Consider the following 60,948-nt stretch of genomic DNA (forward strand, 5'->3'; position numbering starts at 1 on the left):
ACCCCCTAGGCCATCTAGGTGGACACTGGATGCTGTGCAGACATCAGCAGCTGTTCATTTCATGCCCTCACGTCTCCTCGTTAGTATAGTGGTCAGTATCCCCGCCTGTCACGCGGGAGAATTCCCCGACGGGGAGGTTAAACCTTTTCTGGATTTTTTTTAGTTCTTGACAAATATTCTTGAAGATTAGGTTGAGTCAAGTAGGGAATGGGTGCCAAGAACTGACTCTTTAAGAAAAAAGCACCGGCAACGCTAGTCATCGTACAATATTTGTGCACAATTGCTTACATTAGGCGGCCGGTCCACTTTATTGAGTCCCCCTCAGCACCATTTAGTGCTCCTGTTGTCTGCGAAGTCCAAATTGTAACCCTGAATCAGTTCCTCTTCTGACCCTTTGTATCATGTTACATGACGAGTAATGATCACCTGTTAGCTTTATCCCTAATTATAACTCTCACTCTTTCCCTGCATCTAACCCTAGCTCTAATCCCATCATTAACCTCGGTCCGGGCACACGCGTGAACCCTTACTCTCATCTCAGCCTCTCCTGGTGATACATCACACCTGGGATCGTTTGCTCCCTGTGGGCTGTGGGAAATTTGCTACCAGCACGCCCTGGAAGTGGGGCTCATTCCGCTGCAACGGGAGGTCTTCCCAGGACGCGTCACAGCTCAACGCAAGAGCTCCTGGGTTTCGAAGGCTCTTGCAGCAAGCCTTCACAAAGCAGCAGGGAGCGCCGTTCCAGATGGGAAACTTGAGACTGGATGTCCAGAAATGCAAGACGTCAGAAGTGAAACCTTTTTCCTGCAGGGTGTGGCATACCATCCGCTTGCTCATTGCGACAGAGGTGGCACTAATGAAGGAAGAGGTCAACGTTACGTTCTTCTTTAAAATGCAAGGCCAGGAAAAGTGGCAGCGGTGGGATTTGAACCCACTCCTCCGAAGAGACTGGAGCCTTAATCCAGCGCCTTAGACCGCTCGGCCACGCTACCTTCCTGCTAGTCGCCGAAAGCGGAACTTGACCCGTTGCCCGGCCCGCTTTAGTGCTTTGCCTTTTCTCCTTGGAAAGTCTGGAGACAGGCAGTGGAAGGGCAGGCAAACTGTCAGGTGCGCAGAGGAGGGGAGACCATGAGGCAAGGTGGGAGATGGGGGCAAGAAGTGAGAAAAAAACTAATCGCAAGCTAGGGCAGGATTCGGAAAGTGAAGCCGAAAAGGGGCTTAGCATGCAGCCCAGGGGTTTCTTTGACTGTCCTAAGCCCACAGGGACTTTGCCGTCCTCAGCTCATGAGACTTGAGATGGGTAGCTTGATTTGCTGAGGAAATGCGGGATGACAGATTCAACTCTGGAGTCAAACAAAGCCCGGAACTATCACCTTAAACTGAGTTTTAAGCCTGGTGCCGATAAAAAGAAAGAAATTAGCCTTAGATCGGGCAAGCCGTTTGACGGGGGAAAATGAGACCCCCTAGGCCATCTAGGTGGTCGCTGGATGCTGTGCAGACATCAGCAGCTGTTCATTTCATGCCCTCACGTCTCCTCGTTAGTATAGTGGTCAGTATCCCCGCCTGTCACGCGGGAGACCGGGGGGAGGTTAAACCTTTTCTGGATTTTTTTTAGTTCTTGACAAATATTCTTGAAGATTAGGTTGAGTCAAGTAGGGAATGGGTGCCAAGAACTGACTCTTTAAGAAAAAAGCACCGGCAACGCTAGTCATCGTACAATATTTGTGCACAATTGCTTACATTAGGCGGCCGGTCCACTTTATTGAGTCCCCCTCAGCACCATTTAGTGCTCCTGTTGTCTGCGAAGTCCAAATTGTAACCCTGAATCAGTTCCTCTTCTGACCCTTTGTATCATGTTACATGACGAGTAATGATCACCTGTTAGCTTTATCCCTAATTATAACTCTCACTCTTTCCCTGCATCTAACCCTAGCTCTAATCCCATCATTAACCTCGGTCCGGGCACACGCGTGAACCCTTACTCTCATCTCAGCCTCTCCTGGTGATACATCACACCTGGGATCGTTTGCTCCCTGTGGGCTGTGGGAAATTTGCTACCAGCACGCCCTGGAAGTGGGGCTCATTCCGCTGCAACGGGAGGTCTTCCCAGGACGCGTCACAGCTCAACGCAAGAGCTCCTGGGTTTCGAAGGCTCTTGCAGCAAGCCTTCACAAAGCAGCAGGGAGCGCCGTTCCAGATGGGAAACTTGAGACTGGATGTCCAGAAAAGCAAGACGTCAGAAGCGAAACCTTTTTCCTGCAGGGTGTGGCATACCATCCGCTTGCTCATTGCGACAGAGGTGGCACTAATGAAGGAAGAGGTCAACGTTACGTTCTTCTTTAAAATGCAAGGCCAGGAAAAGTGGCAGCGGTGGGATTTGAACCCACGCCTCCGAAGAGACTGGAGCCTTAATCCAGCGCCTTAGACCGCTCGGCCACGCTACCTTCCTGCTAGTCGCCGAAAGCGGAACTTGACCCGTTGCCCGGCCCGCTTTAGTGCTTTGCCTTTTCTCCTTGGAAAGTCTGGAGACAGGCAGTGGAAGGGCAGGCAAACTGTCAGGTGCGCAGAGGAGGGGAGACCATGAGGCAAGGTGGGAGATGGGGGCAAGAAGTGAGAAAAAAACTAATCGCAAGCTAGGGCAGGATTCGGAAAGTGAAGCCGAAAAGGGGCTCAGCATGCAGCCCAGGGGTTTCTTTGACTGTCCTAAGCCCACAGGGACTTTGCCGTCCTCAGCTCATGAGACTTGAGATGGGTAGCTTGATTTGCTGAGGAAATGCGGGATGACAGATTCAACTCTGGAGTCAAACATAGCCCGGAACTATCACCTTAAACTGAGTTTTAAGCCTGGTGCCGATAAAAAGAAAGAAATTAGCCTTAGATCGGGCAAGCCGTTTGACGGGGGAAAATGAGACCCCCTAGGCCATCTAGGTGGTCGCTGGATGCTGTGCAGACATCAGCAGCTGCTCATTTCATGCCCTCATGTCTCCTCGTTAGTATAGTGGTCAGTATCCCCGCCTGTCACGCGGGAGAAACCTTTGCTGGATTTTTTTTAGTTCTTGACAAATATTCTTGAAGATCAGGTTGAGTCAAGTAGGGAATGGGTGCCAAGAACTGACTCTTTAAGAAAAAAGCACCGGCAACGCTAGTCATCGTACAATATTTGTGCACAATTGCTTATATTAGGCGGCCGGTCCACTTTATTTAGTCCCCCTCAGCACCATTTAGTGGTCCTGTTGTCTGAGAAGTCCAAATTGTAACCCTGAATCAGTTCCTCTTCTGACCCTTTGTATCATGTTACATGACGAGTAATGATCACCTGTTAGCTTTATCCCTAATTATAACTCTCACTCTTTCCCTGCATCTAACCCTAGCTCTAATCCCATCATTAACCTTGGTCCGGGCACACGCGTGAACCCTTACTCTCATCTCAGCCTCTTCTGGTGATACATCACACCTGGGATCGTTTGCTCCCTGTGGGCTGTGGGAAATTTGCTACCAGCACGCCCTGGAAGTGGGGCTCATTCCGCTGCAACGGGAGGTCTTCCCAGGACGCGTCACAGCTCAACGCAAGAGCTCCTGGGTTTCGAAGGCTCTTGCAGCAAGCCTTCACAAAGCAGCAGGGAGCGCCGTTCCAGATGGGAAACTTGAGACTGGATGTCCAGAAAAGCAAGACGTCAGAAGCAAAACCTTTTTCCTGCAGGGCGTGGCATACCATCCGCTTGCTCATTGCGACAGAGGTGGCACTAATGAAGGAAGAGGTCAACGTTACGTTCTTCTTTAAAATGCAAGGCCAAGAAAAGTGGCAGCGGTGGGATTTGAACCCACACCTCCGAAGAGACTGGAGCCTTAATCCAGCGCCTTAGACCGCTTGGCCACACTACCTTCCTGCTAGTCGCCGAAAACGGAACTTGACCCGTTGCCCGGCCCGCTTTAGTGCTTTGCCTTTTCTCCTTGGAAAGTCTGGAGACAGGCAGTGGAAGGGCAGGCAAACTGTCAGGTGCGCAGAGGAGGGGAGACCATGAGGCAAGGTGGGAGATGGGGGCAAGAAGTGAGAAAAAAACTAATCGCAAGCTAGGGCAGGATTCGGAAAGTGAAGCCGAAAAGGGGCTTAGCATGCAGCCCAGGGGTTTCTTTGACTGTCCTAATCCCACAGGGACTTTGCCGTCCTCAGCTCATGAGACTTGAGATGGGTAGCTTGATTTGCTGAGGAAATGCGGAATGACAGATTCAACTCTGGAGTCAAACATAGCCCGGAACCATCACCTTAAACTGAGTTTTAAGCCTGGTGCCGATAAAAAGAAAGAAATTAGCCCTAGATCGGGCAAGCCGTTTGACGGGGAAAATGAGACCCCCTAGGCCATCTAGGTGGTCGCTGGATGCTGTGCAGACATCAGCAGCTGTTCAGTACATGCCCTCATGTCTCCTCGTTAGTATAGTGGTCAGTATCCCCGCCTGTCACGCGGGAGACCCCGACGGGGAGGTTAAACCTTTTCTGGTTTTTTTTAGTTCTTGACAAATATTCTTGAAGATTAGGTTGAGTCAAGTAGGGAATGGGTGCCAAGAACTGACTCTTTAAGAAAAAAGCACCGGCAACGCTAGTCATCGTACAATATTTGTGCACAATTGCTTATATTAGGCGGCCGGTCCACTTTATTGAGTCCCCCTCAGCACCATTTAGTGCTCCTGTTGTCTGCGAAGTCCAAATTGTAACCCTGAATCAGTTCCTCTTCTGACCCTTTGTATCATGTTACATGACGAGTAATGATCACCTGTTAGCTTTATCCCTAATTATAACTCTCACTCTTTCCCTGCATCTAACCCTAGCTCTAATCCCATCATTAACCTTGGTCTGGGCACACGCGTGAACCCTTACTCTCATCTCAGCCTCTCCTGGTGATACATCACACCTGGGATCGTTTGCTCCCTGTGGGCTGTGGGAAATTTGCTACCAGCACGCCCTGGAAGTGGGGCTCATTCCGCTGCAACGGGAGGTCTTCCCAGGACGCGTCACAGCTCAACGCAAGAGCTCCTGGGTTTCGAAGGCTCTTGCAGCAAGCCTTCACAAAGCAGCAGGGAGCGCCGTTCCAGATGGGAAACTTGAGACTGGATGTCCAGAAAAGCAAGACGTCAGAAGCAAAACCTTTTTCCTGCAGGGCGTGGCATACCATCCGCTTGCTCATTGCGACAGAGGTGGCACTAATGAAGGAAGAGGTCAACGTTACGTTCTTCTTTAAAATGCAAGGCCAGGAAAAGTGGCAGCGGTGGGATTTGAACCCACACCTCCGAAGAGACTGGAGCCTTAATCCAGCGCCTTAGACCGCTCGGCCACGCTACCTTCCTGCTAGTCGCTGAAAACGGAACTTGACCCGTTGCCCGGCCCGCTTTAGTGCTTTGCCTTTTCTCCTTGGAAAGTCTGGAGACAGGCAGTGGAAGGACAGGCAAACTGTCAGGTGCGCAGAGGAGGGGAGACCATGAGGCAAGGTGGGAGATGGGGGCAAGAAGTGAGAAAAAACTAATCGCAAGCTAGGGCAGGATTCGGAAAGTGAAGCCGAAAAGGGGCTTAGCATGCAGCCCAGGGGTTTCTTTGACTGTCCTAAACCCACAGGGACTTTGCCGTCCTCAGCTCATGAGACTTGAGATGGGTAGCTTGATTTGCTGAGGAAATGCGGGATGACAGATTCAACTCTGGAGTCAAACATAGCCCGGAACTATCACCTTAAACTGAGTTTTAAGCCTGGTGCCGATAAGAAGAAAGAATTTAGCCTTAGATCGGGCAAGCCGTTTGACCGGGGAAAATGAGACCCCCTAGGCCATCTAGGAGGTCGCTGGATGCTGTGCAGACATCAGCAGCTGTTCAGTACATGCCCTCATGTCTCCTCGTTAGTATAGTGGTCAGTATCCCCGCCTGTCACGCGGGAGACCCCGACGGGGAGGTTAAACCTTTTCTGGGTTTTTTTAGTTCTTGACAAATATTCTTGAAGATTAGGTTGAGTCAAGTAGGGAATGGGTGCCAAGAACTGACTCTTTAAGAAAAAAGCACCGGCAACGCTAGTCATCGTACAATATCTGTGCACAGTTGCTTATATTAGGCGGCCGGTCCACTTTATTGAGTCCCCCTCAGCACCATTTAGTGCTCCTGTTGTCTGCGAAGTCCAAATTGTCACCCTGAATCAGTTCCTCTTCTGACCCTTTGTATCATGTTACATGACGAGTAATGATCACCTGTTAGCTTTATCCCCAATTATAACTCTCACTCTTTCCCTGCATCTAACCCTAGCTCTAATCCCATCATTAACCTTGGTCCGGGCACACGCGTGAACCCTTACTCTCATCTCAGCCTCTCCTGGTGATACATCACACCTGGGATCGTTTGCTCCCTGTGGGCTGTGGGAAATTTGCTACCAGCACGCCCTGGAAGTGGGGCTCATTCCGCTGCAACGGGAGGTCTTCCCAGGACGCGTCACAGCTCAACGCAAGAGCTCCTGGGTTTCGAAGGCTCTTGCAGCAAGCCTTCACAAAGCAGCAGGGAGCGCCGTTCCAGATGGGAAACTTGAGACTGGATGTCCAGAAAAGCAAGACGTCAGAAGCGAAACCTTTTTCCTGCAGGGTGTGGCATACCATCCGCTTGCTCATTGCGACAGAGGTGGCACTAATGAAGGAAGAGGTCAACGTTACGTTCTTCTTTAAAATGCAAGGCCAGGAAAAGTGGCAGTGGTGGGATTTGAACCCACGCCTCCGAAGAGACTGGAGCCTTAATCCAGCACCTAAGACCGCTCGGCCACGCTACCTTCGTGCTAGTCGCTGAAAGCGGAACTTGACCCGTTGCCCGGCCCGCTTTAGTGCTTTGCCTTTTCTCCTTGGAAAGTCTGGAGACAGGCAGTGGAAGGGCAGGCAAACTGTCAGGTGCGCAGAGGAGGGGAGACCATGAGGAAAGGTGGGAGATGGGGGCAAGAAGTGAGAAAAAAACTAATCGCAAGCTAGGGCAGGATTCGGAAAGTGAAGCTGAAAGGGGCTTAGCATGCAGCCCAGGGGTTTCTTTGACTGTCCTAAACCCACAGGGACTTTGCCGTCCTCAGCTCATGAGACTTGAGATGGGTAGCTTGATTTGCTGAGGAAATGCGGGATGACAGATTCAACTCTGGAGTCAAACATAGCCCGGAACTATCACCTTAAACTGAGTTTTAAGCCTGGTGCCGATAAAAAGAAAGAAATTAGCCTTAGATCGGGCAAGCCGTTTAACGGGGGAAAATGAGACATCCTAGCCCATCTAGGTGGTCGCTGGATGCTGTGCAGACATCAGCAGCTGTTCATTTCATGCCCTCATGTCTCCTCGTTAGTATAGTGGTCAGTATCCCCGCCTGTCACGCGGGAGAAACCTTTTCTGGATTTTTTTTAGTTCTTGACAAATATTCTTGAAGATTAGGTTGAGTCAAGTAGGGAATGGGTGCCAAGAACTGACTCTTTAAGAAAAAAGCACCGGCAACGCTAGTCATCGTACAATATCTGTGCACAATTGCTTATATTAGGCGGCCGGTCCACTTTATTGAGTCCCCCTCAGCACCATTTAGTGCTCCTGTTGTCTGCGAAGTCCAAATTGTAACCCTGAATCAGTTCCTCTTCTGACCCTTTGTATCATGTTACATGACGAGTAATGATCACCTGTTAGCTTTATCCCCAATTATAACTCTCACTCTTTCCCTGCATCAAACCCTAGCTCTAATCCCATCATTAACCTTGGTCCGGGCACACGCGTGAACCCTTACTCTCATCTCAGCCTCTCCTGGTGATACATCACACCTGGGATTGTTTGCTCCCTGTGGGCTGTGGGAAATTTGCTACCAGCACGACCTGGAAGTGGGGCTCATTCCGCTGCAACGGGAGGTCTTCCCAGGACGCGTCACAGCTCAACGCAAGAGCTCCTGGGTTTCGAAGGCTCTTGCAGCAAGCCTTCACAAAGCAGCAGGGAGCGCCGTTCCAGATGGGAAACTTGAGACTGGATATCCAGAAAAGCAAGACGTCAGAAGCGAAACCTTTTTCCTGCAGGGTGTGGCATACCACCCGCTTGCTCATTGCGACAGAGGTGGCACTAAGGAAGGAAGAGGTCAACGTTACGTTCTTCTTTAAAATGCAAGGCCAGGAAAAGTGGCAGCGGTGGGATTTGAACCCACGCCTCCGAAGAGACTGGAGCCTTAATCCAGCGCCTTAGACCGCTCGGCCACGCTACCTTCCTGCTAGTCGCCGAAAGCGGAACTTGACCCGTTGCCCGGCCCGCTTTAGTGCTTTGCCTTTTCTCCTTGGAAAGTCTGGAGACAGGCAGTGGAAGGGCAGGCAAACTGTCAGGTGCGCAGAGGAGGGGAGACCATGAGGCAAGGTGGGAGATGGGGGCAAGAAGTGAGAAAAAAACTAATCGCAAGCTAGGGCAGGATTCGGAAAGTGAAGCCAAAAAGGGGCTTAGCATGCAGCCCAGGGGTTTCTTTGACTGTCCTAAGCCCACAGGGACTTTGCCGTCCTCAGCTCATGAGACTTGAGATGGGAAGCTTGATTTGCTGAGGAAATGCGGGATGACAGATTCAACTCTGGAGTCAAACATAGCCCGGAACTATCACCTTAAACTGAGTTTTAAGCCTGGTGCCGATAAAAAGAAAGAAATTAGCCTTAGATCGGGCAAGCCGTTTGACGGGGGAAAATGAGACCCCCTAGGCCATCTAGGTGGTCGCTGGATGCTGTGCAGACATCAGCAGCTGTTCATTTCATGCCCTCACGTCTCCTCGTTAGTATAGTGGTCAGTATCCCCGCCTGTCACGCGGGAGAATTCCCCGACGGGGAGGTTAAACCTTTTCTGGATTTTTTTTAGTTCTTGACAAATATTCTTGAAGATTAGGTTGAGTCAAGTAGGGAATGGGTGCCAAGAACTGACTCTTTAAGAAAAAAGCACCGGCAACGCTAGTCATCGTACAATATTTGTGCACAATTGCTTACATTAGGCGGCCGGTCCACTTTATTGAGTCCCCCTCAGCACCATTTAGTGCTCCTGTTGTCTGCGAAGTCCAAATTGTAACCCTGAATCAGTTCCTCTTCTGACCCTTTGTATCATGTTACATGACGAGTAATGATCACCTGTTAGCTTTATCCCTAATTATAACTCTCACTCTTTCCCTGCATCTAACCCTAGCTCTAATCCCATCATTAACCTCGGTCCGGGCACACGCGTGAACCCTTACTCTCATCTCAGCCTCTCCTGGTGATACATCACACCTGGGATCGTTTGCTCCCTGTGGGCTGTGGGAAATTTGCTACCAGCACGCCCTGGAAGTGGGGCTCATTCCGCTGCAACGGGAGGTCTTCCCAGGACGCGTCACAGCTCAACGCAAGAGCTCCTGGGTTTCGAAGGCTCTTGCAGCAAGCCTTCACAAAGCAGCAGGGAGCGCCGTTCCAGATGGGAAACTTGAGACTGGATGTCCAGAAATGCAAGACGTCAGAAGCGAAACCTTTTTCCTGCAGGGTGTGGCATACCATCCGCTTGCTCATTGCGACAGAGGTGGCACTAATGAAGGAAGAGGTCAACGTTACGTTCTTCTTTAAAATGCAAGGCCAGGAAAAGTGGCAGCGGTGGGATTTGAACCCACTCCTCCGAAGAGACTGGAGCCTTAATCCAGCGCCTTAGACCGCTCGGCCACGCTACCTTCCTGCTAGTCGCCGAAAGCGGAACTTGACCCGTTGCCCGGCCCGCTTTAGTGCTTTGCCTTTTCTCCTTGGAAAGTCTGGAGACAGGCAGTGGAAGGGCAGGCAAACTGTCAGGTGCGCAGAGGAGGGGAGACCATGAGGCAAGGTGGGAGATGGGGGCAAGAAGTGAGAAAAAAACTAATCGCAAGCTAGGGCAGGATTCGGAAAGTGAAGCCGAAAAGGGGCTTAGCATGCAGCCCAGGGGTTTCTTTGACTGTCCTAAGCCCACAGGGACTTTGCCGTCCTCAGCTCATGAGACTTGAGATGGGTAGCTTGATTTGCTGAGGAAATGCGGGATGACAGATTCAACTCTGGAGTCAAACAAAGCCCGGAACTATCACCTTAAACTGAGTTTTAAGCCTGGTGCCGATAAAAAGAAAGAAATTAGCCTTAGATCGGGCAAGCCGTTTGACGGGGGAAAATGAGACCCCCTAGGCCATCTAGGTGGTCGCTGGATGCTGTGCAGACATCAGCAGCTGTTCATTTCATGCCCTCACGTCTCCTCGTTAGTATAGTGGTCAGTATCCCCGCCTGTCACGCGGGAGACCGGGGGGAGGTTAAACCTTTTCTGGATTTTTTTTAGTTCTTGACAAATATTCTTGAAGATTAGGTTGAGTCAAGTAGGGAATGGGTGCCAAGAACTGACTCTTTAAGAAAAAAGCACCGGCAACGCTAGTCATCGTACAATATTTGTGCACAATTGCTTACATTAGGCGGCCGGTCCACTTTATTGAGTCCCCCTCAGCACCATTTAGTGCTCCTGTTGTCTGCGAAGTCCAAATTGTAACCCTGAATCAGTTCCTCTTCTGACCCTTTGTATCATGTTACATGACGAGTAATGATCACCTGTTAGCTTTATCCCTAATTATAACTCTCACTCTTTCCCTGCATCTAACCCTAGCTCTAATCCCATCATTAACCTCGGTCCGGGCACACGCGTGAACCCTTACTCTCATCTCAGCCTCTCCTGGTGATACATCACACCTGGGATCGTTTGCTCCCTGTGGGCTGTGGGAAATTTGCTACCAGCACGCCCTGGAAGTGGGGCTCATTCCGCTGCAACGGGAGGTCTTCCCAGGACGCGTCACAGCTCAACGCAAGAGCTCCTGGGTTTCGAAGGCTCTTGCAGCAAGCCTTCACAAAGCAGCAGGGAGCGCCGTTCCAGATGGGAAACTTGAGACTGGATGTCCAGAAAAGCAAGACGTCAGAAGCGAAACCTTTTTCCTGCAGGGTGTGGCATACCATCCGCTTGCTCATTGCGACAGAGGTGGCACTAATGAAGGAAGAGGTCAACGTTACGTTCTTCTTTAAAATGCAAGGCCAGGAAAAGTGGCAGCGGTGGGATTTGAACCCACGCCTCCGAAGAGACTGGAGCCTTAATCCAGCGCCTTAGACCGCTCGGCCACGCTACCTTCCTGCTAGTCGCCGAAAGCGGAACTTGACCCGTTGCCCGGCCCGCTTTAGTGCTTTGCCTTTTCTCCTTGGAAAGTCTGGAGACAGGCAGTGGAAGGGCAGGCAAACTGTCAGGTGCGCAGAGGAGGGGAGACCATGAGGCAAGGTGGGAGATGGGGGCAAGAAGTGAGAAAAAAACTAATCGCAAGCTAGGGCAGGATTCGGAAAGTGAAGCCGAAAAGGGGCTCAGCATGCAGCCCAGGGGTTTCTTTGACTGTCCTAAGCCCACAGGGACTTTGCCGTCCTCAGCTCATGAGACTTGAGATGGGTAGCTTGATTTGCTGAGGAAATGCGGGATGACAGATTCAACTCTGGAGTCAAACATAGCCCGGAACTATCACCTTAAACTGAGTTTTAAGCCTGGTGCCGATAAAAAGAAAGAAATTAGCCTTAGATCGGGCAAGCCGTTTGACGGGGGAAAATGAGACCCCCTAGGCCATCTAGGTGGTCGCTGGATGCTGTGCAGACATCAGCAGCTGCTCATTTCATGCCCTCATGTCTCCTCGTTAGTATAGTGGTCAGTATCCCCGCCTGTCACGCGGGAGAAACCTTTGCTGGATTTTTTTTAGTTCTTGACAAATATTCTTGAAGATCAGGTTGAGTCAAGTAGGGAATGGGTGCCAAGAACTGACTCTTTAAGAAAAAAGCACCGGCAACGCTAGTCATCGTACAATATTTGTGCACAATTGCTTATATTAGGCGGCAGGTCCACTTTATTTAGTCCCCCTCAGCACCATTTAGTGGTCCTGTTGTCTGAGAAGTCCAAATTGTAACCCTGAATCAGTTCCTCTTCTGACCCTTTGTATCATGTTACATGACGAGTAATGATCACCTGTTAGCTTTATCCCTAATTATAACTCTCACTCTTTCCCTGCATCTAACCCTAGCTCTAATCCCATCATTAACCTTGGTCCGGGCACACGCGTGAACCCTTACTCTCATCTCAGCCTCTTCTGGTGATACATCACACCTGGGATCGTTTGCTCCCTGTGGGCTGTGGGAAATTTGCTACCAGCACGCCCTGGAAGTGGGGCTCATTCCGCTGCAACGGGAGGTCTTCCCAGGACGCGTCACAGCTCAACGCAAGAGCTCCTGGGTTTCGAAGGCTCTTGCAGCAAGCCTTCACAAAGCAGCAGGGAGCGCCGTTCCAGATGGGAAACTTGAGACTGGATGTCCAGAAAAGCAAGACGTCAGAAGCAAAACCTTTTTCCTGCAGGGCGTGGCATACCATCCGCTTGCTCATTGCGACAGAGGTGGCACTAATGAAGGAAGAGGTCAACGTTACGTTCTTCTTTAAAATGCAAGGCCAAGAAAAGTGGCAGCGGTGGGATTTGAACCCACACCTCCGAAGAGACTGGAGCCTTAATCCAGCGCCTTAGACCGCTTGGCCACACTACCTTCCTGCTAGTCGCCGAAAACGGAACTTGACCCGTTGCCCGGCCCGCTTTAGTGCTTTGCCTTTTCTCCTTGGAAAGTCTGGAGACAGGCAGTGGAAGGGCAGGCAAACTGTCAGGTGCGCAGAGGAGGGGAGACCATGAGGCAAGGTGGGAGATGGGGGCAAGAAGTGAGAAAAAAACTAATCGCAAGCTAGGGCAGGATTCGGAAAGTGAAGCCGAAAAGGGGCTTAGCATGCAGCCCAGGGGTTTCTTTGACTGTCCTAATCCCACAGGGACTTTGCCGTCCTCAGCTCATGAGACTTGAGATGGGTAGCTTGATTTGCTGAGGAAATGCGGGATGACAGATTCAACTCTGGAGTCAAACATAGCCCGGAACCATCACCTTAAACTGAGTTTTAAGCCTGGTGCCGATAAAAAGAAAGAAATTAGCCCTAGATCGGGCAAGCCGTTTGACGGGGAAAATGAGACCCCCTAGGCCATCTAGGTGGTCGCTGGATGCTGTGCAGACATCAGCAGCTGTTCAGTACATGCCCTCATGTCTCCTCGTTAGTATAGTGGTCAGTATCCCCGCCTGTCACGCGGGAGACCCCGACGGGGAGGTTAAACCTTTTCTGGTTTTTTTTAGTTCTTGACAAATATTCTTGAAGATTAGGTTGAGTCAAGTAGGGAATGGGTGCCAAGAACTGACTCTTTAAGAAAAAAGCACCGGCAACGCTAGTCATCGTACAATATTTGTGCACAATTGCTTATATTAGGCGGCCGGTCCACTTTATTGAGTCCCCCTCAGCACCATTTAGTGCTCCTGTTGTCTGCGAAGTCCAAATTGTAACCCTGAATCAGTTCCTCTTCTGACCCTTTGTATCATGTTACATGACGAGTAATGATCACCTGTTAGCTTTATCCCTAATTATAACTCTCACTCTTTCCCTGCATCTAACCCTAGCTCTAATCCCATCATTAACCTTGGTCTGGGCACACGCGTGAACCCTTACTCTCATCTCAGCCTCTCCTGGTGATACATCACACCTGGGATCGTTTGCTCCCTGTGGGCTGTGGGAAATTTGCTACCAGCACGCCCTGGAAGTGGGGCTCATTCCGCTGCAACGGGAGGTCTTCCCAGGACGCGTCACAGCTCAACGCAAGAGCTCCTGGGTTTCGAAGGCTCTTGCAGCAAGCCTTCACAAAGCAGCAGGGAGCGCCGTTCCAGATGGGAAACTTGAGACTGGATGTCCAGAAAAGCAAGACGTCAGAAGCAAAACCTTTTTCCTGCAGGGCGTGGCATACCATCCGCTTGCTCATTGCGACAGAGGTGGCACTAATGAAGGAAGAGGTCAACGTTACGTTCTTCTTTAAAATGCAAGGCCAGGAAAAGTGGCAGAGGTGGGATTTGAACCCACACCTCCGAAGAGACTGGAGCCTTAATCCAGCGCCTTAGACCGCTCGGCCACGCTACCTTCCTGCTAGTCGCTGAAAACGGAACTTGACCCGTTGCCCGGCCCGCTTTAGTGCTTTGCCTTTTCTCCTTGGAAAGTCTGGAGACAGGCAGTGGAAGGACAGGCAAACTGTCAGGTGCGCAGAGGAGGGGAGACCATGAGGCAAGGTGGGAGATGGGGGCAAGAAGTGAGAAAAAACTAATCGCAAGCTAGGGCAGGATTCGGAAAGTGAAGCCGAAAAGGGGCTTAGCATGCAGCCCAGGGGTTTCTTTGACTGTCCTAAACCCACAGGGACTTTGCCGTCCTCAGCTCATGAGACTTGAGATGGGTAGCTTGATTTGCTGAGGAAATGCGGGATGACAGATTCAACTCTGGAGTCAAACATAGCCCGGAACTATCACCTTAAACTGAGTTTTAAGCCTGGTGCCGATAAGAAGAAAGAAATTAGCCTTAGATCGGGCAAGCCGTTTGACCGGGGAAAATGAGACCCCCTAGGCCATCTAGGAGGTCGCTGGATGCTGTGCAGACATCAGCAGCTGTTCAGTACATGCCCTCATGTCTCCTCGTTAGTATAGTGGTCAGTATCCCCGCCTGTCACGCGGGAGACCCCGACGGGGAGGTTAAACCTTTTCTGGGTTTTTTTAGTTCTTGACAAATATTCTTGAAGATTAGGTTGAGTCAAGTAGGGAATGGGTGCCAAGAACTGACTCTTTAAGAAAAAAGCACCGGCAACGCTAGTCATCGTACAATATCTGTGCACAGTTGCTTATATTAGGCGGCCGGTCCACTTTATTGAGTCCCCCTCAGCACCATTTAGTGCTCCTGTTGTCTGCGAAGTCCAAATTGTCACCCTGAATCAGTTCCTCTTCTGACCCTTTGTATCATGTTACATGACGAGTAATGATCACCTGTTAGCTTTATCCCCAATTATAACTCTCACTCTTTCCCTGCATCTAACCCTAGCTCTAATCCCATCATTAACCTTGGTCCGGGCACACGCGTGAACCCTTACTCTCATCTCAGCCTCTCCTGGTGATACATCACACCTGGGATCGTTTGCTCCCTGTGGGCTGTGGGAAATTTGCTACCAGCACGCCCTGGAAGTGGGGCTCATTCCGCTGCAACGGGAGGTCTTCCCAGGACGCGTCACAGCTCAACGCAAGAGCTCCTGGGTTTCGAAGGCTCTTGCAGCAAGCCTTCACAAAGCAGCAGGGAGCGCCGTTCCAGATGGGAAACTTGAGACTGGATGTCCAGAAAAGCAAGACGTCAGAAGCGAAACCTTTTTCCTGCAGGGTGTGGCATACCATCCGCTTGCTCATTGCGACAGAGGTGGCACTAATGAAGGAAGAGGTCAACGTTACGTTCTTCTTTAAAATGCAAGGCCAGGAAAAGTGGCAGTGGTGGGATTTGAACCCACGCCTCCGAAGAGACTGGAGCCTTAATCCAGCACCTAAGACCGCTCGGCCACGCTACCTTCCTGCTAGTCGCTGAAAGCGGAACTTGACCCGTTGCCCGGCACGCTTTAGTGCTTTGCCTTTTCTCCTTGGAAAGTCTGGAGACAGGCAGTGGAAGGGCAGGCAAACTGTCAGGTGCGCAGAGGAGGGGAGACCATGAGGCAAGGTGGGAGATGGGGGCAAGAAGTGAGAAAAAAACTAATCGCAAGCTAGGGCAGGATTCGGAAAGTGAAGCTGAAAGGGGCTTAGCATGCAGCCCAGGGGTTTCTTTGACTGTCCTAAACCCACAGGGACTTTGCCGTCCTCAGCTCATGAGACTTGAGATGGGTAGCTTGATTTGCTGAGGAAATGCGGGATGACAGATTCAACTCTGGAGTCAAACATAGCCCGGAACTATCACCTTAAACTGAGTTTTAAGCCTGGTGCGGATAAAAAGAAAGAAATTAGCCTTAGATCGGGCAAGCCGTTTGACGGGGGAAAATGAGACCTCCTAGGCCATCTAGGTGGTCGCTGGATGCTGTGCAGACATCAGCAGCTGCTCATTTCATGCCCTCATGTCTCCTCGTTAGTATAGTGGTCAGTATCCCCGCCTGTCACGCGGGAGAAACATTTTCTGGATTTTTTTTAGTTCTTGACAAATATTCTTGAAGATTAGGTTGAGTCAAGTAGGGAATGGGTGCCAAGAACTGACTCTTTAAGAAAAAAGCACCGGCAACGCTAGTCATCGTACAATATTTGTGCACAATTGCTTATATTAGGTGGCCGGTCCACTTTATTGAGTCCCCCTCAGCACCATTTAGTGCTCCTGTTGTCTGCGAAGTCCAAATTGTAACCCTGAATCAGTTCCTCTTCTGACCCTTTGTATCATGTTACATGACGAGTAATGATCACCTGTTAGCTTTATCCCTAATTATAACTCTCACTCTTTCCCTGCATCTAACCCTAGCTCTAATCCCATCATTAACCTTGGTCCGGGCACACGCGTGAACCCTTACTCTCATCTCAGCCTCTCCTGGTGATACATCACACCTGGGATCGTTTGCTCCCTGTGGGCTGTGGGAAATTTGCTACCAGCACGCCCTGGAAGTGGGGCTCATTCCGCTGCTACGGGAGGTCTTCCCAGGACGCGTCACAGCTCAACACAAGAGCTCCTGGGTTTCGAAGGCTCTTGCAGCAAGCCTTCACAAAGCAGCAGGGAGCGCCGTTCCAGATGGGAAACTTGAGACTGGATGTCCAGAAAAGCAAGACGTCAGAAGCGAAACCTTTTTCCTGCAGGGTGTGGCATACCATCCGCTTGCTCATTGCGACAGAGGTGGCACTAATGAAGGAAAAGGTCAACGTTACGTTCTTCTTTAAAATGCAAGGCCAGGAAAAGTGGCAGCGGCGGGATTTGAACCCACGCCTCCGAAGAGACTGGAGCCTTAATCCAGCGCCTTAGACCGCTCAGCCACGCTACCTTCCGGCTAGTTGCAGAAAGCAGAACTTGACCCGTTGCCCGGCCCGCTTTAGTGCTTTGCCTTTTCTCCTTGGAAAGTCTGGAGACAGGCAGTGGAAGGGCAGGCAAACTGTCAGGTGCGCAGAGGAGGGGAGACCATGAGGCAAGGTGGGAGATGGGGGCAAGAAGTGAGAAAAAAACTAATCGCAAGCTAGGGCAGGATTCGGAAAGTGAAGCCGAAAAGGGGCTTAGCATGCAGCTGTCCTGACTGTCCTAAACCCACAGGGACTTTGCCGTCCTCAGCTCATGAGACTTGAGATGGGTAGCTTGATTTGCTGAGGAAATGCGGGATGACAGATTCAACTCTGGAGTCAAACATAGCCCGGAACTATCACCTTAAACTGAGTTTTAAGCCTGGTGCTGATAAAAAGAAAGAAATTAGCCTTAGATCGGGCAAGCCGTTTGACGGGGGAAAATGAGACCCCCTAGGCCATCTAGGTGGTCGCTGGATGCTGTGCAGACATCAGCAGCTGTTCATTTCATGCCCTCATGTCTCCTCGTTAGTATAATGGTCAGTATCCCAGCCCGTCACGCGGGAGACCGGGGTAGGTTAAACCTTTTCTGGATTTTTTTTAGTTCTTGACAAATATTCTTGAAGATTAGGTTGAGTCAAGTAGGGAATGGGTGCCAAGAACTGACTCTTTAAGAAAAAAGCACCGGCAACGCTAGTCATCGTACAATATTTGTGCACAATTGCTTATATTAGGCGGCCGGTCCACTTTATTGAGTCCCCCTCAGCAGCATTTAGTGCTCCTGTTGTCTGCGAAGTCCAAATTGTAACCCTGAATCAGTTCCTCTTCTGACCCTTTGTATCATGTTACATGACGAGTAATGATCACCTGTTAGCTTTATTCCTAATTATAACTCTCACTCTTTCCCTGCATCTAACCCTAGCTCTAATCCCATCATTAACCTTGGTCCAGGCACACGCGTGAACCCTTACTCTCATCTCAGCCTCTCCTGGTGATACATCACACCTGGATCGTTTGCTCCCTGTGGGCTGTGGGAAATTTGCTACCAGCACGCCCTGGAAGTGGGGCTCATTCCGCTGCAACGGGAGGTCTTCCCAGGACGCGTCACAGCTCAACGCAGGAGCTCCTGGGTTTCGAAGGCTCTTGCAGCAAGCCTTCACAAAGCAGCAGGGAGCGCCGTTCCAGATGGGAAACTTGAGACTGGATGTCCAGAAAAGCAAGACGTCAGAAGCGAAACCTTTTTCCTGCAGGGTGTGGCATACCATCCGCTTGCTCATTGCGACAGAGGTGGCACTAATGAAGGAAGAGGTCAACGTTACTTTCTTCTTTAAAATGCAAGGCCAGGAAAAGTGGCAGCGGTGGGATTTGATCCCACGCCTCCAAAGAGACTGGATCCTTAATCCAGCGCCTTAGACCGCTCGGCCACGCTACCTTCCTGCTAGATGCCGAAAGCGGAACTTGACCAGTTGCCCGGCCCGCTTTAGTGCTTTGCCTTTTCTCCTTGGAAAGTCTGGAGACAGGCAGTGGAAGGGCAGGCAAACTGTCAGGTGCGAAGAGGAGGGGAGACCATGAGGCAAGGTGGGAGATGGGGGCAAGAAGTGAGAAAAAAATTAATCGCAAGCTAGGGCAGGATTCGGAAAGTGAAGCCGAAAAGGGGCTTAGCATGCAGCCCAGGGGTTTCTTTGACTGTCCTAAACCCACAGGGACTTTGCCGTCCTCAGCTCATGAGACTTGAGATGGGTAGCTTGATTTGCTGAGGAAATGCGGGATGACAGATTCAACTCTGGAGTCAAACATAGCCCGGAACTATCACCTTAAACCGAGTTTTAAGCCTGGTGCCGATAAAAAGAAAGAAATTAGCCTTAGATCGGGCAAGCCGTTTGACGGGGGAAAATGAGACCCCCTAGGCCATCTAGGTGGTCGCTGGATGCTGTGCAGACATCAGCAGCTGTTCATTTCATGCCCTCATGTCTCCTCGTTAGTATAGTGATCAGTATCCCTGCCTGTCACGCGGGAGACCGGGGTTCCCGACGGGGAGGTTAAACCTTTTCTGGATTTTTTTTAGTTCTTGACAAATATTCTTGAAGATTAGGTTGAGTCAAGTAGGGAATGGGTGCCAAGAACTGACTCTTTAAGAAAAAAGCACCGGCAACGCTAGTCATCGTACAATATTTGTGCACAATTGCTTATATTAGGCGGCCGGTCCACTTTATTGAGTCCCCCTCAGCAGCATTTAGTGCTCCTGTTGTCTGCGAAGTCCAAATTGTAACCCTGAATCAGTTCCTCTTCTGACCCTTTGTATCATGTTACATGACGAGTAATGATCACCTGTTAGCTTTATCCCTAATTATAACTCTCACTCTTTCCCTGCATCTAACCCTAGCTCTAATCCCATCATTAACCTTGGTCCGGGCACACGCGTGAACCCTTACTCTCATCTCAGCCTCTCCTGGTGATACATCACACCTGGATCGTTTGCTCCCTGTGGGCTGTGGGAAATTTGCAACCAGCACGCCCTGGAAGTGGGGCTCATTCCGCTGCAACGGGAGGTCTTCCCAGGACGCGTCACAGCTCAACGCAGGAGCTCCTGGGTTTCGAAGGCTCTTGCAGCAAGCCTTCACAAAGCAGCAGGGAGCGCCGTTCCAGATGGGAAACTTGAGACTGGATGTCCAGAAAAGCAAGACGTCAGAAGCGAAACCTTTTTCCTGCAGGGTGTGGCATACCATCCGCTTGCTCATTGCGACAGAGGTGGCACCAATGAAGGAAGAGGTCAACGTTACGTTCTTCTTTAAAATGCAAGGCCAGGAAAAGTGGCAGCGGCGGGATTTGAACCCACGCCTCCGAAGAGACTGGAGCCTTAATCCAGCGCCTTAGACCGCTCGGCCACGCTACCTTCCTGCTAGTTGCCAAAAGCGGAACTTGACCCGTTTCCCGGCCCGCTTTAGTGCTTTGCCTTTTCTCCTTGGAAAGTCTGGAGACAGGCAGTGGAAGGGCAGGCAAACTGTCAGGTGCGCAGAGGAGGGGAGACCATGAGGCAAGGTGGGAGATGGGGGAAAGAAGTGAGAAAAAAACTAATCGCAAGCTAGGGCAGGATTCGGAAAGTGAAGCCGAAAAGGGGCTTAGCATGCAGCCCAGGGGTTTCTTTGACTGTCCTAAACCCACAGGGACTTTGCCGTCCTCAGCTCATGAGACTTGAGATGGGTAGCTTGATTTGCTGAGGAAATGCGGGATGACAGATTCAACTCTGGAGTCAAACATAGCCCGGAACTATCACCTTAAACTGAGTTTAAAGCCTGGTGCCGATAAAAAGAAAGAAATTAGCCTTAGATCGGGCAAGCCGTTTGACGGGGGAAAATGAGACCTCCTAGGCCATCTAGGTGGTCGCTGGATGCTGTGCAGACATCAGCAGCTGCTCATTTCATGCCCTCATGTCTCCTCGTTAGTATAGTGGTCAGTATCCCCGCCTGTCACGCGGGAGAAACCTTTTCTGGATTTTTTTTAGTTCTTGACAAATATTCTTGAAGATTAGGTTGAGTCAAGTAGGGAATGGGTGCCAAGAACTGACTCTTTAAGAAAAAAGCACCGGCAACGCTAGTCATCGTACAATATTTGTGCACAATTGCTTATATTAATTAGGCGGCCGGTCCACTTTATTGAGTCCCCCCTCAGCACCATTTAGTGCTCCTGTTGTCTGCGAAGTCCAAATTGTAACCCTGAATCAGTTCCTCTTCTGACCCTTTGTATCATGTTACATGACGAGTAATGATCACCTGTTAGCTTTATTCCTAATTATAACTCTCACTCTTTCCCTGCATCTAACCCTAGCTCTAATCCCATCATTAACCTTGGTCCAGGCACACGCGTGAACCCTTACTCTCATCTCAGCCTCTCCTGGTGATACATCACACCTGGATCGTTTGCTCCCTGTGGGCTGTGGGAAATTTGCTACCAGCACGCCCTGGAAGTGGGGCTCATTCCGCTGCAACGGGAGGTCTTCCCAGGACGCGTCACAGCTCAACGCAGGAGCTCCTGGGTTTCGAAGGCTCTTGCAGCAAGCCTTCACAAAGCAGCAGGGAGCGCCGTTCCAGATGGGAAACTTGAGACTGGATGTCCAGAAAAGCAAGACGTCAGAAGCGAAACCTTTTTCCTGCAGGGTGTGGCATACCATCCGCTTGCTCATTGCGACAGAGGTGGCACTAATGAAGGAAGAGGTCAACGTTACTTTCTTCTTTAAAATGCAAGGCCAGGAAAAGTGGCAGCGGTGGGATTTGATCCCACGCCTCCAAAGAGACTGGAGCCTTAATCCAGCGCCTTAGACCGCTCGGCCACGCTACCTTCCTGCTAGATGCCGAAAGCGGAACTTGACCAGTTGCCCGGCCCGCTTTAGTGCTTTGCCTTTTCTCCTTGGAAAGTCTGGAGACAGGCAGTGGAAGGGCAGGCAAACTGTCAGGTGCGAAGAGGAGGGGAGACCATGAGGCAAGGTGGGAGATGGGGGCAAGAAGTGAGAAAAAAACTAATCGCAAGCTAGGGCAGGATTCGGAAAGTGAAGCCGAAAAGGGGCTTAGCATGCAGCCCAGGGGTTTCTTTGACTGTCCTAAACCCACAGGGACTTTGCCGTCCTCAGCTCATGAGACTTGAGATGGGTAGCTTGATTTGCTGAGGAAATGCGGGATGACAGATTCAACTCTGGAGTCAAACATAGCCCAGAACTATCACCTTAAACCGAGTTTTAAGCCTGGTGCCGATAAAAAGAAAGAAATTAGCCTTAGATCGGGCAAGCCGTTTGACGGGGGAAAATGAGACCCCCTAGGCCATCTAGGTGGTCGCTGGATGCTGTGCAGACATCAGCAGCTGTTCATTTCATTCCCTCATGTCTCCTCGTTAGTATAGTGGTCAGTATCCCCGCCTGTCACGCGGGAGACCGGGGTTCCCGACGGGGAGGTTAAACCTTTTCTGGATTTTTTTTAGTTCTTGACAAATATTCTTGAAGATTAGGCTGAGTCAAGTAGGGAATGGGTGCCAAGAACTGACTCTTTAAGAAAAAAGCACCGGCAACGCTAGTCTTCGTACAATATTTGTGCACAATTGCTTATATTAGGCGGCCGGTCCACTTTATTGAGTCCCCCTCAGCACCATTTAGTGCTCCTGTTGTCTGCGAAGTCCAAATTGTAACCCTGAATCAGTTCCTCTTCTGACCCTTTGTATCATGTTACATGACGAGTAATGATCACCTGTTAGCTTTATCCCCAATTATAACTCTCACTCTTTCCCTGCATCAAACCCTAGCTCTAATCCCATCATTAACCTTGGTCCGGGCACACGCGTGAACCCTTACTCTCATCTCAGCCTCTCCTGGTGGTACATCACACCTGGATTGTTTGCTCCCTGTGGGCTGTGGGAAATTTGCTACCAGCACGCCCTGGAAGTGGGGCTCATTCCGCTGCAACGGGAGGTCTTCCCAGGACGCGTCACAGCTCAACGCAAGAGCTCCTCGGTTTCGAAGGCTCTTGCAGCAAGCCTTCACAAAGCAGCAGGGAGCGCCGTTCCAGATGGGAAACTTGAGACTGGATGTCCAGAAAAGCAAGACGTCAGAAGCGAAACCTTTTTCCTGCAGGGTGTGGCATACCATCCGCTTGCTCATTGCGACAGAGGTGGCACTAATGAAGGAAGAGGTCAACGTTACGTTCTTCTTTAAAATGCAAGGCCAGGAAAAGTGGCAGTGGTGGGATTTGAACCCACGCCTCCGAAGAGACTGGAGCCTTAAGCCAGCACCTAAGACCGCTCGGCCACGCTACCTTCCTGCTAGTCGCTGAAAGCGGAACTTGACCCGTTGCCCGGCACGCTTTAGTGCTTTGCCTTTTCTCCTTGGAAAGTCTGGAGACAGGCAGTGGAAGGGCAGGCAAACTGTCAGGTGCGAAGAGGAGGGGAGACCATGAGGCAAGGTGGGAGATGGGGGCAAGAAGTGAGAAAAAAATTAATCGCAAGCTAGGGCAGGATTCGGAAAGTGAAGCCGAAAAGGGGCTTAGCATGCAGCCCAGGGGTTTCTTTGACTGTCCTAAACCCACAGGGACTTTGCCGTCCTCAGCTCATGAGACTTGAGATGGGTAGCTTGATTTGCTGAGGAAATGCGGGATGACAGATTCAACTCTGGAGTCAAACATAGCCCGGAACTATCACCTTAAACCGAGTTTTAAGCCTGGTGCCGATAAAAAGAAAGAAATTAGCCTTAGATCGGGCAAGCCGTTTGACGGGGGAAAATGAGACCCCCTAGGCCATCTAGGTGGTCGCTGGATGCTGTGCAGACATCAGCAGCTGCTCATTTCATGCCCTCATGTCTCCTCGTTAGTATAGTGGTCAGTATCCCCGCCTGTCACGCGGGAGAAACCTTTTCTGGATTTTTTTTAGTTCTTGACAAATATTCTTGAAGATTAGGTTGAGTCAAGTAGGGAATGGGTGCCAAGAACTGACTCTTTAAGAAAAAAGCACCGGCAACGCTAGTCATCGTACAATATTTGTGCACAATTGCTTATATTAGGCGGCCGGTCCACTTTATTGAGTCCCCCTCAGCACCATTTAGTGCTCCTGTTGTCTGCGAAGTCCAAATTGTAACCCTGAATCAGTTCCTCTTCTGACCCTTTGTATCATGTTACATGACGAGTAATGATCACCTGTTAGCTTTATCCCTAATTATAACTCTCACTCTTTCCCTGCATCTAACCCTAGCTCTAATCCCATCATTAACCTTGGTCCGGGCACACGCGTGAACCCTTACTCTCATCTCAGCCTCTCCTGGTGATACATCACACCTGGGATCGTTTGCTCCCTGTGGGCTGTGGGAAATTTGCTACCAGCACGCCCTGGAAGTGGGGCTCATTCCGCTGCTACGGGAGGTCTTCCCAGGACGCGTCACAGCTCAACACAAGAGCTCCTGGGTTTCGAAGGCTCTTGCAGCAAGCCTTCACAAAGCAGCAGGGAGCGCCGTTCCAGATGGGAAACTTGAGACTGGATGTCCAGAAAAGCAAGACGTCAGAAGCGAAACCTTTTTCCTGCAGGGTGTGGCATACCATCCGCTTGCTCATTGCGACAGAGGTGGCACTAATGAAGGAAGAGGTCAACGTTACGTTCTTCTTTAAAATGCAAGGCCAGGAAAAGTGGCAGCGGCGGGATTTGAACCCACGCCTCTGAAGAGACTGGAGCCTTAATCCCGCGCCTTAGACCGCTCAGCCACGCTACCTTCCTGCTAGTCGCGGAAAGCAGAACTTGACCCGTTGCCCGGCCCGCTTTAGTGCTTTGCCTTTTCTCCTTGGAAAGTCTGGTGACAGGCAGTGGAAGGGCAGGCAAACTGTCAGGTGCGCAGAGGAGGGGAGACCATGAGGCAAGGTGGGAGATGGGGGCAAGAAGTGAGAAAAAAACGAATCGCAAGCTAGGGCAGGATTCGGAAAGTGAAGCCGAAAAGGGGCTTAGCATGCAGCCCAGGGGTTTCTTTGACTGTCCTAAACCCACAGGGACTTTGCCGTCCTCAGCTCATGAGACTTGAGATGGGTAGCTTGATTTGCTGAGGAAATGCGGGATGACAGATTCAACTCTGGAGTCAAACATAGCCCGGAACTATCACCTTAAACTGAGTTTTAAGCCTGGTGCTGATAAAAAGAAAGAAATTAGCCTTAGATCGGGCAAGCCGTTTGACGGGGGAAAATGAGACCCCCTAGCCCATCTAGGTGGTCGCTGGATGCTGTGCAGACATCAGCAGCTGTTCATTTCATGCCCTCATGTCTCCTCGTTAGTATAATAGTCAGTATCCCAGCCCGTCACGCGGGAGACCGGGGTAGGTTAAACCTTTTCTGGATTTTTTTTAGTTCTTGACAAATATTCTTGAAGATTAGGTTGAGTCAAGTAGGGAATGGGTGCCAAGAACTGACTCTTTAAGAAAAAAGCACCGGCAACGCTAGTCATCGTACAATATTTGTGCACAATTGCTTATATTAGGCGGCCGGTCCACTTTATTGAGTCCCCCTCAGCAGCATTTAGTGCTCCTGTTGTCTGCGAAGTCCAAATTGTAACCCTGAATCAGTTCCTCTTCTGACCCTTTGTATCATGTTACATGACGAGTAATGATCACCTGTTAGCTTTATTCCTAATTATAACTCTCACTCTTTCCCTGCATCTAACCCTAGCTCTAATCCCATCATTAACCTTGGTCCAGGCACACGCGTGAACCCTTACTCTCATCTCAGCCTCTCCTGGTGATACATCACACCTGGATCGTTTGCTCCCTGTGGGCTGTGGGAAATTTGCTACCAGCACGCCCTGGAAGTGGGGCTCATTCCGCTGCAACGGGAGGTCTTCCCAGGACGCGTCACAGCTCAACGCAGGAGCTCCTGGGTTTCGAAGGCTCTTGCAGCAAGCCTTCACAAAGCAGCAGGGAGCGCCGTTCCAGATGGGAAACTTGAGACTGGATGTCCAGAAAAGCAAGACGTCAGAAGCGAAACCTTTTTCCTGCAGGGTGTGGCATACCATCCGCTTGCTCATTGCGACAGAGGTGGCACTAATGAAGGAAGAGGTCAACGTTACTTTCTTCTTTAAAATGCAAGGCCAGGAAAAGTGGCAGCGGTGGGATTTGATCCCACGCCTCCAAAGAGACTGGATTCTTAATCCAGCGCCTTAGACCGCTCGGCCACGCTACCTTCCTGCTAGATGCCGAAAGCGGAACTTGACCAGTTGCCCGGCCCGCTTTAGTGCTTTGCCTTTTCTCCTTGGAAAGTCTGGAGACAGGCAGTGGAAGGGCAGGCAAACTGTCAGGTGCGAAGAGGAGGGGAGACCATGAGGCAAGGTGGGAGATGGGGGCAAGAAGTGAGAAAAAAATTAATCGCAAGCTAGGGCAGGATTCGGAAAGTGAAGCCGAAAAGGGGCTTAGCATGCAGCCCAGGGGTTTCTTTGACTGTCCTAAACCCACAGGGACTTTGCCGTCCTCAGCTCATGAGACTTGAGATGGGTAGCTTGATTTGCTGAGGAAATGCGGGATGACAGATTCAACTCTGGAGTCAAACATAGCCCGGAACTATCACCTTAAACCGAGTTTTAAGCCTGGTGCCGATAAAAAGAAAGAAATTAGCCTTAGATCGGGCAAGCCGTTTGACGGGGGAAAATGAGACCCCCTAGGCCATCTAGGTGGTCGCTGGATGCTGTGCAGACATCAGCAGCTGTTCATTTCATGCCCTCATGTCTCCTCGTTAGTATAGTGGTCAGTATCCCTGCCTGTCACGCGGGAGACCGGGGTTCCCGACGGGGAGGTTAAACCTTTTCTGGATTTTTTTTAGTTCTTGACAAATATTCTTGAAGATTAGGTTGAGTCAAGTAGGGAATGGGTGCCAAGAACTGACTCTTTAAGAAAAAAGCACCGGCAACGCTAGTCATCGTACAATATTTGTGCACAATTGCTTATATTAGGCGGCCGGTCCACTTTATTGAGTCCCCCTCAGCAGCATTTAGTGCTCCTGTTGTCTGCGAAGTCCAAATTGTAACCCTGAATCAGTTCCTCTTCTGACCCTTTGTATCATGTTACATGACGAGTAATGATCACCTGTTAGCTTTATCCCTAATTATAACTCTCACTCTTTCCCTGCATCTAACCCTAGCTCTAATCCCATCATTAACCTTGGTCCGGGCACACGCGTGAAACCTTACTCTCATCTCAGCCTCTCCTGGTGATACATCACACCTGGATCGTTTGCTCCCTGTGGGCTGTGGGAAATTTGCTACCAGCACGCCCTGGAAGTGGGGCTCATTCCGCTGCAACGGGAGGTCTTCCCAGGACGCGTCACAGCTCAACGCAGGAGCTCCTGGGTTTCGAAGGCTCTTGCAGCAAGCCTTCACAAAGCAGCAGGGAGCGCCGTTCCAGATGGGAAACTTGAGACTGGATGTCCAGAAAAGCAAGACGTCAGAAGCGAAACCTTTTTCCTGCAGGGTGTGGCATACCATCCGCTTGCTCATTGCGACAGAGGTGGCACTAATGAAGGAAGAGGTCAACGTTACTTTCTTCTTTAAAATGCAAGGCCAGGAAAAGTGGCAGCGGTGGGATTTGATCCCACGCCTCCAAAGAGACTGGAGCCTTAATCCAGCGCTTTAGACCGCTCGGCCACGCTACCTTCCTGCTAGATGCCGAAAGCGGAACTTGACCAGTTTCCCGGCCCGCTTTAGTGCTTTGCCTTTTCTCCTTGGAAAGTCTGGAGACAGGCAGTGGAAGGGCAGGCAAACTGTCAGGTGCGAAGAGGAGGGGAGACCATGAGGCAAGGTGGGAGATGGGGGCAAGAAGTGAGAAAAAAACTAATCGCAAGCTAGGGCAGGATTCGGAAAGTGAAGCCGAAAAGGGGCTTAGCATGCAGCCCAGGGGTTTCTTTGACTGTCCTAAACCCACAGGGACTTTGCCGTCCTCAGCTCATGAGACTTGAGATGGGTAGCTTGATTTGCTGAGGAAATGCGGGATGACAGATTCAACTCTGGAGTCAAACATAGCCCGGAACTATCACCTTAAGCCGAGTTTTAAGCCTGGTGCCGATAAAAAGAAAGAAATTAGCCTTAGATCGGGCAAGCCGTTTGACGGGGGAAAATGAGACCCCCTAGGCCATCTAGGTGGTCGCTGGATGCTGTGCAGACATCAGCAGCTGTTCATTTCATTCCCTCATGTCTCCTCGTTAGTATAGTGGTCAGTATCCCCGCCTGTCACGCAGGAGACCGGGGTTCCCGACGGGGAGGTTAAACCTTTTCTGGATTTTTTTTAGTTCTTGACAAATATTCTTGAAGATTAGGCTGAGTCAAGTAGGGAATGGGTGCCAAGAACTGACTCTTTAAGAAAAAAGCACCGGCAACGCTAGTCATCGTACAATATTTGTGCACAATTGCTTATATTAGGCGGCCGGTCCACTTTATTGAGTCCCCCTCAGCACCATTTAGTGCTCCTGTTGTCTGCGAAGTCCAAATTGTAACCCTGAATCAGTTCCTCTTCTGACCCTTTGTATCATGTTACATGACGAGTAATGATCACCTGTTAGCTTTATCCCCAATTATAACTCTCACTCTTTCCCTGCATCAAACCCTAGCTCTAATCCCATCATTAACCTTGGTCCGGGCACACGCGTGAACCCTTACTCTCATCTCAGCCTCTCCTGGTGATACATCACACCTGGATTGTTTGCTCCCTGTGGGCTGTGGGAAATTTGCTACCAGCACGCCCTGGAAGTGGGGCTCATTCCGCTGCAACGGGAGGTCTTCCCAGGACGCGTCACAGCTCAACGCAAGAGCTCCTCGGTTTCGAAGGCTCTTGCAGCAAGCCTTCACAAAGCAGCAGGGAGCGCCGTTCCAGATGGGAAACTTGAGACTGGATGTCCAGAAAAGCAAGACGTCAGAAGCGAAACCTTTTTCCTGCAGGGTGTGGCATACCATCCGCTTGCTCATTGCGACAGAGGTGGCACTAATGAAGGAAGAGGTCAACGTTACGTTCTTCTTTAAAATGCAAGGCCAGGAAAAGTGGCAGTGGTGGGATTTGAACCCACGCCTCCGAAGAGACTGGAGCCTTAATCCAGCACCTAAGACCGCTCGGCCACGCTACCTTCCTGCTAGTCGCTGAAAGCGGAACTTGACCCGTTGCCCGGCACGATTTAGTGCTTTGCCTTTTCTCCTTGGAAAGTCTGGAGACAGGCAGTGAAAGGGCAGGCAAACTGTCAGGTGCGCAGAGGAGGGGAGACCATGAGGCAAGGTGGGAGATGGGGGCAAGAAGTGAGAAAAAAACTAATCGCAAGCTAGGGCAGGATTCGGAAAGTGAAGCTGAAAGGGGCTTAGCATGCAGCCCAGGGGTTTCTTTGACTGTCCTAAATCCACAGGGACTTTGCCATCCTCACCTCATGAGACTTGAGATGGGTAGCTTGATTTGCTGAGGAAATGCGGGATGACAGATTCAACTCTGGAGTCAAACATAGCCCGGAACTATCACCTTAAACTGAGTTTTAAGCCTGGTGCCGATAAAAAGAAAGAAATTAGCCTTAGATCGGGCAAGCCGTTTGACGGGGGAAAATGAGACCTCCTAGGCCATCTAGGTGGTCGCTGGATGCTGTGCAGACATCAGCAGCTGCTCATTTCATGCCCTCATGTCTCCTCGTTAGTATAGTGGTCAGTATCCCCGCCTGTCACGCGGGAGAAACCTTTTCTGGATTTTTTTTAGTTCTTGACAAATATTCTTGAAGATTAGGTTGAGTCAAGTAGGGAATGGGTGCCAAGAACTGACTCTTTAAGAAAAAAGCACCGGCAACGCTAGTCATCGTACAATATTTGTGCACAATTGCTTATATTAGGCGGCCGGTCCACTTTATTGAGTCCCCCTCAGCACCATTTAGTGCTCCTGTTGTCTGGGAAGTCCAAATTGTAACCCTGAATCAGTTCCTCTTCTGACCCTTTGTATCATGTTACATGACGAGTAATGATCACCTGTTAGCTTTATTCCTAATTATAACTCTCACTCTTTCCCTGCATCTAACCCTAGCTCTAATCCCATCATTAACTTGGTCCAGGCACACGCGTGAACCCTTACTTTCATCTCAGCCTCTCCTGGTGATACATCACACCTGGATCGTTTGCTCCCTGTGGGCTGTGGGAAATTTGCTACCAGCACGCCCTGGAAGTGGGGCTCATTCCGCTGCAACGGGAGGTCTTCCCAGGACGCGTCACAGCTCAACGCAGGAGCTCCTGGGTTTCGAAGGCTCTTGCAGCAAGCCTTCACAAAGCAGCAGGGAGCGCCGTTCCAGATGGGAAACTTGAGACTGGATGTCCAGAAAAGCAAGACGTCAGAAGCGGAACCTTTTTCCTGCAGGGTGTGGCATACCATCCGCTTGCTCATTGCGACAGAGGTGGCACTAATGAAGGAAGAGGTCAACGTTACTTTCTTCTTTAAAATGCAAGGCCAGGAAAAGTGGCAGCGGTGGGATTTGATCCCACGCCTCCAAAGAGACTGGATCCTTAATCCAGCGCCTTAGACCGCTCGGCCACGCTACCTTCCTGCTAGATGTCGAAAGCGGAACTTGACCAGTTGCCCGGCCCGCTTTAGTGCTTTGCCTTTTCTCCTTGGAAAGTCTGGAGACAGGCAGTGGAAGGGCAGGCAAACTGTCAGGTGCGAAGAGGAGGGGAGACCATGAGGCAAGGTGGGAGATGGGGGCAAGAAGTGAGAAAAAAATTAATCGCAAGCTAGGGCAGGATTCGGAAAGTGAAGCCGAAAAGGGGCTTAGCATGCAGCCCAGGGGTTTCTTTGACTGTCCTAAACACACAGGGACTTTGCCGTCCTCAGCTCATGAGACTTGAGATGGGTAGCTTGATTTGCTGAGGAAATGCGGGATGACAGATTCAACTCTGGAGTCAAACATAGCCCGGAACTATCACCTTAAACCGAGTTTTAAGCCTGGTGCCGATAAAAAGAAAGAAATTAGCCTTAGATCGGGCAAGCCGTTTGACGGGGGAAAATGAGACCCCCTAGGCCATCTAGGTGGTCGCTGGATGCTGTGCAGACATCAGCAGCTGTTCATTTCATGCCCTCATGTCTCCTCGTTAGTATAGTGGTCAGTATCCCTGCCTGTCACGCGGGAGACCGGGGTTCCCGACGGGGAGGTTAAACCTTTTCTGGATTTTTTTTAGTTCTTGACAAATATTCTTGAAGATTAGGTTGAGTCAAGTAGGGAATGGGTGCCAAGAACTGACTCTTTAAGAAAAAAGCACCGGCAACGCTAGTCATCGTACAATATTTGTGCACAATTGCTTATATTAGGCGGCCGGACCACTTTATTGAGTCCCCCTCAGCAGCATTTAGTGCTCCTGTTGTCTGCGAAGTCCAAATTGTAACCCTGAATCAGTTCCTCTTCTGACCCTTTGTATCATGTTACATGACGAGTAATGATCACCTGTTAGCTTTATCCCTAATTATAACTCTCACTCTTTCCCTGCATCTAACCCTAGCTCTAATCCCATCATTAACCTTGGTCCGGGCACACGCGTGAACCCTTACTCTCATCTCAGCCTCTCCTGGTGATACATCACACCTGGATCGTTTGCTCCCTGTGGGCTGTGGGAAATTTGCTACCAGCACGCCCTGGAAGTGGGGCTCATTCCGCTGCAACGGGAGGTCTTCCCAGGACGCGTCACAGCTCAACGCAGGAGCTCCTGGGTTTCGAAGGCTCTTGCAGCAAGCCTTCACAAAGCAGCAGGGAGCGCCGTTCCAGATGGGAAACTTGAGACTGGATGTCCAGAAAAGCAAGACGTCAGAAGCGAAACCTTTTTCCTGCAGGGTGTGGCATACCATCCGCTTGCTCATTGCGACAGAGGTGGCACCAATGAAGGAAGAGGTCAACGTTACGTTCTTCTTTAAAATGCAAGGCCAGGAAAAGTGGCAGCGGCGGGATTTGAACCCACGCCTCCGAAGAGACTGGAGCCTTAATCCAGCGCCTTAGACCGCTCGGCCACGCTACCTTCCTGCTAGTTGCCAAAAGCGGAACTTGACCCGTTTCCCGGCCCGCTTTAGTGCTTTGCCTTTTCTCCTTGGAAAGTCTGGAGACAGGCAGTGGAAGGGCAGGCAAACTGTCAGGTGCGCAGAGGAGGGGAGACCATGAGGCAAGGTGGGAGATGGGGGAAAGAAGTGAGAAAAAAACTAATCGCAAGCTAGGGCAGGATTCGGAAAGTGAAGCCGAAAAGGGGCTTAGCATGCAGCCCAGGGGTTTCTTTGACTGTCCTAAACCCACAGGGACTTTGCCGTCCTCAGCTCATGAGACTTGAGATGGGTAGCTTGATTTGCTGAGGAAATGCGGGATGACAGATTCAACTCTGGAGTCAAACATAGCCCGGAACTATCACCTTAAACTGAGTTTTAAGCCTGGTGCCGATAAAAAGAAAGAAATTAGCCTTAGATCGGGCAAGCCGTTTGACGGGGGAAAATGAGACCTCCTAGGCCATCTAGGTGGTCGCTGGATGCTGTGCAGACATCAGCAGCTGCTCATTTCATGCCCTCATGTCTCCTCGTTAGTATAGTGGTCAGTATCCCCGCCTGTCACGCGGGAGAAACCTTTTCTGGATTTTTTTTAGTTCTTGACAAATATTCTTGAAGATTAGGTTGAGTCAAGTAGGGAATGGGTGCCAAGAACTGACTCTTTAAGAAAAAAGCACCGGCAACGCTAGTCATCGTACAATATTTGTGCACAATTGCTTATATTAATTAGGCGGCCGGTCCACTTTATTGAGTCCCCCCTCAGCACCATTTAGTGCTCCTGTTGTCTGCGAAGTCCAAATTGTAACCCTGAATCAGTTCCTCTTCTGACCCTTTGTATCATGTTACATGACGAGTAATGATCACCTGTTAGCTTTATTCCTAATTATAACTCTCACTCTTTCCCTGCATCTAACCCTAGCTCTAATCCCATCATTAACCTTGGTCCAGGCACACGCGTGAACCCTTACTCTCATCTCAGCCTCTCCTGGTGATACATCACACCTGGATCGTTTGCTCCCTGTGGGCTGTGGGAAATTTGCTACCAGCACGCCCTGGAAGTGGGGCTCATTCCGCTGCAACGGGAGGTCTTCCCAGGACGCGTCACAGCTCAACGCAGGAGCTCCTGGGTTTCGAAGGCTCTTGCAGCAAGCCTTCACAAAGCAGCAGGGAGCGCCGTTCCAGATGGGAAACTTGAGACTGGATGTCCAGAAAAGCAAGACGTCAGAAGCGAAACCTTTTTCCTGCAGGGTGTGGCATACCATCCGCTTGCTCATTGCGACAGAGGTGGCACTAATGAAGGAAGAGGTCAACGTTACTTTCTTCTTTAAAATGCAAGGCCAGGAAAAGTGGCAGCGGTGGGATTTGATCCCACGCCTCCAAAGAGACTGGAGCCTTAATCCAGCGCCTTAGACCGCTCGGCCACGCTACCTTCCTGCTAGATGCCGAAAGCGGAACTTGACCAGTTGCCCGGCCCGCTTTAGTGCTTTGCCTTTTCTCCTTGGAAAGTCTGGAGACAGGCAGTGGAAGGGCAGGCAAACTGTCAGGTGCGAAGAGGAGGGGAGACCATGAGGCAAGGTGGGAGATGGGGGCAAGAAGTGAGAAAAAAACTAATCGCAAGCTAGGGCAGGATTCGGAAAGTGAAGCCGAAAAGGGGCTTAGCATGCAGCCCAGGGGTTTCTTTGACTGTCCTAAACCCACAGGGACTTTGCCGTCCTCAGCTCATGAGACTTGAGATGGGTAGCTTGATTTGCTGAGGAAATGCGGGATGACAGATTCAACTCTGGAGTCAAACATAGCCCAGAACTATCACCTTAAACCGAGTTTTAAGCCTGGTGCCGATAAAAAGAAAGAAATTAGCCTTAGATCGGGCAAGCCGTTTGACGGGGGAAAATGAGACCCCCTAGGCCATCTAGGTGGTCGCTGGATGCTGTGCAGACATCAGCAGCTGTTCATTTCATTCCCTCATGTCTCCTCGTTAGTATAGTGGTCAGTATCCCCGCCTGTCACGCGGGAGACCGGGGTTCCCGACGGGGAGGTTAAACCTTTTCTGGATTTTTTTTAGTTCTTGACAAATATTCTTGAAGATTAGGCTGAGTCAAGTAGGGAATGGGTGCCAAGAACTGACTCTTTAAGAAAAAAGCACCGGCAACGCTAGTCTTCGTACAATATTTGTGCACAATTGCTTATATTAGGCGGCCGGTCCACTTTATTGAGTCCCCCTCAGCACCATTTAGTGCTCCTGTTGTCTGCGAAGTCCAAATTGTAACCCTGAATCAGTTCCTCTTCTGACCCTTTGTATCATGTTACATGACGAGTAATGATCACCTGTTAGCTTTATCCCCAATTATAACTCTCACTCTTTCCCTGCATCAAACCCTAGCTCTAATCCCATCATTAACCTTGGTCCGGGCACACGCGTGAACCCTTACTCTCATCTCAGCCTCTCCTGGTGGTACATCACACCTGGATTGTTTGCTCCCTGTGGGCTGTGGGAAATTTGCTACCAGCACGCCCTGGAAGTGGGGCTCATTCCGCTGCAACGGGAGGTCTTCCCAGGACGCGTCACAGCTCAACGCAAGAGCTCCTCGGTTTCGAAGGCTCTTGCAGCAAGCCTTCACAAAGCAGCAGGGAGCGCCGTTCCAGATGGGAAACTTGAGACTGGATGTCCAGAAAAGCAAGACGTCAGAAGCGAAACCTTTTTCCTGCAGGGTGTGGCATACCATCCGCTTGCTCATTGCGACAGAGGTGGCACTAATGAAGGAAGAGGTCAACGTTACGTTCTTCTTTAAAATGCAAGGCCAGGAAAAGTGGCAGTGGTGGGATTTGAACCCACGCCTCCGAAGAGACTGGAGCCTTAAGCCAGCACCTAAGACCGCTCGGCCACGCTACCTTCCTGCTAGTCGCTGAAAGCGGAACTTGACCCGTTGCCCGGCACGCTTTAGTGCTTTGCCTTTTCTCCTTGGAAAGTCTGGAGACAGGCAGTGGAAGGGCAGGCAAACTGTCAGGTGCGAAGAGGAGGGGAGACCATGAGGCAAGGTGGGAGATGGGGGCAAGAAGTGAGAAAAAAATTAATCGCAAGCTAGGGCAGGATTCGGAAAGTGAAGCCGAAAAGGGGCTTAGCATGCAGCCCAGGGGTTTCTTTGACTGTCCTAAACCCACAGGGACTTTGCCGTCCTCAGCTCATGAGACTTGAGATGGGTAGCTTGATTTGCTGAGGAAATGCGGGATGACAGATTCAACTCTGGAGTCAAACATAGCCCGGAACTATCACCTTAAACCGAGTTTTAAGCCTGGTGCCGATAAAAAGAAAGAAATTAGCCTTAGATCGGGCAAGCCGTTTGACGGGGGAAAATGAGACCCCCTAGGCCATCTAGGTGGTCGCTGGATGCTGTGCAGACATCAGCAGCTGCTCATTTCATGCCCTCATGTCTCCTCGTTAGTATAGTGGTCAGTATCCCCGCCTGTCACGCGGGAGAAACCTTTTCTGGATTTTTTTTAGTTCTTGACAAATATTCTTGAAGATTAGGTTGAGTCAAGTAGGGAATGGGTGCCAAGAACTGACTCTTTAAGAAAAAAGCACCGGCAACGCTAGTCATCGTACAATATTTGTGCACAATTGCTTATATTAGGCGGCCGGTCCACTTTATTGAGTCCCCCTCAGCACCATTTAGTGCTCCTGTTGTCTGCGAAGTCCAAATTGTAACCCTGAATCAGTTCCTCTTCTGACCCTTTGTATCATGTTACATGACGAGTAATGATCACCTGTTAGCTTTATCCCTAATTATAACTCTCACTCTTTCCCTGCATCTAACCCTAGCTCTAATCCCATCATTAACCTTGGTCCGGGCACACGCGTGAACCCTTACTCTCATCTCAGCCTCTCCTGGTGATACATCACACCTGGGATCGTTTGCTCCCTGTGGGCTGTGGGAAATTTGCTACCAGCACGCCCTGGAAGTGGGGCTCATTCCGCTGCTACGGGAGGTCTTCCCAGGACGCGTCACAGCTCAACACAAGAGCTCCTGGGTTTCGAAGGCTCTTGCAGCAAGCCTTCACAAAGCAGCAGGGAGCGCCGTTCCAGATGGGAAACTTGAGACTGGATGTCCAGAAAAGCAAGACGTCAGAAGCGAAACCTTTTTCCTGCAGGGTGTGGCATACCATCCGCTTGCTCATTGCGACAGAGGTGGCACTAATGAAGGAAGAGGTCAACGTTACGTTCTTCTTTAAAATGCAAGGCCAGGAAAAGTGGCAGCGGCGGGATTTGAACCCACGCCTCTGAAGAGACTGGAGCCTTAATCCCGCGCCTTAGACCGCTCAGCCACGCTACCTTCCTGCTAGTCGCGGAAAGCAGAACTTGACCCGTTGCCCGGCCCGCTTTAGTGCTTTGCCTTTTCTCCTTGGAAAGTCTGGTGACAGGCAGTGGAAGGGCAGGCAAACTGTCAGGTGCGCAGAGGAGGGGAGACCATGAGGCAAGGTGGGAGATGGGGGCAAGAAGTGAGAAAAAAACTAATCGCAAGCTAGGGCAGGATTCGGAAAGTGAAGCCGAAAAGGGGCTTAGCATGCAGCCCAGGGGTTTCTTTGACTGTCCTAAACCCACAGGGACTTTGCCGTCCTCAGCTCATGAGACTTGAGATGGGTAGCTTGATTTGCTGAGGAAATGCGGGATGACAGATTCAACTCTGGAGTCAAACATAGCCCGGAACTATCACCTTAAACTGAGTTTTAAGCCTGGTGCTGATAAAAAGAAAGAAATTAGCCTTAGATCGGGCAAGCCGTTTGACGGGGGAAAATGAGACCCCCTAGCCCATCTAGGTGGTCGCTGGATGCTGTGCAGACATCAGCAGCTGTTCATTTCATGCCCTCATGTCTCCTCGTTAGTATAATAGTCAGTATCCCAGCCCGTCACGCGGGAGACCGGGGTAGGTTAAACCTTTTCTGGATTTTTTTTAGTTCTTGACAAATATTCTTGAAGATTAGGTTGAGTCAAGTAGGGAATGGGTGCCAAGAACTGACTCTTTAAGAAAAAAGCACCGGCAACGCTAGTCATCGTACAATATTTGTGCACAATTGCTTATATTAGGCGGCCGGTCCACTTTATTGAGTCCCCCTCAGCAGCATTTAGTGCTCCTGTTGTCTGCGAAGTCCAAATTGTAACCCTGAATCAGTTCCTCTTCTGACCCTTTGTATCATGTTACATGACGAGTAATGATCACCTGTTAGCTTTATTCCTAATTATAACTCTCACTCTTTCCCTGCATCTAACCCTAGCTCTAATCCCATCATTAACCTTGGTCCAGGCACACGCGTGAACCCTTACTCTCATCTCAGCCTCTCCTGGTGATACATCACACCTGGATCGTTTGCTCCCTGTGGGCTGTGGGAAATTTGCTACCAGCACGCCCTGGAAGTGGGGCTCATTCCGCTGCAACGGGAGGTCTTCCCAGGACGCGTCACAGCTCAACGCAGGAGCTCCTGGGTTTCGAAGGCTCTTGCAGCAAGCCTTCACAAAGCAGCAGGGAGCGCCGTTCCAGATGGGAAACTTGAGACTGGATGTCCAGAAAAGCAAGACGTCAGAAGCGAAACCTTTTTCCTGCAGGGTGTGGCATACCATCCGCTTGCTCATTGCGACAGAGGTGGCACTAATGAAGGAAGAGGTCAACGTTACTTTCTTCTTTAAAATGCAAGGCCAGGAAAAGTGGCAGCGGTGGGATTTGATCCCACGCCTCCAAAGAGACTGGATTCTTAATCCAGCGCCTTAGACCGCTCGGCCACGCTACCTTCCTGCTAGATGCCGAAAGCGGAACTTGACCAGTTGCCCGGCCCGCTTTAGTGCTTTGCCTTTTCTCCTTGGAAAGTCTGGAGACAGGCAGTGGAAGGGCAGGCAAACTGTCAGGTGCGAAGAGGAGGGGAGACCATGAGGCAAGGTGGGAGATGGGGGCAAGAAGTGAGAAAAAAATTAATCGCAAGCTAGGGCAGGATTCGGAAAGTGAAGCCGAAAAGGGGCTTAGCATGCAGCCCAGGGGTTTCTTTGACTGTCCTAAACCCACAGGGACTTTGCCGTCCTCAGCTCATGAGACTTGAGATGGGTAGCTTGATTTGCTGAGGAAATGCGGGATGACAGATTCAACTCTGGAGTCAAACATAGCCCGGAACTATCACCTTAAACCGAGTTTTAAGCCTGGTGCCGATAAAAAGAAAGAAATTAGCCTTAGATCGGGCAAGCCGTTTGACGGGGGAAAATGAGACCCCCTAGGCCATCTAGGTGGTCGCTGGATGCTGTGCAGACATCAGCAGCTGTTCATTTCATGCCCTCATGTCTCCTCGTTAGTATAGTGGTCAGTATCCCTGCCTGTCACGCGGGAGACCGGGGTTCCCGACGGGGAGGTTAAACCTTTTCTGGATTTTTTTTAGTTCTTGACAAATATTCTTGAAGATTAGGTTGAGTCAAGTAGGGAATGGGTGCCAAGAACTGACTCTTTAAGAAAAAAGCACCGGCAACGCTAGTCATCGTACAATATTTGTGCACAATTGCTTATATTAGGCGGCCGGTCCACTTTATTGAGTCCCCCTCAGCAGCATTTAGTGCTCCTGTTGTCTGCGAAGTCCAAATTGTAACCCTGAATCAGTTCCTCTTCTGACCCTTTGTATCATGTTACATGACGAGTAATGATCACCTGTTAGCTTTATCCCTAATTATAACTCTCACTCTTTCCCTGCATCTAACCCTAGCTCTAATCCCATCATTAACCTTGGTCCGGGCACACGCGTGAAACCTTACTCTCATCTCAGCCTCTCCTGGTGATACATCACACCTGGATCGTTTGCTCCCTGTGGGCTGTGGGAAATTTGCTACCAGCACGCCCTGGAAGTGGGGCTCATTCCGCTGCAACGGGAGGTCTTCCCAGGACGCGTCACAGCTCAACGCAGGAGCTCCTGGGTTTCGAAGGCTCTTGCAGCAAGCCTTCACAAAGCAGCAGGGAGCGCCGTTCCAGATGGGAAACTTGAGACTGGATGTCCAGAAAAGCAAGACGTCAGAAGCGAAACCTTTTTCCTGCAGGGTGTGGCATACCATCCGCTTGCTCATTGCGACAGAGGTGGCACTAATGAAGGAAGAGGTCAACGTTACTTTCTTCTTTAAAATGCAAGGCCAGGAAAAGTGGCAGCGGTGGGATTTGATCCCACGCCTCCAAAGAGACTGGAGCCTTAATCCAGCGCTTTAGACCGCTCGGCCACGCTACCTTCCTGCTAGATGCCGAAAGCGGAACTTGACCAGTTTCCCGGCCCGCTTTAGTGCTTTGCCTTTTCTCCTTGGAAAGTCTGGAGACAGGCAGTGGAAGGGCAGGCAAACTGTCAGGTGCGAAGAGGAGGGGAGACCATGAGGCAAGGTGGGAGATGGGGGCAAGAAGTGAGAAAAAAACTAATCGCAAGCTAGGGCAGGATTCGGAAAGTGAAGCCGAAAAGGGGCTTAGCATGCAGCCCAGGGGTTTCTTTGACTGTCCTAAACCCACAGGGACTTTGCCGTCCTCAGCTCATGAGACTTGAGATGGGTAGCTTGATTTGCTGAGGAAATGCGGGATGACAGATTCAACTCTGGAGTCAAACATAGCCCGGAACTATCACCTTAAGCCGAGTTTTAAGCCTGGTGCCGATAAAAAGAAAGAAATTAGCCTTAGATCGGGCAAGCCGTTTGACGGGGGAAAATGAGACCCCCTAGGCCATCTAGGTGGTCGCTGGATGCTGTGCAGACATCAGCAGCTGTTCATTTCATTCCCTCATGTCTCCTCGTTAGTATAGTGGTCAGTATCCCCGCCTGTCACGCAGGAGACCGGGGTTCCCGACGGGGAGGTTAAACCTTTTCTGGATTTTTTTTAGTTCTTGACAAATATTCTTGAAGATTAGGCTGAGTCAAGTAGGGAATGGGTGCCAAGAACTGACTCTTTAAGAAAAAAGCACCGGCAACGCTAGTCATCGTACAATATTTGTGCACAATTGCTTATATTAGGCGGCCGGTCCACTTTATTGAGTCCCCCTCAGCACCATTTAGTGCTCCTGTTGTCTGCGAAGTCCAAATTGTAACCCTGAATCAGTTCCTCTTCTGACCCTTTGTATCATGTTACATGACGAGTAATGATCACCTGTTAGCTTTATCCCCAATTATAACTCTCACTCTTTCCCTGCATCAAACCCTAGCTCTAATCCCATCATTAACCTTGGTCCGGGCACACGCGTGAACCCTTACTCTCATCTCAGCCTCTCCTGGTGATACATCACACCTGGATTGTTTGCTCCCTGTGGGCTGTGGGAAATTTGCTACCAGCACGCCCTGGAAGTGGGGCTCATTCCGCTGCAACGGGAGGTCTTCCCAGGACGCGTCACAGCTCAACGCAAGAGCTCCTCGGTTTCGAAGGCTCTTGCAGCAAGCCTTCACAAAGCAGCAGGGAGCGCCGTTCCAGATGGGAAACTTGAGACTGGATGTCCAGAAAAGCAAGACGTCAGAAGCGAAACCTTTTTCCTGCAGGGTGTGGCATACCATCCGCTTGCTCATTGCGACAGAGGTGGCACTAATGAAGGAAGAGGTCAACGTTACGTTCTTCTTTAAAATGCAAGGCCAGGAAAAGTGGCAGTGGTGGGATTTGAACCCACGCCTCCGAAGAGACTGGAGCCTTAATCCAGCACCTAAGACCGCTCGGCCACGCTACCTTCCTGCTAGTCGCTGAAAGCGGAACTTGACCCGTTGCCCGGCACGATTTAGTGCTTTGCCTTTTCTCCTTGGAAAGTCTGGAGACAGGCAGTGAAAGGGCAGGCAAACTGTCAGGTGCGCAGAGGAGGGGAGACCATGAGGCAAGGTGGGAGATGGGGGCAAGAAGTGAGAAAAAAACTAATCGCAAGCTAGGGCAGGATTCGGAAAGTGAAGCTGAAAGGGGCTTAGCATGCAGCCCAGGGGTTTCTTTGACTGTCCTAAATCCACAGGGACTTTGCCATCCTCACCTCATGAGACTTGAGATGGGTAGCTTGATTTGCTGAGGAAATGCGGGATGACAGATTCAACTCTGGAGTCAAACATAGCCCGGAACTATCACCTTAAACTGAGTTTTAAGCCTGGTGCCGATAAAAAGAAAGAAATTAGCCTTAGATCGGGCAAGCCGTTTGACGGGGGAAAATGAGACCTCCTAGGCCATCTAGGTGGTCGCTGGATGCTGTGCAGACATCAGCAGCTGCTCATTTCATGCCCTCATGTCTCCTCGTTAGTATAGTGGTCAGTATCCCCGCCTGTCACGCGGGAGAAACCTTTTCTGGATTTTTTTTAGTTCTTGACAAATATTCTTGAAGATTAGGTTGAGTCAAGTAGGGAATGGGTGCCAAGAACTGACTCTTTAAGAAAAAAGCACCGGCAACGCTAGTCATCGTACAATATTTGTGCACAATTGCTTATATTAGGCGGCCGGTCCACTTTATTGAGTCCCCCTCAGCACCATTTAGTGCTCCTGTTGTCTGGGAAGTCCAAATTGTAACCCTGAATCAGTTCCTCTTCTGACCCTTTGTATCATGTTACATGACGAGTAATGATCACCTGTTAGCTTTATTCCTAATTATAACTCTCACTCTTTCCCTGCATCTAACCCTAGCTCTAATCCCATCATTAACTTGGTCCAGGCACACGCGTGAACCCTTACTTTCATCTCAGCCTCTCCTGGTGATACATCACACCTGGATCGTTTGCTCCCTGTGGGCTGTGGGAAATTTGCTACCAGCACGCCCTGGAAGTGGGGCTCATTCCGCTGCAACGGGAGGTCTTCCCAGGACGCGTCACAGCTCAACGCAGGAGCTCCTGGGTTTCGAAGGCTCTTGCAGCAAGCCTTCACAAAGCAGCAGGGAGCGCCGTTCCAGATGGGAAACTTGAGACTGGATGTCCAGAAAAGCAAGACGTCAGAAGCGGAACCTTTTTCCTGCAGGGTGTGGCATACCATCCGCTTGCTCATTGCGACAGAGGTGGCACTAATGAAGGAAGAGGTCAACGTTACTTTCTTCTTTAAAATGCAAGGCCAGGAAAAGTGGCAGCGGTGGGATTTGATCCCACGCCTCCAAAGAGACTGGATCCTTAATCCAGCGCCTTAGACCGCTCGGCCACGCTACCTTCCTGCTAGATGTCGAAAGCGGAACTTGACCAGTTGCCCGGCCCGCTTTAGTGCTTTGCCTTTTCTCCTTGGAAAGTCTGGAGACAGGCAGTGGAAGGGCAGGCAAACTGTCAGGTGCGAAGAGGAGGGGAGACCATGAGGCAAGGTGGGAGATGGGGGCAAGAAGTGAGAAAAAAATTAATCGCAAGCTAGGGCAGGATTCGGAAAGTGAAGCCGAAAAGGGGCTTAGCATGCAGCCCAGGGGTTTCTTTGACTGTCCTAAACACACAGGGACTTTGCCGTCCTCAGCTCATGAGACTTGAGATGGGTAGCTTGATTTGCTGAGGAAATGCGGGATGACAGATTCAACTCTGGAGTCAAACATAGCCCGGAACTATCACCTTAAACCGAGTTTTAAGCCTGGTGCCGATAAAAAGAAAGAAATTAGCCTTAGATCGGGCAAGCCGTTTGACGGGGGAAAATGAGACCCCCTAGGCCATCTAGGTGGTCGCTGGATGCTGTGCAGACATCAGCAGCTGTTCATTTCATGCCCTCATGTCTCCTCGTTAGTATAGTGGTCAGTATCCCTGCCTGTCACGCGGGAGACCGGGGTTCCCGACGGGGAGGTTAAACCTTTTCTGGATTTTTTTTAGTTCTTGACAAATATTCTTGAAGATTAGGTTGAGTCAAGTAGGGAATGGGTGCCAAGAACTGACTCTTTAAGAAAAAAGCACCGGCAACGCTAGTCATCGTACAATATTTGTGCACAATTGCTTATATTAGGCGGCCGGACCACTTTATTGAGTCCCCCTCAGCAGCATTTAGTGCTCCTGTTGTCTGCGAAGTCCAAATTGTAACCCTGAATCAGTTCCTCTTCTGACCCTTTGTATCATGTTACATGACGAGTAATGATCACCTGTTAGCTTTATCCCTAATTATAACTCTCACTCTTTCCCTGCATCTAACCCTAGCTCTAATCCCATCATTAACCTTGGTCCGGGCACACGCGTGAACCCTTACTCTCATCTCAGCCTCTCCTGGTGATACATCACACCTGGATCGTTTGCTCCCTGTGGGCTGTGGGAAATTTGCTACCAGCACGCCCTGGAAGTGGGGCTCATTCCGCTGCAACGGGAGGTCTTCCCAGGACGCGTCACAGCTCAACGCAGGAGCTCCTGGGTTTCGAAGGCTCTTGCAGCAAGCCTTCACAAAGCAGCAGGGAGCGCCGTTCCAGATGGGAAACTTGAGACTGGATGTCCAGAAAAGCAAGACGTCAGAAGCGAAACCTTTTTCCTGCAGGGTGTGGCATACCATCCGCTTGCTCATTGCGACAGAGGTGGCACTAATGAAGGAAGAGGTCAACGTTACTTTCTTCTTTAAAATGCAAGGCCAGGAAAAGTGGCAGCGGTGGGATTTGATCCCACGCCTCCAAAGAGACTGGAGCCTTAATCCAGCACCTTAGACCGCTCGGCCACGCTACCTTCCTGCTAGATGCCGAATGCGGAACTTGACCAGTTGCCCGGCCCGCTTTAGTGCTTTGCCTTTTCTCCTTGGAAAGTCTGGAGACAGGCAGTGGAAGGGCAGGCAAACTGTCAGGTGCGAAGAGGAGGGGAGACCATGAGGCAAGGTGGGAGATGGGGGCAAGAAGTGAGAAAAAAACTAATCGCAAGCTAGGGCAGGATTCGGAAAGTGAAGCCGAAAAGGGGCTTAGCATGCAGCCCAGGGGTTTCTTTGACTGTCCTAAACCCACAGGGACTTTGCCGTCCTCAGCTCATGAGACTTGAGATGGGTAGCTTGATTTGCTGAGGAAATGCGGGATGACAGATTCAACTCTGGAGTCAAACATAGCCCGAACTATCACCTTAAACCGAGTTTTAAGCCTGGTGCCGATAAAAAGAAAGAAATTAGCCTTAGATCGGGCAAGCCGTTTGACGGGGGAAAATGAGACCCCCTAGGCCATCTAGGTGGTCGCTGGATGCTGTGCAGACATCAGCAGCTGTTCATTTCATTCCCTCATGTCTCCTCGTTAGTATAGTGGTCAGTATCCCCGCCTGTCACGCGGGAGACCGGGGAGGTTAAACCTTTTCTGGGTTTTTTTAGTTCTTGACAAATATTCTTGAAGATTAGGTTGAGTCAAATAGGGAATGGGTGCCAAGAACTGACTCTTTAAGAAAAAAGCACTGGCAACGCTAGTCATCGTACAATATTTGTGCACAATTGCTTATATTAGGCGGCCGGTCCACTTTATTGAGTCCCCCTCAGCACCATTTAGTGCTCCTGTTGTCTGCGAAGTCCAAAATATAACCCTGAATCAGTTCCTCTTCTGACCCTTTGTATCATGTTACATGACGAGTAATGATCACCTGTTAGCTTTATCCCTAATTATAACTCTCACTCTTTCCCTGCATCTAACCCTAGCTCTAATCCCATCATTAACCTTGGTCCGGGCACACGCGTGAACCCTTACTCTCATCTCAGCCTCTCCTGGTGATACATCACACCTGGGATCGTTTGCTCCCTGTGGGCTGTGGGAAATTTGCTACCAGCACGCCCTGGAAGTGGGGCTCATTCCGCTGCAACGGGAGGTCTTCCCAGGACGCGTCACAGCTCAACGCAAGAGCTCCTGGGTTTCGAAGGCTCTTGCAGCAAGCCTTCACAAAGCAGCAGGGAGCGCCGTTCCAGATGGGAAACTTGAGACTGGATGTCCAGAAAAGCAAGACGTCAGAAGCGAAACCTTTTTCCTGCAGGGTGTGGCATACCATCCGCTTGCTCATTGCGACAGAGGTGGCACTAATGAAGGAAGAGGTCAACGTTACATTCTTCTTTAAAATCGGGCGATTTGGCGCGTTATCAAGAATTAAAATAAAATGCAAGGCCAGGAAAAGCTGCAGCGGTGGTATTTGAACCCACGCCTCCGAAGAGACTGGAGCCTTAATCCAGCTCCTTAGACTGCTTGGCTACGCTACCTTCCTGCTGGTTGCCGAAAGAGGAACTTGACCAGTTGCACGGCCCGCTTTAGTGCTTGCTTCCAAGATGCCGGGGTAATCCTTGTTGTTATAATATTAGAAAACAACAAGTACAACACCGGAACGTCACCCTTCAGGATCTCATTACAGAGCCTGTTAGGACCGGTGGCCATGGAAACAGATTATTTTCTTATAAGGTTTTCGACCAATTAAAGTGAAATATTTACCGGCCAGGAGGAAGCAAATTGATCAAAGTCATATTCACAATCAGATTTTCTATATGACTGACTAAAGTGATCACCCAATTCGCCAGCCGAGATGGGATTAGACTGAAAATGTTCCTGCATCTTAGTCAGACCATTTGTAACGCTCCGAAAATTGTGTGTGTTCTTTTGACAAATTATAAGGAGCATGTTTCCCCTTCTCTCTGTAGATGAATGTATTTATAACTCCTACACCAGTTCTTATAAACCTGCCTACGATGCTTAACTTGTATCCTAAATTCATTGACCAATACATGGCCCTTAATGGCCTCCCAGATATCCTTTCTCAATTTCCTTTTATGATATTGTACTACGGGGTCAAATAAGTGAGTCACTTTAGATCTTATATTTTTAACAAGGGAACCAGACCGATTTAGTTTTTCAATAAATGTGGGAAAGAGATTGGAGTGGAACATTTCAATAGGCTCTACCAGAGTATTATCTGATACAAACATTTTCACTCTTCCATTCAAACCAGCAATATCAGTAATTCGCCTTGCCAGCCTAGTCCCACCCAGATTTACCACCAAGTTTGAATTGATTCCCTCAATCGAACTTTCAATTTCAAAATCAAGCTTAGCTGAAACAATGAAATGATCACTTAAAGAACTGTTATTTATCCTAACTTCAACAAACGATTGAAATAAGTGTACAGAAAGTGTATAGAATCAAATACTCCAAATCGTCCCCAATAAATATTTACCAGTAACATGGTTCACTGAGAATAGAATAACCTTTATGGCTAAGATACCATAAACGGAATTGGAGACCTCTTCATGTTTCACTAAAACGGCATTCCTATTGGCCGTAACCAAGCCGCTCAAAGGACGCCAGCCCTGACTAGGAGATGCCATTTGTTGGAAAACCTTTTTTTTTATTGTTATATGGCTAAGAAACCTTAACCTTTAACAAAAGGAAGCAAACATTTGCATACACTGTTAAAACCTGAGTTATTAATGAAAACAAAAAATAACATCAAAGTGGATACACAAATTCAAAGACATTAAAAAACATACAATCTCAAAGATTTTAAAAAATTCACAAATGCAAGAACAGTAGAAGTCATAAGGCCAGCCAGACAAATCACCCATATCTGATCACCATCATGTAAGGTCAGTTGTTTAAAAACATTTCCCAGATATTTACACCTTTGGCCATGAACAGCAGGACACTCCACCAGAATATGTTTAAGACTTTCGATCACAAATTCAGTATTACATAATCTACAGTTTCTTGTTGAGGATCCAGCAAGCCGCACCTAGGCAGCAATGTTTTGGTTGCCAACATATTCCATCTAAAATGTAGAAATGTATACCTAACATGCTTAACCGGATAAAAAGCCAAATGGGAGGCCTGAGTGCCCAGCCTCTTATGATTATTTTGTAGGTGTGCCAAAGATAGATAGGCATGCATCATTTCAGTTGTCTTAATCGAATCGTATTCATACAACAGTTTCTTCACCCGCACAGGATTCTCCATAAGATATTGAAAGGAGAGTCCCAGTTCTACCAAGAGACCTTGGGAGTATGAACATGTCTCACTAATCCAGGGAAACAGCTTAGAATTCAAAATTACTCTAAAATCATCATACAAGGAACCGTTAGGGGGACAAAGAATCGTTTGTACAATAGATAGGATCTTCCACTGCCCTCTTGCTGTTAAACAGACAATACCAAGCTCATACCTAAGGGCATGTATGGGCACAGAGTTCGGAAGGTGTAACACCCTTCTCCAGATTAATGCTTCCAGATATTGTAGATAATCCACACTCCCTAAAGGATATGCATCAATACCATATATGATCTTAGGTATAATGTTACCCTCATAATACCTAATTGCGGGCACAAGTGAAAAAGTACAGAAACGAGAATCAATTCTCCCAAGTCGACTCGCAAGTGCAATCGTACGATTCTTCAGCCATTCCTTCATTCTGTTTAAATATGGTTGGCATAGGAGCAATAACCCCAAGTAGATAAGCGATGTCACTTTTTCCACTGGAATCTTAGCTATATGCCACGTATATGAACACTTTACCCTGCCTTATTTTAGATTTTGTAGGATTCATTTGAAGAAAATGCCCATCCACGAATTTCGAAAAAGGCATTTAACAATCGTAGGTAATCCTAATGCAGTGCAGTCAAGCAGGACTTTGGAAAACTGTATAGCCATCAAAAAATGTGTGGGCCATTTACCACAACTCATGTAAAAGAATCAAATCGCAATCACACAGAGCTGCTGTTATTTCCGGGGAACCATGAAGCTGTTCAAACCCCAACTGTTCCAACTTTTTAATGACAAAGCTTTCGTTACTGGAAATCCACCCTCTTTCATGTTCACACAACTTCTTGGTTGAACATGCCAGGGATTCGGGGAGCCATTGCCAGTCAATGGTACCATTCCTCATGGACTTCACATCAGTATTCAAAAACACCACCATCCTCTGATTATTTTGCCCTGAAACACAGGTTACTTTCAGAGGCTTTAAGCAAGCCCCTTCTATAATCATTACCTGGTTCACAGTCTCCCATTCCTCATGCGAATCACTCCCCAAAACTACTCTCGGATCAGATCATAACCTTTTGCCCTTATTGCATCTATTTCTGCAAAAATGAGATTAACTACATTTGGTGGGGAATAAAATCCAGTTGCACAAAATCCGTTTTATTATTAGATGTAAAATACACTCTATCGATGTCTTTGGGGCCAATTAACTGTAATTTGGGGAAACGTATGCAAAAGTTTCAGAACACTGCTTCTATTCAGGAGAACATCTGAAAAGTCAGTCTCCAACCTCTCGAGGATATAGCTTTTTGTGGAGCTATCAGAACACCCCACACCCTCAACATCGTTCCTTAATATAGATGGCATATTATGCGAGAGAGAACATATCGCTTAACCTACCACCGGTCTATCATTGGAATAATCACTGACATGTATGCTGCACACCCCTTGTTATTTGATTATCTGGTATACCAAAATAATTCCCTGACACACAATTTGCCAAGAGGCAGGAATCCATTACCCGATTTAAAGATTGTGTCAGTAGTCTTACGTCAACGACACTCTGAGGTTTTATATGTAACTGCATAGCTCTCAACTCACACGCTTTTACGGTCCTATAAGCCAATTGACAAATAATAATCTTTTTTTAAAAAAAGAGCGGTTTGCTGGATATAGTGACGTTTTATGTGTAACGTTCTATAAACAAATTCACAAATAATAATACAAACACAATAAAAGAGTGGATTGCAGTGCTGAAAGCCCGCGAACATATCAACATACAAAATGGCGTCTTATCGTTTTTAGCGGAAACATGAACGTTTGGATTTTAGCCATAGTTCATGCGGAGCTGCAGGCTATTACAGTCAGCTAGTTGATTCGGGAATTTCCAACTGTCAACAGTCAATAGTTGCTTGTGATAGTCCTGTTTAATTATCTAAACCCACAATACACCGGCTGACCCAGAAAACTGGTTCAGGGGTGTGTGTCCTTATTGTTTCCCCTTGTTTTTCAGGAAAGTGCAAAACATGTGTTAACCGAGTGTGCTAAACTGGGACCCGTTTATATGTGTAACTAGGGTGGAAAGGTCCACTCGTATGTGTCCATTAAGACCAAATCCTTTTGGGATTATTGTCTGAATACACAATCAATCTCTGATGAACAGACACTATACCGTGTATGGAAGCAAGCCCAGGCCATTGTCAAACTGGCCCTGATTAGGCAAGTGGGCATTTGTGGCGGCTGCGTGATTGTTGTTCTGAACCACTAGGTGTGGTTTTCTTATGCTCTTATGTGATGGCTATGTTATTACATGAACTGACTGAGTAACGTACAACACTGGATTTGTATAATACTTTTATGGTATTGAGTGGTTGTTTGCCCTACAATGCAATTGTATTACCATATTATTTGAGTTCAGTTCATTCTGAAATTGATACGTTTCATTGTTTATTTGTGTACAACTTTTTGAGATATCACACAATAAAGATGTATTATTATAAAGTGTGTAAAAGCAGTGTGCCTGTCAATCTCACTTGTATCCGTTTACACAGCATCTAAAAAGCGGACTTTTTATGAAAGGCATTAATTTGGAGCAGACACCAGAAACTACTAATCACAGGAACATATGCTGAAATAGTAGCCCAGAAAAGTAGCTGTGGCCATGTTTTGCTAAACTGGGTTTTCCTGATTTATCTTTCATGTTCACATACTTTAAGTTAGTTATGTATGCTGTTCTTTCGCAACAACGACCAACCCTTTGAAATACAAGCATTAACAGAACTACATGACCCAGAATGCACTTTGCATCACTTAATAAACAGCCACCATCATTAAACTGCTTGTCTCCGAAAGCGCTCCCTTGCTCAGCACAGTGATTCCTGCAGAACTACATATCCCAGAATGCACGTAGGCTGCCTCCGACCAGAAAATACACAGGGTCCAATACCTATAAGGAATTTCGCCCCACACGAATACACATCTCACAGTGCACTTCGCCCTCTCAAAACACATGTTCATACAGGACTGACTGCATGTGCCAGCATCCAGTATGTTTCGGTAGACATGCTGCAACACGATTATGTGTCCCATAATGCAATTGTGTTACAGGGGAAGATTATGAACCACTAGCCCCGGATCCCCAATGGCTGATGTCTGGTAGGGTGGGTTTAAGAGCATGCTTGGGAGGATGGTCAGGGTCGGACTGGGACAAGAAATAGGCCCAGTCACCCAAAAAAAAGTGACCCACCCCTCGCCTGACGACCCTTGACCTCTGATGACATCACCAGAAGTGATGTAATTTTACCCCACCCCAAAGTGACATCCCAGGAAGCTGAAACACGACCTTTCACCCCTTGACAAAACAGGAAGTGGCATCAAATAGCATTGTCCCTAAGTACACTAAATAACTGAATCCAAGCAGACGTCCAAGGACAAATGATGATATGTTATTGTATAGCACTTAGGCTTAAGCTCTTTTTTATAGAAGAAATATGCATACAATTATCATCCAACCTGTGTTGGTACTCAATTATCGACCTAAGAAGGATGAAAGGCTTTTTTGGCAGAGAAAAAAACAATTTGAAAAAGAAAATATATATTTTTTTCAATTTTCTTTTCTTCCAAACCGGCTATGGGACACACACTCCTTTGAGGAAAGAGATCCACCAAATCACCATCGAAGCAGCGTTGTACACGGACAACACAAAGCACTCATTGTCTGCAGGGGCGTAGGAGACCCATAAAATCTGGGGGGGACAGGGGACACATTGGGACTTTTCTTTATTTATTTATTGTTTTTTAGTCAAAGAACTCGACTTTTTGCAAAATTAAAATAGCAGTACGTATTAAATCACATATATCATCACTGTATAAAACAAGAGTAAAGAAAAAAGACAACCGAAGAAAATTAAGAAAAAGAAAAGCAAGAGTACAAAATTCTTTTATTTGGCGTCTCACTTCAGAAGGCTCAGCTCACGTAAAAATCTTACCACTTCCCAGGTCAAAAGGCAATAATATTCAAGATGCCTTGCTTCACTTTTTCTGCCATTTTAATTTCTGATCCTGTCATAGCCACTTATTTGTCTGAGAGTGCAAAAGGCCAGAGGTGGCATGCAGCAAAATTTGAGCAAATGAAGGGAAAAAAATGTATATGCCAAAAGTGTGCCCTCTTATGTTATTCCATATTCCTCCTACAGCAGTAATAATATGTATGCCGCTCTCTAAGCGTTTCTAAGAGAAGATCTGTTAATGATCTCTGCCGAGCATTCTCAGTGCAATCTTCAACTTAACTAATAGCCACTACATGGCAAAATGAAGCTCTCACTTCAAGCAGGCCTTTTACAGGATGCCATATCGGGATTTTCCACTCATTAGACAGTACCCAAGGCATACTTGCATACTTGCTTAATGTATCTGATTCATTTTGGATTCCTCAAATACACGCGCGGAGTCCGGTGCAGAGTCCAGTCTGCCTCCAGTTCTTGCTGTGTTGTGTGCGATATTCGAGGAGCTGCACGACGTGTTCAAGTCCTCTTTCTTTTTCCTACTGGGCTGGGCTAACTGCTCAAAAACCTCTCCAGCGCGCGGAGCGCGGCGCGGAGTCCGGTGCAGAGTCCAGTCTGCCTCCAGTTCTTGCTGTGTTGTGTGCGATATTCGAGGAGCTGCACGACGTGTTCAAGTCCTCTTTCTTTTTCCTACTGGGCTGGGCTAACTGCTCAAAAACCTCTCCAGCGCGCGGAGCGCGGCGCGGAGTCCGGTGCAGAGTCCAGTCTGCCTCCAGTCCGCTTACATCGCTGAAGACGCTTTGAGCTGCAATTCTAAGATTGCCAAACCATCGGTAAGAAACACCATGGTAATTGACATCCGTCCGCAGACGCGGCAAGTAACTTTGAATGCACGAAATCGTGGAGAGTTTTCTTATTCAACTGAACCCGTGCTGCCAGCTGTCGGTGCAAACGTGACCGTTCCTTCTCCTTCCCTACCCACCCCGTCCTCTCCCCTCCCCCCACTCCCTTCCATTATAACCTGTGCTTCCCTTCCACTCCCTCCTCTTTCGCCTTACCCAGATCAAGCTGTGGTCGAAAGTCTTCCGCATGGTTTCACAAAATCTTACATTGACAGCTCTAGCGATCTCGCAGCTAATCCTGTAATAAGAACATCTCCTGTCTCTGTCAAGCAAACTGTAGTGTCTGCGGTCGACGTGAAAGTCGTACAGACTTATATAGCCGATTCTCAGTCTACCCTCACGTCTCATGACGAGACCTCAGTTCTTGAAAGTGCCACTGTAAAAACGCAGACTGAAAATACTGCGGCACCTGTTGTCGTTTCCGACTTTGAAACTCATCTGCCGCTTGCTACACACGGTGATGAAATGAATAAAATCAAACAAGCTGTGCTGGCTGACAATCCGACACACGCACTTCACTCCAACGAGTTAGTGAACGTGTGCCATAACACCTTGCTACCGCACACAGTTCTGGTCGAATCCGACCTACTCGCGGAATCTAATACGGAAATTGTGCATCATCCTTCTGAGTCAAATGGTATGATTGAAATTGATACTGTTTTCTTGCCTTCGCCGTTCGATGTAACGGATTCCGAATTATTGGCCTTGAAGATCTCAAATGGGCATGAAATTTCAACAAATTTTTCCTTCATTCCGCCCTCAAATAATGATACCTTATGTGACCCAGTAGTCAGTCGAACTTTCACTGCGTCCACGGCTCCTGCACTCACATTGGACTTACAAGGACGTGAAACCACAGTACCTCAACCCCTTTTACCTCCCCTGCTTATGTCTACTCACAAAAAAAGCCAAGGAGTGGACTTAGCGGGACGAGAGGCGCGGTTGACGGAGCGCCTGACGGCGGACTATCAAGCCGTCAAAAATAAATTAATCTACAGCGTTTCGATGGCTCCACAAACTAGATCAACATCTAAAGTAAAGCCGCCAAATAACAATGAGAAAGACGCAAAGAGCGCGCAAAAATCAAATTTCATGCTCAAATCTTTCACAAGTACACCTCAGCAAAAAGATGCATTAAGCATCCATAACATGGGCATCCCTACGACAAAAAAATCACAATCATGTTCCTTAAAGGACCCGATGGAAAATCTGCGTTTTCACCATAGTTCCAAAACAGCCTCTCATTCTCCAAGAAATGAATGGAGCTCTAGTAAAAACGATGAACCATCAACTTCTGAATCTGAGTCAATTTCCCGCAATAAAGAAAATCTATCGGTTGCAGCTGGGATTCAGATACATAACAATGTTCTGGCGGCTTCATCTCTAGCCTTGATTCCATTTATCAAACTTTTTGAAACATTAAACGAGTCTGTAAAAGACCAAAACGCCTTATTGCATAACCTACTAGACAAAGTCTCATCATTGGAAAAAAATAACATTCATTTAATGTCTAGAGTGGAACGTGAAGCAGAAATTTCGTTTCAATGGCAAAACCGACTAGGAGATCTCGCTATGAAGGACCACACAGATAAAAATATCCAAATGGATGCGATGCTCGAAATAATGAAGTGGTGTCGGCATTCTCGCCCCCTGAACAACATGGAACCTGAAGGTCCATTAAAAGCGAGACCTCTTCATCCTGCAGAGAGACCAAACACTAACTTAAAAAAGAATGAAAAAAAGAAAAATGAAAAACAAGGCGGTTCAACTAACACTCCTAACTCCAGTACCGCCTTAGTTAAGAGTCTTGGCACTTCACAATATAACAACGCGAATACTGAAATTGTCGTGTCATTGGATTCACAAGTGGCACCTCTCTTGGCTGATCAGCCTGACTGTACTCACTTGAATAAGGTACAATCAAGTACAAATGCATTAATACCAAACTCCAACTTGTCTGTGGATGTTATGGAAGAAGTTCAAACTATACAAAATCCTCCTGCGCCTCTCCCAAAAGGACCTGTAAACACTTTTGACATCTTTACTGGAGCAGCTAAAATCATTGTTCCTTCAATACCACCTAAATTTTGTGTAAATTCCACAAAAACTGCTGCTAATAAACCAACAGTAAATAAGCGGCAAACTAAAACGAGCAATGGGCGAACCAAGACAAAACAGTTTGTGAGAAATCTGTCGACACCACAAAAGTTGGGACTCTTCTCTCGCAACTCTTTAAATGCTCAGCAAGGTGAGCGAGATGGTGTTCTTTCAAGAAATCTTGTGTCGAAAGAAATCTCTAAAATAAATGGAGTTGGATCACTGAATCCAAATAAAAGACGACGATGTGAATCTGACTCTGGTTCAAAGAAGTCTGATCTAAGTGTCACTGATCTATGTGATCTTTCAATCTATTCAGACGAATCTGCCGAATCGATGCAACCAGAACAGGCAGTCGAAATTTCTCGCCCAGCACTAATTTCGTCTCAAGGTTCGAGAAAAATTCCTCAAGCGCCGAAACCTAAAAATGGTGAAATAAGGCAGACCCCTACGTGTGCAATTGCCAACACCTTTGGTGCAGCCTTACAATCTCAAAATCAAGAACACGAAAAGGTTGTTGCACAACATCAAAAACAATTATCTACTACAAAGCTAAATCCCAGGATGACAGCTGCACAATGGGAAAAGCAAAAGCAACTTCATCCAATAGTAACTGCATCTATGAAACCTGTACAGGATCAAAATCTTTGGAGACTAAGATTGGAGAATATTTTCTCAGACTCAAATGAGGTCAATTTAAACCGTAGTAATGTGATGCGACTACTACATAATTTTCCATCTTTAAGAACGATAACGTCCAATGATATAACCATTGTGGAATACATCAATGAGGACTCGCTGGATATGGTCTACCTACATATCACCTCTCAGGCAGTTGAAAACGCCTTGCTTGCAGCTAAAGACGAGCTACTGTCGTATGGCTTTGATTTGACATTGGAAGCCAATCCACAAAGAAAAAGAAGAGGCCATGATGTGCCTCACGATCGAGAGCAAACTCACGAACAACGCCGTGAAGTTTTACGACAACAATTCAATGTCACACGGAGATCAGTCGGACATCAAAATGTCTTCCTCAATCGTGCCTCACAGAATCATTTGAACAGGACTTAGCTATTGCCGGACATTAAGGACGATGTGAATGTCCTTCTATCATGGAACACCAGAGGCTTTCGGCATTTGTTTGAAAACTTTGAACCGTCCTTGGAAAAATGTTTTGCTATATGCCTCCAGGAAACATGGTTGAGGGAGTTGCCGCACAGAGATGGGTATTCCATTGTTTTAAACCCAGCTGGGAAAAACCAGTTTGGTCGCCCGTTCTCTGGGCTCCTGACCATGATAAATAACGCTTCTGGATGGGAGATCTTGCATTCCTTTTCTCCAAATCTGTTCGTCCAGGGAACAATTCTCCAAAACAGCTGTAGACCAAGCACAACATTTAAGCATCTTTTGCTCATTAACATCTATTGGAATACAGCAATGATCTCCTCACGTCATTTTATTTATACAATAACAAAACTGATTGATGATTCTATGATATTACTGTCTGATCTACAAGTTCTAATATGTGGTGACCTGAACTTTTCGTGGTTTGATGATGCATTGAAAATGATCAAATTTAAGCAGCAATTGCAAACCTCATGCAGAGGTTATCAATTTCAGTCAGCATTGAATGCTAGGAATTGCTATATGCTTAATGGTCGTACAAAAGGAGACTGTCCCCCAAACATTACATGGCAGCGTGATGGAAATGGAACCATCATTGACTACGTTTGGGCATCAAACACCTTGACTCATGACATCGTCCAGTTGAAGGTCTTGAAATCACAAGCGAGCGATCACTATCCGCTCGAATTAACTCTAAAGGCGTTCTCACCACGCAATGAAAAGCTTTTCACTCAGCAAATTGAGGTAAATCAAAAAGGAAATCGACTAAAAATAAACACCAAGCAATTGAGAAATTTAAATGATATCATGTCTTCTGATGAAACAGCTTTACATCACAAATTAAATTACACTGCCTTGTTGGTAGACTATCGAATAAAATCTAATCATTCAAATAGCTGTTCATATTCAAAAAAATATGAATTTAGTCCATTGGTATCTTTAAAAAAAAAACAGCTACAGCGTGATATGAGGAAATTAAAGAAAAACTTAGATCCCAATACTATGGTGCAAATGAAACATCTAAAGGTGAAGTACCGTAACTGGTTGAAATGTTTCAAAACAATGAGAGATCAAGAACGAGGAGAACGAATTCTAAAGATCATCATTTGTCATCAGACAAAGGACCTATGGAACATCATAAACCATAAAGCAATATTCCACCAAGCGAAGATGCATCATGGTATTTCCAAGGCTAGTTGGGAAACATATTTTGCCAAGGTCTTCGGATCTGTGGTAAATCAGCCAATAGATGAAATGTGTGACGTGGTCCAGCGCTGGAACGTAATTGAAACAAGAGAAGACATATCATCTGCTATCAGAAGATTGAAAAACTCTCGAGCGGCTGGCCCGGATGGTCTTTCTAATGTCACTCTAAAAGCCAACAATGAGCATTGGACAACCTTTATTTACCATCTATTTCAGGCGATAGCTATTACAAAGCAAATCCCTGAAACTTGGAACTCGGCCATCATAGTTCCTATTTTTAAAAAGGGTTGCCGAGAAGATCCGGCGAACTATCGCCCAATTGCTCTCTTAGACATCTTGGGTAAGATTTTTGCGTCTTTCTTACAACAGAAACTGGCAAAGTGGGCTATCAGCTCAGGACACTCTGACATAAGACAGTCAGGTTTTACAAAAGGCGTGGGAACTGAGGTAAATCTAACCATACTGAACCTATTGAAATTAAAAGCACTTCAAGAAGGTAAAAACCTGTATATTGCATTCATTGACATGAAACAAGCGTTTGATTCTCTTGACCGCACGAAATTGTGGAAAAAACTGATCACCTGGTCATGTCCGCTTGATTTATTGTACCCCATTATGGCACTCCATAATGAAACCTCAATTCGAGTGCGAATCAACGAGGCTGGTGAACTCACTGAGAGAATAAGTACGAATAAGGGAGTAAAACAGGGGTGCCCCCTAGCTGCCTTATTATTCAAACTATTTATAGCTGATATATCTGAAGCGTTCTCTCAGTTACGATGCTTCCCCCCAAATATCGACAGTAACAGTATCAGTTGGACAATTTATGCCGATGATATTGTCCTAATGGACGCAACCCCAATTGGTCTTCAGAGACTCCTATTAGCCCTAGAACAATATTTGAGTGACAACTCGCTACAAATTAATGTGGAGAAAACCAAGATCATGGCGATTGGAAATTCATCCAAAAGACTAATTAAGAACTTTAGATGGAAACTTGACGCAGTACAGCTACAACTCGTACCATCTGTTCGTTATCTAGGCATCCTTTTTAACACCTCAATCAGAGAACATGATTGGATGTCTGATCTCAAACAACGTATGTTGACCTTTGCATTACAAGGGGCCAAGCTCCATGCTGAATACGGGAAATTTACTTTAAAACCAGTACTAACCTTTTATACTCAAAAGGTGATCCCTTCAATCACTTTTGGAGCTGAGGCCAGCTGGAATCTTGACTATCATTTGTGGCCGACTCTGGAAGGCCTATTTTGGAGACGCATTCTTAAGCTTCCAAAAAGTACCTCAATGATTTCCATAAGACATGAACTTGGAATCGAATCAATGTACAACATAGTTGTCTGGAAATCGTTGGCCTTGTTACGGAAAATGACAATGTCAGACCAAGCTCCGGCTTATCAAATCTTCGCAAATGTAACCAAACAAAAATCTTGCAGTATTATGGTATCATGGTGCAGTGTTCTAAAAACGATTCTGGACTCTGCAGATATAAAATGGGAAACATTAATAGCAACTCCCCAACTCGCGAAACAGAAACTAAGAAAGTGGAATTGGATCCAAAACTTAGAACATAGGAATCTTCTGTCTTCATCGATTGACCTAGGACCATCAACAAATCGTCTAGATCAATTACCCAAATATCTCCAAAAATTCCCTGCAAGAAAACATCGTAATCAATTTATGAGATTACGGTTGAATGTGATTGCAACCAAGGAAATCCAATGGCGCCGAAGAGGTACTACTACTACTATTGACATCAAGAATAACCTCTGTAGGTTCTGTGGAAACTCAGTTGAATCTGTAAAACATCTGATCATTGAGTGTTCCAATTTATCACAACAACGAACTCGCTATCTTGGGTCTTTCGCTCCAGCCGATGAAGATATGGATAGATGGTGGTTTTGGATCCTATCTGGATCAAATGTTTCGCTGACATGTGCAGTGTGTGAGTTTGTGGAAAATATTTTGACTGAGGATTCGCTTTAATCGGAAACATGTTGGGAATGCGTAGAAGTATTCATTCATTTATTTATTTATCAAGTATTCATTTGCTCATCTACTTTATATTCCTGCGAACTCATAGAATGCGCTGTTTCGTCTTGGTTGTTTGGTTGTCTGATTCTCTTGCCTTGTTGTATCTTTATGTGAAAATTGGATTCTCATTGTAATTGAAGTTTATTTATAAACTAATTGTTACAATTAAAATAAAAAAAAAAATAAAAAAAAAAAAAATACATACACAGTTCAATGACAGAAACACAAATAACTGAATTTAATTCTTTGTACAGTCTCTATGCACTTGGATGCCATGTTGGCTCTTATATATGTGAATCTGGTATAGGTGCTTTTCATGCTCGTGTGTGCCCTAACCGTATTGACACTCTTGGAGTGACATTAATAATAACTAATTTTGCATTTATATAGGCTACGAACCCTCCGGTATCTGGGCCCTGTGTGTGTGATGCACATTTATCGACCTCGGAAGGATGAAAGGCGGAGTTTGGCACTGACGGGATTCGAACCTGCATCAGCTGCCTCTGCACAGATGTCAAAGCGAGCGCTCTACTTGCTGTGCTACCGGACCGGCTATAATAATCCAACTTTTTCTTTTTCTGCAGACCAAGAAATCCTTGTTTTGCGAGAAATAAACGTCTTGTGTAATGAGTCTCCATGCATCATTTATTTGATTGATGTGGGTGTATTATACATGTTCCATGGGCCTTTCCCCTCTCGCTTAATTTTTATAGAAACACACATGCATAATATGTCATTGTCACACTGTGAACAAAAACATCTTTCAAATCTATTCTGAAAATCCACTCACTGTCTGATGCCTTGCATTTAGTTGCCATTGGTAACATATTGGCGCGTGCCCTGCCTTACTCCTAACATTCCAACACCCACAAAACCGTGTACGAATGTATTGCCTTTTGCTGCTTCCACAATTTATCTCATGTGGTCACCCTGATCTCTTTTGCAAATTGCCTGCCTGGCCCGGGGATCTTCGAGTGCTGTGTCTGTGATTGCACGCGCTATTGTTCATGCTGATTTCCTCCTCATTTGTAAGGAGATTGCATTTCAGACCTTCCTTCCCACTCATCCGACACTGTGTCCAGCAGGGGCAACCTGTTGATTGAAGCCGGAAAGGTGGTATTATGAATCGTGCCTGCAGGCATGTTATTAGGCGATGTCACAGAAAAGCCGCTGTCGTGCATGCAGGCTTTTTGGTTTCTACGCGCTCATTAGGCACCTACGCAGTTTCCGCCCAGCTATTGCATTAAACTAGTTAACCCAGCAATTTACTTCTCAAGAAATAAAGGCGGTTCCAGACAAATGTGTGTTTTTTTTCTTTTCTAAAGCACAGACATTGTTATGAAAAGAAATGTATGCTATTCTGTGGTGGTGAGAATTTAGCGTCTTCCTCTTTCAAGTTTCCTCATAGAGCATTAGGGCGCCTGTTTCAATTTTAGAAGTTTACCACAGCTCCCCGGCAAGTGAACTGATGGGACCGTGCTTGATAGGAGCATGTGCGTTGCTGGCAATGCTTAAAAAACGGGATACATTGCAAAGTACACAGTAGGGCTAAGATAAGCGCTCAAGCATAGCTGCCAAGTTACTGTGTGACACGTCGAGCCAGTCCTGTTTTTAGCACTGCATGCTGGGACATGTAGATCCATCCTTCCAATGGGGAAATTAAACTACAAGTTCCAGCATGCATTTGGAAAACATACCAGGAATGGCCAGAGGTGTCTCGCATTGAACTGGGAAACTTGGCAGCTACGGCTGTGAATTGCGTTTCATCAGCAGGCGAGTCGGAGTCTCAGCAGGATCCAATCAGCCCATATTTCTTTTGAGATCTTATTTATTTGCTGTTTTAAGAAGCTGCACTCATGCAGACACAACGCTTGGGAGCGCTGTACTGGGTGAATAATAAGGAATGGGAAGGGGCGTGTGAGTGGGAACTGGAAGAGTACATCACATTCAACGCAGGCCTCTGGTTGCCATGCAGATGGAATTTTTTTCTCTAGGCCCTGTCTATCGCCTTACCGTTATGTATCTTAGATTTCTGTAAAAGGTCACATTAAAGCAACAAATGTAGTAGCAAGACTGAGAGACTGTTTCCCGCGCGATTGATGGGTACGAGCAGTGCTTTAAGTGGGGTAAAAAATTGAGGGGGGGCCCTCGTTTGGGGGCGTGGCTTCCATTGCGGGCGTGGCCTAAAAGTGCACAAATCATAGTAAGGTGCGCAAACAAATATATAAATGTATTTGAGCATTTAAATATTTGTTTGCGTACTACTATGGTTTGTGATTTTTCAAGCCTTCTTTTATATACATAGCAATGTTACATATTTCTATGTTTATACAAGGTGGCTTGTAAGTGCACAAACCATAGTAAGTTACGCACACTTGTGTGCTTACCTTACTATGGTTTGTGTACTTTTCAAGCTGCCTTTTAAAAACATAGACATTTGTAACATATGTCTATGTTTATAAAAGACGGCTTGAAACGTAGCCATCTTTTATAAAGCGTTTAGGACGGACAAAACCCAAGGTGGCTTTGTCCGTCGACAAAGCTATATAAAAGATGCCTTGAATTGTGTACGATTCAAGCCGTCTGTTATAAACATAGAAATATGTCTACGTTTATAAAAGATGGCTTAAACGTACACAGTTGAAGGCATCTTTTATAAAGCCTTGCCAAAGCAGAAAGGCGCCTCGGGCTCAGTGATCTCTGCTTACAGCAGAGATCACAGAGCCCGAGGTGTCTTTCACCCTCTGCGAACCCGCGGGCTCCGTGATCTAATAGATCACGGAGCCCGCGGGTTCGCTGAGGGTCAGTGACCTGGCGAGGGAAAACTAAGGGACTCTAGCTTCCTCTGATGGCCCCTCAGATAAGGGGTCATCAGAGAAAGTTACAGTGACTGACGGAAGTGCCAGCCAGTCACAGCAACGCTGTGCCTGGCTGGCACTTCTGTCAGCTTGCCTGACGTTAAAGTGGCGGGCGCATCTCCCGTCGCGACTGCGGCCGCGGCGAGATAATGCGTCCTGCCATGGCTTGGTGAGGCAGGGGGGGCCCCGGCAGGGCCCCGGCTCAGCCCCACTTTTTGGAGACTGCCGGGGCCCGGCCCCGGCAGGCCCCGGCCCACTTAAAGCACTGGGTACGAGCATGAATATTAGACACAACTCTGCTGCTAGCGAAATAAGTTTACCTCGTGCCCTGTAGACGCTACTGCTCCAGAGGCACACGGAGAGGGACCATTACCCGTCCCGTGACTTTTTAAAGTTATGAGTTAACTTTAAATTAA

The 60,948-nt window shown here is 48.1% G+C and overlaps 2 non-coding genes across 2 annotated transcripts; both read right to left on the reverse strand.

Annotated features, from left to right (window-relative positions):
• Positions 1–25,528: 25,528 nt before the first annotated feature.
• TRNAL-AAG (transfer RNA leucine (anticodon AAG)) lies at positions 25,529–25,610 on the reverse strand. The gene has a single exon. It is a non-coding gene; the product is annotated as a tRNA-Leu (tRNA).
• An 11,527-nt stretch (positions 25,611–37,137) lies between these two features.
• Positions 37,138–37,219, reverse strand: TRNAL-AAG (transfer RNA leucine (anticodon AAG)). Its single transcript has one exon. It is a non-coding gene; the product is annotated as a tRNA-Leu (tRNA).
• Positions 37,220–60,948: the final 23,729 nt, after the last annotated feature.

This window comes from Ambystoma mexicanum, chromosome 1p (genome assembly GCF_040938575.1).
Source record: "Ambystoma mexicanum isolate Mex_15411 chromosome 1p, UKY_AmexF1_1, whole genome shotgun sequence".
Taxonomy (NCBI): domain Eukaryota; kingdom Metazoa; phylum Chordata; class Amphibia; order Caudata; family Ambystomatidae; genus Ambystoma; species Ambystoma mexicanum.